The sequence below is a fragment of the Gossypium arboreum genome, chromosome 2, assembly GCF_025698485.1.
Source record: "Gossypium arboreum isolate Shixiya-1 chromosome 2, ASM2569848v2, whole genome shotgun sequence".
NCBI lineage: Eukaryota > Viridiplantae > Streptophyta > Magnoliopsida > Malvales > Malvaceae > Gossypium > Gossypium arboreum.
This window is the reverse complement of record NC_069071.1, coordinates 105,507,686-105,579,060: the sequence shown is the minus strand read 5'-3', so window position 1 is coordinate 105,579,060 and position 71,375 is coordinate 105,507,686. Positions and strand designations below refer to the sequence as shown.

The following is a 71,375-nucleotide window of genomic DNA, read 5'->3' as shown; positions in this document are numbered from 1 at the left end:
TGGGTTAGGTAAATGTTTCATGATAATGGGTTAGGTAAATGTTTCATGATAAGAATATCATGTCTTTTGTATTAAAGAATTAAATGGATGAAATATGAAGTTTTATTAAAAGAAAAGGGTGAAAAGAACAAAGTTTTGTCCATCTTTGTTCATCATAGCTGAAAGTTAGAGAAGAGAAAGGAGAGGAGAAAGCTCTTGAGTATTCGGTCATTAGGAGGAGGAAAATTGAAGGTAAGTTCTTGGTACCTTGCTTCTATTTTGAGGTTCATGAGTTCTTCTTGATTCTACCTTAACTCTTGAAGTATATTTTGATTTTTAGTTGTGTTGTGAGCATTTGATCATGAATTAAAATGAAGGAAATGGTTGTTGTTTCATATTCTTTTGATGAAAAATGGAAGATATGTGAAGTTGAGCCAAACAAATGAGCATGCATGTGCCTTAGATGCTAAAGGGAAAAATCGGCTAACATGTTGTGCTTTGAAATGATGAAATGGAGATTATGCTTAAGTAAAAATCATAGATATGTGATGATTGATTGGTGATATACATGTTTAAATAACATGCATGCAAGATAGGTGTATGAAAGAGTGATTTGGTAATAAATCTGCTTGGGACAGCAGCAGTAACGTGACTTTGGAAAATCACCATAAATTGTGGGAGATGAATTAGAAGCTGAATAAATTATGTAATTAAAGCTTATTGAGTCTAATTTCTAATTAAATAAACAAGAACATATTTTGAATTCTGTACAATGAGAAATTTGATTCGTAATGAAGAGTGGTCAGATTAGTCAAACAGTGAAACATGGGAAACTTTGAGAAAAATCTGGTATTGATTGGCTAAACCAAAAATTCTGAAAATTTTATGGATAGAAGATATATGAGTCTATTTTCAAGGAAAATTAACGGAACTTGATTTGGAGTTTCGTAGCTCGAGTTATAAATGATTTAGTGACTGTTGCTCAGGAAGACAGCTTGCAGTGAAATTATGATTATGTGGTAAACATTGACAAAAATTTGTTAATGAGTTGCTTATCGTTTTCTTATAAGCTTCCTATGATCTGTAGGTGTGGTTGGCCGAATATGGCATGAGGTTAATATGTAGTTCGTGTTTGAATAGTTAGATTAACGTGTTAGTAATCCAATTGTAGGCAGTTCGTGTGTGTGGATCTCGTCAGCATATCGTCGCAAACAGGTGTGTAACTAACACCCTCTTTCTTAGTCTAGATCGGCAAAAGCCGAAATGCCGAAAACCGGTATTTTGTAGATTTGTGAGTGTGCGAATGCTCGTGAGGTAAATCGATTAATGTTTTTGGTAAGCTGCAATGTTTGGATTGCAAAGTGCATGATTTCGTGCCCTCGATATTTTTGGGCTTAATGGGCCAAAATTGGAATGATGGGCCAACTGCCCAATTCGGTAAGAACCCTCGGTAGTGATTCATTAGTACGTGAAAGGTAGGAATATGCATGAAAAACCCTAAAGTAGATAAATTACTGAAATACCTTTAAAAGTGGAAAATTTACGTTTTACCCTAGGAGATAAATTACCAAATACCCTAGGGTTAAATTGACCTAAATGCATGTTTGATGTTGTTATTTACTGCATGCCATGTTATTATCTGATGCATGGGATGGGATATTGACGGAGGAAGTCTTGAAAGCGGCTTGTCCACGTCTTGGAGGCTTTGCCTCAATTTATCGTTAATCGAGCAAAGAATCCGCAAGCTGTGGAGTGTTAAATTTGGGTGGGTTGAGCTATCCCCACATGGAGTGTATGGTGGTGCGGGTGGAGTGTAGTGGTTGGTGGGTTGAGTAGTCTCCCAAATGGGCTTGCATATGTTATTGATGTTGCATGTATTTTGAAATGGGCCTATGGGCCATCATCATTATCTGAATAAGGGGCTAAGGCCCAGTTTATTGTAATCTGAAAAGGGCTCTGGCCCAGTACCACTGTTACCTGAATGGGCTTAGGCCCAATGGGCTTGAGCTGACTTGGGCTTTGAATGGGTTTTCCTTACACACTGAGTTTCCCCAAACTCACCCTTTTATTTTCATCCATGCAGGTAATCCCCAACCATAGTGGGCTTGGAGCTGTGAGGGAATTCGGAGTGGCCACCCGTTCTGAAAGTTTGATTTTCTTCTCGTGAACTGGACATCCTTTTATTTACGTTTGAAGTTTTTGGCCTTTTAAATGTAATAAGGCCACTTAATTATTTTTGATGGTTTTAATATGTGTTACTAAGATAGGTAATACTTATTTTAACTGTTGAAATTGGATAGCTTTAGGGCGCGTTTTCAAAAACAACAGTTGACTTCAAAATAACACGACAACAAGTAAAGCTTCCGCAATGAAAGTATTTTATAAAATTAATCACTTTTCCTAAAAATGACTTAATCAAATCGGTTTCCTAGAAATATACATGACGTTAAGGTGTGGCAATGGCGGTGTGCATGTCTAGGATTGGATCCGAAGGGAGCTTGGTACTTAAGTAGTCTGATAGACTCACCTCCTCTTTTCTGGTTTCCTACCTGGTGCACAGCTTCCATTCACTTTAACCCTTAATGAATTAATCTTTTGAACATCAAGTACGATTTTCTAGACTTAGAATGGAAATTTTTTTTTTTTACGTTTTTGATGTGGCATGCCGGATCCGGCCATAACTTCTGGGCCGGGTTGGGGGTGTTACACTTGTTCTTTGAATTTTTTTTGTGTTTTCTATTTCCTTTTTTTTTTTCAAAAGAAAAAAGATCCCTTTCTGTGTTACAAAAATCGGTTTTTATATCCGAGAAAATATTACAATATATGTTTTTGATTGCTTGCTTATGCGTCTTTTCCCCTTTTTGTATTTCTTGCAGGGGTGATAGAAGTCAATAGGGTTGCTGTTGCTGTCTTGATGCAAAAGGGAAGTTTTCGGGTGCCACGTCCGTTGACATGTCGGGGAGCGACGTGGAAAAGGGGGCTAGGGTTTTTAGTTTTACTGAAAATGAGTTTAGATTGTGGGCTTGTAATTGGGTCCTAGGGTTTTTAATTATTTTGGGCTATTTTGGGTCTGATTTTTTTTTTGTAGATAGATTGTTTTTAATTTGGACTTTAATTTTTTTTTTTGTTTTATTTGGTTTGGTTTGGTTTGGGCTCGGGCAAAAATGGCTTATTACATATATACTTAATTAAAATTTAACTAGTTTAATTAATTATGTTTTAGTTAATTAAACTTGAATTATTTGAATTAATTAACATGCATCATGTTGTCCACTAACATATACTTAAAATAGGTCTACTTTATATTTTAGTCTTTTGATTAATTTTTATTTAAGTCCCTAAACCTTAATCTAATTAAAATTTATAGCAACTAGACTTTTATAATTTAGTCCTTGAGCCATGATTACTCACAATTTCAATTAAATCATTTAACTAAATTTTAATTCATCAATATAATAACTCCGTAAACATCTCTATTAAATATTTACGAAAATCGGATCCTAAAATAATCTTTTCTAGCATGACTGAAAATCGAGTTGTTATAAAAGTCGTTATCAAGCAACACTTTCATTACCATATTATTAAGATATCAAGACACTAGAATTTTCTCCATTGTTGCGGTATGCCGACAACATGTCATTTCTTTTTTCAATCTTAATGAGGAGGCAACCATTAGATAACCTTAAAATTTGGATTTAAGAATTTTTAAATATATATAATAGTTTACAATATATAGAGGAAGAAATTTTGAGGTTTCTATGAAAAATAAACAAATGAGGTCGGTTGGTTATAGAGTTTAGAATTAGACTTTTGTTAGGGTTTTAAAATGGTTGTTTAAATTTTTAAAATAATAAAGATAGTATTTCATTAGGGTTTTTAAATATACATATCTTGGCACTGTTTAAATTATATTTACTTTTGGGGTTAAGGTTTTGTTAAGTTTTTTAAATGAAGCCTACATCCATATATGTTAGATCCATTTTAATCTTATGTGATTTTTTTTTTAGTTTTATAAAAATTTAAATGGAGCTTAATATTATAGGTGCGAGATTCATTTAAATTTTTAAAAATATCATGATTTCAGTTCATTGGTAAGGGATTATAGAAAAAGTTTGAGTATCAATACAAACCTCGATACCTCTAATTGTCAAGATTCATTTAATACTAAAATTCATTCATTTGATCACTTTCATAATTTTGATAAGCTCGAAAAACTTGACAACTCTTAAAACATAAAAGATCTCGACAATCATTAGGGTAGAAATATCTTTTTTTTTAAAAAAGAACACATATTTGAAAATAATCTCAAAATACATATTTCAGAAATAACCTCAAAAACCATTTATTCGTTGCCATAAAAAAAATGTTGGGGGTCGATCAAAATTGAATGGAAATAATATTTTTTGGATTAGATAAATATAAAAAGATTGATAGAATCTGTAGGAATTGCTAATTTTTCTACCCTAGGCATAGGGCTAACAGCATCACTGTGATGTTTTGAGGGGACTCAGATTCTATCATACAATTCTATTACTAGAACTATTATTAACTAAGCTTTATATATTTCATTTCACTGTTTATGTTGAAATATTATTTTAAAATTTATAAAATATTAATTCAATAATAATTTGAATTAACTCCCTCAAATGTAAGATATTTTATTTTAAAATGTATTATAAATGCATAAGTTTTATTTTAATAAATTTTGATTTTAAAATGTTAGATTTAGAGTTTAAAGTTTTAATATTTGTCTATAATTAATTATTATTTAATGATATTTAAATAAATTTATTTATAAAATTTCATTGCTTTTTAATAATGATATATACGATGATATATAAAACTCATACGTGAATAATATATCAAATATTTTATCTTTAAATTCAAATCATTACACATAGAGGTAATTTCAGTCAAAATATTAGAGTTGTGAGCTGTTGTGTTTTCATTTTATGGATTGTCTAATCAATTGTTTGTTTTGTCTTCCATCTTTCAACAACTTAATAATCTAGAATTTGTTTCATTTTTGTTAATCTTATAGATTTTAAAGTTATCCTAAACAGTTTGTGTGAGACAAGAAAGGTTGGAGCAGACCAATGAATCTCCAAATCAAAATATAATCCTCAATCAATAACACTTCATCCTCATCAACTTTTACCTAAACTTAGTCCTGTAAAAAAAAAATGTAAAATAAGAATTCGTACCAAATATCCTGTTAGTTTTGTTCAAAATGTAGAAATGTAAGTAATGGCTGTGGCCAATGTCCTATTAGGGGTCATAAAGATCCAATATCTCATGCCGTGGCAAAACTAAGAAGCTTGCAGGGGCTCGGTCTCTCTTAAAATAAAAAATTTTCATTCAAGCCCTTTTATAATTTATAAAATTTGAAATTAGGAATAGTAAATTATACTTTAGCCTTTTCAAAATGATAACATTTGATTTAATCATTTAAAAATTATAAAAATATATGCTATTAAAATAGTGAACTTCTATTTTACTTTCGTAAAAATATATAATTTAATTCTAACCTAAAAATGAAATTCTGGTTTGCCCCTAATATCACTGGACAATGATTAAAATGTACTCATGTTAGCTTGTAAGAGAGGAATTCAATTTCTTTTAAAAGAAAATTGAAATCCAATTATAATTTTTAGAAGTAAAAATATAAATTTACCATGTATTGATTTATGATTTTATCATTTTTAAGAAGACAAAATAAAATATTTTGTATTTTTAGGATTAAAATAAAATTTTTCAACGTATTAATTTATATATTTATCATTTATGAAAAGACAATTTGGAGTATGCCTCTCATTTCAGTCAAATTAAGACAAAAATAGAGAGCGACGTCGCAATGATGAAACAAGGGAGAAGCAGAAACGACGTGGCAACATGTCATGCAATTTCTCGATTTTCTTCTTCCAATCAAATTCTGATTATTTGTCCCCGTCGAACTCTGATTGGCATAGATTATTTTAAGATTATTTGATCTACAAATTTATCCTCTAAATAGGTCATTTTTTACCCTAGAAAGATTAACCCATAACACATTTAAGTATTAACTTTTACAAGCTTTCATGGAATTTTATGTTTAAGTTTTGAGGGTTCTTATTTTTGGTTTTGGGGTTAAATTTTTATCTCCATCTCTGTCGTTTTTGCCAATTTAGTGTAATTATCTTTGCTGAAGAGGGGTTTTTCTACGTAAAATCTGTGTGTTCAATCTTTTCAATTTCTTTATTATTTTTCTTATTCGTTGCTTACACGAGTTTATCCCCAATAGATGATTTTTTTTTTGAGAGCTAAAACTTCTTGCTGCTTGTAATATTTTTTTTATCAAGAGTTTTACATACATATTTATTTTATATACATTTAATTTGTGTTTTAGATTTTTTTTGAAAAAGAATTAAATATATTTTTATATTTTTACTAGGTTAGAAAATTATTTAATTTCTTACTTGTATGAGATATTACATACAAGATTTAATTTTCATGGATATCAATGTTTGTTTAATTATCGTGATTTGGGTTTCCATAAGCTTTAGTAATACATTTTAAAAGATGCTGGTAGGTCTTGAAGGCAACCACTCATTTCAATATTTCTGGTGGCAAAGCTAAGGAGTCTGTTAGAATTAAGTGACTCAAATTCTTATTTAAATAAAATACGATGGAAAATAAAATAAAAGTAAAATCCATATAGAACTAGACTTCTTTTATTTTATTTTAGAATAAGGTTTTTAAACCTTATTAAACTCCATCTATTTTATATTGATTAGGATAAGGTGTTTCAATCCTACTAGAATATGGCTTTGCAAGCCTATAAATAGACATAGTCTATTCCTCTTGTATTTGAGTAAAAATTTTTCGACATAGTGAATTTTCTTCTCCTCTGCCCGTGGTTTTTTTTCCGAAAGGGTTTCCACGTAAAATTTATGTGTTCTTTATTTTTATTTATTTTATTCTATTTTATTTTTCACAAATTGGTATCAGAGCTTCCGGGTTATTCATCTCGATCACGGTAATGGCGTCTTTGAAGTATGAAATTTCGCTGTTGGATCGCAACACCAGATTTGCGTTGTGGCAAATTAAGATGCAAGCAGTTCTTGCACAGATGGATCTAGAGGATGCCCTGCTAGGGATAGATAAGATGCCTTCGACATTAACAGATGAAGAGAAGAAGCGTAAGGATCGAAAGGCATTAACACAATTACATCTCGCATTTGTCCAACGAAATTTTGCAGGATGTGATGAAAGAGAAAACGCCATTGCATTATGGAAGAGGCTAGAACAAATATGTATGTTGAAAACTCTAACAAGCAAGTTGCATATGAAGCGGCGTCTTTATGCTCATCGTTTGGAGGAAGGTGCGTCGTACACGAACACTTAATGTTGTTTAAAGAAATTCTCTCAAACTTGGAGGCCATGGAGGTTCAAGATGATAAGGAAGATCTAGGGTTGATTCTACTTTGTTCGTTGCCCCGTCTTATTCAACCTTTAGAGACACGATTTTATATAGCCATGAGTCTCTCACAGTTGATGAGGTTTATGATTCTTTAACCTCGTATGATAAGATGAAGCATCTTGTGGTTAAACCCAACTCTCGTGGAGAGGGTCTCATTGTTCGTGGGAGACAAGACCGAATGTTGATGATGATCGTAGTAGAACACAGAACGGAATCCTCGTGGTAAATCTAAGGGTAGATCGAAATCTTCAAACAGAGGTAAAACTTGCAACTTCGCAAGAAGAAAGGGCACATTAAATCTGAAGTGCTATAAGCTACAAAATAAGATTAAAAGGGAGGTGCGAATCAAAAGGAAAACAAACGGAAAATTCCGGTGAAGGTGATGTTGTAGAAGACTACGGCGATGGTGAACTTCTAGTTGCTTCATCAATGATTCTAAAGTAAGCGAGGAGTGGATACTTGATTCAGCTGCACCTTCCACATGAGTCCCAATCGGGATTGGTTTACAACTTATGAAACGATGATCGAAGGTGTTGTTTTGATGGGAAATAATGCTTCATGTAAAATCGCAGTGTTGGAATAATTAAAGTTAAGATGTTTGATGGAGTTGTCGAACACTTAGTGACGTGCGGCATGTTCCGAATTGAAAAGAAATTTAATTTCGTTGAGTACTCTTGATTCAAAAGGGCATGATATACACGGTGAAAGTGGGGTTTTAAAGATTTCAAAGGGTCCCTTGTTGTGATGAAAGGGCAAAGAAAGATTGCCAAGTTATATGTTTTCTGTGGTTCTATCTTATTCTTGGTGATGCAATTGTCGCTTCCTCTTCCTTGTCGATGATGATATTACTAAACTTTGGCATATGCGCCTAGGGCATATGAGTGAGAATGGCATGGCGAATTAAGCAAAGAGGACTTCTTAATGGGCAAGGAATTTGCAAACTGAATTTCGTGAGCACCGTGTTTTTGGGAAGCAAAGAGAGTTCGATTCACTAGAGGAATCCATAACACGAAGGAAACGTTGGAGTATATCCATTCGATCGTGGGGCCGCCCAGAGTGCCTTCGAGAGGTGGAGCTAATTATATGCTAACCTTTATTGATGATTTTTCCGAGAAAAGTTTGGGCGTTCTTCCCGAAGCGTAAAAGCGATGTGTTTTCCACATTTAAGTCTTGGAAAATTATGATTGAAAAACAGACGGAAAAGCAGATAAAATACCTCCGCATGCACAATGGCTTAGAGTTCGCTCGATGAGTTTAATAGATTGTGCAAGTCGAAGGGATCATGAGACACTTGACGATTCGTCATACTCCACAACAAAAGCGGCGTTGCGAACGAATGAACGAACGATCATGGAGAAGGTTCGATGTATGTTGTCAAATGCCAACTTACCAAGTCATTTTGGGCGTAAGCGATTTCATCTGCATGTTTTTGATCAACCGATCTCCATCCGCTGCCATTGAGAAAAAGACTCCACAAGAGGTATGGTCCGTAATCCCGCTAATTATTCGATTTAAAGATTTTGGGTGTCCTGCGTATGCTCATGTTGATAATGGAAAATTGGAACCGAGATCCATTAAATGCGTTTTCTTGGTTATAAAGTGGTGTAAAAGGCTATAAGTTATGGTGTCTCGAAAATAGAAAAGTTGTGATTAGCAGAGATGTTGTTTTTGATGAAACCGCTATGCTACCTAACTTATCTCTTAAAGACTCTTCCAATAAAGAAAACTAAAAGCGGTGGAGCATCGATTAATCTGAGTAATCAACTCCTCAAGCCAAGACAAAAATTGAGAATAGAGTTGCTTCTTCACCGCAATACTCTATCGCCAAAAACAGGACAAGAAGAGAAATTAAACCTCCAAAGAAGTATGCCGAGGTTGATCTAGTTGCTTATGCTTTAAATGTGGTGAAGATATAGATGCGAATCAAGAGCCATTTAATTATTCTCGAGGCGATTAGTGTGAAGACTCGTAAAAGTGGATGTTTGCTATGCAAGAGGAGATGGAATCACTCCACAAAAAATGAACATGGGATCTTGTAAAACTTCCTAAAGGTAAAAAGGTCGTTCGTTGTAAATGGGTGTTTAAAAAGAAAAAGGGACTTGTGAGTTGAAGAACCGGATATAAAGCAAGGCTTGTTGCAAAGGGTTCTGATTAAATTCGGAGTGGACTTCACAGATGTGTTCTCTCCAGTTGTTAAGCATAGTTCGATTCGAGCTTTGCTTGGTATTGTTGCCATGCATGATTTGGAGCTTGAGCGGTTAGATGTAAAACGCATTTTGCATGGAGAACTTGAGGAAGATATTTACATGCAACAACCAGAGGGTTTTATAGTCTCGAAAAAGAGGACTATGTTTGCTTGCTGAAAAAGTCCCTTTACGGTTTGAAACAGATCACCAAGACAGTGGTACAAGAGGTTTGATTCCTTTATGACTTCTCATGATTTCAAAAGAAGTAGTTTTGACAGTTGTGTCTACTTTAAGAAAAAGCAGTGATGGTTCTTTTGTGTATCTACTTCTTTATGTTGATGACATGTTGATAGCAAAGAAAAGATAAAGAGAGATAAGAAAGGTTAAAGCCCAACTAAGTGAAGAATTTGAGATGAAAGATTTAGGACCAGCAAAGAAGATACTTGGTATGGAGATTCTCGAGATAGAAAAGCAAGTAAATTGTACCTAAGTCGGAAGGGTACATTGAGAAAGTTCTTTGCGTGTTCAATATGCAGAGTGCTAAGCTGTTAGTACTCCTTTAGCGACCATTTCGGACTTTCATCGGCCTTATCTCCTCAATCGATAATGAGATTGAGTACATGTCACATGTTCCATACTCTAGTGCAAGAGGATCTCTCATGTATGCTATGGTTTGTTCACGCCCGATTTATCATATGCAATCGGTCAGCTTAGCGATACATGGCGAATCTCGTAAAGAACACCGAAAGCGATTCGATGGATTTTAAGATACTTACGAGGCACTACTAATGTTTGCTTACGCTTTGGAAGAACTAAAGATGGAGTTATAGGGTATGTTGATGCTGATTTTCTTGGAGACCTTGATAGAAGAAGATCTCTCACGAGTTACGTCTTTACAATCGGAGGTTGTGCAATTAGTTGGAAAGCCACTTTGCAAACTATATCGCTTTGTCTACCACTGAAGCTGAGTACATGGCGATTCATCGAGGCTTGTAAAGAAGCTATTTGGTTGAAGGGACTATTTAGTGAACTCAATGAAGACCTTCAAATCAAGACAAGATTTTGTGACGATCAGTGCCATCTTTCTTACAAAAGATCAAATGTTTCATGAGAGAACAAAACACATTGATATTCGGTATCATTTTGTTCGTGATATTATTGCTCGTGGTGATATTGTTGTGAGCAAAATTAGCACTCATGAAAATCCTGCAGATATGATGACTAAGTCACTTCCTATAACCAAGTTTGAGCATTGCTTAGACTTGGTTGGTGTTCATTGTTGAAGTTAAACCCTTAAGGGGTTTTTTGGAAGAGGTGAAGAACTTGTTCATTGAGAATTTGTGTCAAGGTGGAGATTGTTAGAATTAAGTGACCCAAATTCTTATTTAAATAAAATACGATGGAAAATAAAATAAAAGTAAAATCCATATAGAACTAGACTTCTTTTATTTTATTTTAGAATAAGGTTTTTAAACCTTATTAAACTCCATCTATTTTATATTGATTAGGATAAGGTGTTTCAATCCTACTAGAATATGGCTTTGCAAGCCTATAAATAGACATAGTCTATTCCTCTTATATTTGAGTAAAAATTTTTCGACATAGTGAATTTTCTTCTCCTCTGCCCGTGGTTTTTTTTCCCGAAAGGGTTTCCACGTAAAATTTATGTGTTCTTTATTTTTATTTATTTTATTCTATTTTATTTTTCACAGAGTCGTTGGCAAGGATTTCGTCTTCCCTAAAATAGAAAATTTTTCATTTAGATTCTTTATAATTTATAAAGTTTTAAATTAGTAATAATAAAATTGTACTTTGATGTCCCAAAAACAATAAAAATTTGTTTTAATCATTTAAAAATTATACAATTTAATTTTGATCCCTCAACAAAATTTTCTGGTTTCGTTACTAAATATGCTTTATAAGTCTAAATCTTGAACTCTATATTTGGGTTGTTTCAAAAACAACTAGCAATGAAGATACAAGCAATTACCACTCCTCCAATTAGCTAGCCAAAGCATGTAATCTTTAGCATGTAAAGTGATGTTGTGAGAGTTAGTTGAATTGACTCTTAGACCATGTAAATTTCACTCCCTTTCCATTGGCTTATTTGTGGAGTATAAACCTAACAATCCAATGAGTAAATCCACAACTTTAACATCAATTTTTTTCAATTATCGTACTACCATGGATTGGAAGGCCATTAATAGAGTTGCATCTCTTAACGTTATTGTGACCTCATTAGATGAAAAATGAAATGTCGTTCAACATGAATAGAAATAAACTCTTATATCAGTTTAAAGTGGTTCATTTAGCTAACGATAAAGAAACCAATATCCCTATAAATGCTTACAGATTTGTGCATCCAACAAGCTTATTTTCTTAATCTCATCCCCTGAAACACACAAACTTTATATATTGTTATTGCAAATTGAGCTACATGTATTCGCAATCTCAATAAAGACATCATTATAAAATTTTAGGTTTAGGAAATTTTTAGTAAATAAGTAGATAAAATGGATTATATATAGTAAGATTTTTCTAGTTTTTTTCGTAAAAATAAAATACAAATTGAGATGAATTATTTATAGATTTTAAATTAAGTCGCTATTACAGTTTAATCAATGAATTAATTTTGTGGAGTTTATTTAAACTTTTCTCTAAATTAAACAAAGTCATCTAACATGATCAAAATAATTAAAGCAAATTAAATACATAAATGCATGAGCATAAATATTCAATTAAAAATCACATAAAAATTAGATTCAATAATAAACTAAATTAAAGACGAGGACTAAATTGAATAAAATTAATACCTAAAACACCAAATCTAAAGACTCCTTTGCATAACTTAATAATCATCACATCAAGGACTAAATAAAAATATATCAAATTAGCACATATATTTAAAATCAATTTAATTGATAACTAAAAGACATGAATATTTTGATAAATAATAAAAACCATTATTACTATAAAACCTCAAATTTATTCTTTATATTTTGTTGATCTTATGGATGACATCTACAAACACATCCTTTATATCAGATTTTATAATATCCATTCTAAATTTAAGGGAGAAATTAAAAGGGCAAAAAATAACACTAAACCACCATTCATAACACGTTGAAAAACATGAGTTCACCTTTCAATAGGTTTCAACACTAAATAAAGAGAAAAACCAATTATGATCATAGAAGAAATGACACATCTTCTCTTTTAATAACGGGTTGAACAAATTCAAAATCACCAGCACAATTTCTTGAATTTTTGACATAGCTTTTTCAAAGTACTCATCCTTTTTTTTTTTTTTTTTTACTTTTTTAACCTTAGATTTAAAATAAATTTCTAAACATCCCACTATAATGATATTTTAGCTTAACACCATCGATTCTAAAAATATATTTAGGGTTTGAAAGTTATCCTAAAAAGATTAATACAATAATTATATAGACAAAATCAAATCAATGAATCTCCAAATCAATATATATGCCAAGGTTTTAAAGTGTCTGATTTTGTCCCTATTTTCACAAACAATATCATGAAAGTATATATATGCCATGCATGTTTTTATATTTTCTTCTGCTTTTACAAATTTGGGAATTTCCCAAGACCACAAACATCATAAGAAAGTATAACTATACTTCATTAATGTTTTTTTCAAACTATTACAAAACCAGATAGTGATATCTAAGATATTATTACAAAGAAGAAAGAGGCTCGAGGTTCCTCTAAAACCCTCCAACAAAGGCCAGTTTGTCCACACACCTAAAAAAAACCATGTTTATTTTTCCACCCTTTTCAACCTTGGAAATAAAGGGATACACGACATCATATATATATATATATATATATATATATATATAGGTTTGGTTGAATTTTCAACCTCCCAAAGAAAAACCAAAGGAGCTGTCATGTCATACAACAAGAGGGAATTAACCCAACATGCCCAAATAGTCGGTCCATGCAAAAAGAAAAAAGAAAAAAGTTGACTGGAAACAACAATCCTCTTGTAAAAATAAACCTGATCTGATCAGCTAACAATGGCTTGATGATGGTGTTCAATGGTGGAGCATTATAAGACCTTTGTTTTTCAGACTCTGAAACTATATATATGCATACCAAGATAGAAAAGCTTATTATTATACTTAATTAAAAGGGAAATTTGTTCACATGAGCGATTCAAAAGCTGAACGAAGCTTCTTCACAAAATCCTTTACTGTCATACAGAATTCTATATCCATCTGCCAAAAAAGAAAACATAGACATAATTGAAGAAAGTACATGAAATAATGATTTGTTCAATTATTGTCACCAAAAACTGTAAAAAATACCTGAGCGACAATTGTTATGTCAACAGCGGAACTCCCAAATGTGACGGTATTGCTATTGATGACAGTTAGGTGAGATTTCTCGAGTTCAGACATGATTTTCTCGGGGAATCCTTTTCTTTTCTCACAATGGATTCTTACAAGAACACTTTTGTCACAAAACCTTGCTTCAATCTCTGGTAATGGCTGATGAAAGTCATCAATATTGTCCGCGGCAGAGAGATGGGATTTCTTCACGAAAACAACTGATTCCATTGATTTCTTTCTAGTCAGCTCCTCAAGTGTCTTCACTTTCTCCTGCAGTTGTTTCAGGTACTTGATAGCATCTCCAAGCACCGACGCCTTGTCCATCTGTCAATCACTTTGCAACTTTAACAGAATACGTAAACCCGTACCAGTATGTATATGTATATATGTGCGTGTATATTTGTACCTTCTTTAAGCCAGGAACAATAGCAGAGAGAGCTATGAACCGCTGGCTGAGTTTTTCACGGCGTTTCCTTTCAGCCATGATATGGTCTTGTGTCTGAGAAATTCCAAGCCTCTTAGATCCATGGCAACCCTTAAGCACATAATTCTGGGTTCCAAAGGGGTTTTGAGAGAACAAGATCTCAGAAGGGAAAGGTTCCATGCTCTTAGAACAAGCAGCTTCTTCTTCTTTAGGCTTCAAAATCCCCCTTGGATTTATTACGTTGTTGGAAGCGGCAAAAGAGAGAGCGTCAGGAGAAAAAACAGAAGCTTCAAGGTTTGATACATTGCATGAATCCCCCCAGCAGTTGGTTTTAAGCTGCTTTGGAGGTCTACCAATGGCGCCACTGTAATCCGGATAGTTATCAACAGCAGCTGTTACTGGGAGGAAACTGAGCTCGTCAAGAGAGTTCATATGCCACTGATGGAACAAGTTAGGATCCTCCATTATTCCCTGAGGATTTGACATCTGTTGCAGACACACAGTACTTAGAACAAATGAATCAATAACATATAGGAACAAGAAATAACTTGAAAGGAGTCTTACAAATTCAGGTAGCTCTCTAATTGATGAAATCTCCATTGAAGGAAAAGGTAAATTTTCCCTTTAATGATTAAAGCTTTCTAAATGTCAAAAAAAAAAGAAAAACCTCCAGTAAAGCAGGAACATGGGAGCACCAACTTTTAGAGCTGTCTTGCGGTCTTGCCTGTTTATATAAATCCACCAATACCTAGTTGTCTCACGGGTTGTTGATGTGAAAAGACCATTGAAAATGGACAGGACTACACCAAAATCTCTATACTTCTCTACATTGATGACAGCATAACAGCTTAATGCATATATAAATAAAAGAGTGGGTTGTTTTTGCTGACAAATAAGCCATTTGTTTTGGTCACCTCTTCCATTTTTGTTGTTTTGCAGACTTTTAAGGAGCATCTCCAACCAGTCGTTGAAAATTGATTCAATGTTAGAGATCTAAGTGACCCCAAAAAGTTGTGGTCCCATATCCATCTAACCAGGGGTGCATGCTGTTTAGAAACAATAGTTAAGGTGGAAACGGTGTCACACTTGAGTAAGGCAGTTGAAATTAATGTGATGGCTAACTATGATTGCCGGAGTTTCTAATTCTGAAGTTTCGGTTGACTAGGTTGTGATTTCGGCCAATGTGGTGGCGATATCTGTCTAAGAATGCTGCACTAGATTAACATACAGTCCGTCACACCGGCCTATAATGAGGTCGGCTAATCAGCGCCCATTTATGTGATAATGAAGCTCCCGAATTAGCAGTATAATCACCCCGGTTACACTTTGGATCCAGTTTCAACTTCTTTTGAAATGTAAAAAGATTTAAATATGAATATTAAGTTGGAAAATTAAAAATATAAATATATATATATATATATATATTTATATAATATGGTGAATGATAGACTTTTTTATGGGTCGGGCTTAGGTAAAAATATAAGCCCGAAAAATAAGTTTGGATAAAAAAAATAAAACCCGTTAAAAACGGGCAGGGCTTCAGGGTAAGACATTTTTAGTTTGGGCCCAGTCCGGCCAAAATTCACTAAATGACAAAAAAAATCTTTCTTTTTGTTTTTAATATTATTTTCTTATTGTTTTCTCCCTATTTTGCTACCATTTTACTATTATGTTGCTACTATTTTATTGTTATTGTTTGGATATTGTATAACACTTATTTAATTTTGTTATTATTTTAAAGACATTTGTTTGTTAAGTTGCATCTATCTTAGTGTTATTTAAGTATACATATTTTTTGGGAAATATTTATTTTGATGTTTTAGTATTTTGATGTATTATATATATTTTAAAATTATATAAAATAATATAAAATTAATATGGGCGGGCGAGTCGGGCCGAGGTTTTAACATTTTTATCTAGGTCGAGCTTGGGTAAAATTTTAGGCCCATTTTTGGGTTGGGCGGACCCAAACCTAGTAAATGGGCCTAAAATTTTAGTTGAGCCCGGCCTGAGCAGGCTCACCCATGCACACCTCTAGTGAAAGATATATTAAATATTAAATTAAATCGATTATATTTTTAAAAATTTTAAAAAAATATTATCGAATTTAAACAAAAACTAAAAAGCTTATTTTTGGAGCTGTTAATATTATATATAAACTCGACTCGACTTATCCTTTCGCACATGACACTTTTAATATATACATGTATACTAAATCAAATAATTTTTGGTTTAATTTCGAGATCAAAATGAAAACCATGTTGCAATAATTTAAGGAAAAAGTTTAAGCTCTCGATATATGTTAAGATTCAAAATTGATAACAGCATTCTCTCCTCCATTTGTAAGGTATCAAAAGAATAGGTTGTTAAATCAAATGTCTCAAAAATTCCCAACAGGAATCTAAAATATAAAAAACACTATTATTTTAACCCAAAAAAAAAATTATAAGTTTGTAGATGTAGTTTTCGATAATATTGTTTCTAAAATTTAAACTTGAATTTTTTCTTTAAAAGTACAATATATCTTACCATTACACTTAATATTTTTAAATTTAAATCTCAAAATAGTACAAACAGAAGATAACACACGTGCTAATGTAACATATTCTCAAATCCATAAATTTGGTGGATGTTTTTCTAATAGAAGATTTGAATTATCAAAAAATTTTATGAATTTGATAAATTAATACTTTTTTTATACTTTTCAAATAGATACTATATTGAAACCCAAGCAATTTATACTAATATTTTAATATTAATAATTAAGCCTGGGGTTCATTGTCATTACTTGAAGAACAAGTTAGGGTTCGGGATCACTTGCCATGGGACTCCTTAATGTAGTTGTTTTAAATGATTGCTCTTGTTATACAGTATTTGAAAAATGAAATGCCTTTCTTATCTGTTGGGTCTACTTGATGTGCGAATGAAGGTCTTTCTAAGGGAGAAAAAGGCAAATCATTGATACCTACTTGAAACCATATTTGATGTATTTTACCATTAACTAATTTGATGTTTTAAGTGGTGACTTCCATTAATTCATGTGGTTGAATATTTAAAAGCTTTCATATATATGTTTTTCTCATAAGAATGAGAAGCCATAGCAGTGGGAACTGGGAATCAGCCTATATTAGAATTGAGTAACCCGAATTCTTATTTAAATAAAATACAGTGGTAAAATAAAATAAAAGTAAAATCCATATAGAACTACACTTCTTTTATTTTATTTTAGAATAAAGTTTTTAAAACCTTATTAAAATCCATCTTTTTGATATTGATTAGAATAAGGTATTTCAATCTTACTATACTCCTTCTGTTAGAATATAGTTTTATAAGCCTATAAATAAACATAGTCTACTCCTCTTGTAATCATTTTGAATTCAATATAGTGAATTATCTTTTCCTCTGCCCGTGGTTTTTTCCTGAAAATGATTCTACTTAAAAATCTGTGTTCTTTATTTTTCTTTCTCTTTTTTCTTTGCGATATATTGTCATTACCGACGTTCTATTTTTTCACAAATTGGAATCCGAGCTTTCGGGTTGTTTTTCTCAATCACGGTAATGGCGTCTTTGAAGTATAAAATTCCGCTGTTGGATCGCAACACCAAATTCTCGTTGTGGCAGATAAATATGCAAGCCATTTTTACACAAATAGACTTAGAGGGCGCCCTACTAGGGATAGATAAAATGCCTTCGATATTGACGGAGGAAGAGAAGAAGCGTAAATATCGAAAGGCGTTAACACAGTTACATCTACATTTGTCTAAAGAAATTTTGCAAGATATGATGAATGAAAAGACCGCCGCTGCATTATGGAAGAGACTGGAACAAATATGTATGTCGAAAACTCTAACCAGTAAGCTGCATCTGAAGCAACGTCTTTATGCTCATCATTTGGAGGAAGGTGTGTTTGTACGCAAACACTTAACAGTGTTTAAAAAAATTCTTTCAAACTTAAAGGTCGTGGAGGTTCGGTATGATAAAGAAGATCTAGGGTTTATTCTGCTTTGTTCGTTGCCTACGTCTTATTCAACCTTTAGAGACACGATTTTATATAACTGCAAGGCTCTCACAGTTGATGAGGTTTATAATTCTTTAACCTCATATGATAAGATGAAGCATCTTGTGGTTAAACCCGACTCTCAGGAAGAGGGTATCATTGTTCGTGGGAGACAAGATCAAAATGTTGATGATGATCATGGAAGGACACAAGAACAGAATCCTCGGGGTAAATCTAAGGGTAGATCGAAGTCTTCAAACAAAGGTAAAACTTGTAACTTCTGCAAGAAGAAAGGGCACATTAAATCTGAGTGCTATCAAATGCAGAACAAGATCAAAAGGGAGGCTATGAATCAAAAGGGAAAACAACCAGAAAAATCAGGTAAAGCTGATGTTGTAGAATACTACAGCGATGGTGAATTTCTAGTCGCTTTTGTCAACAATTCTAAAGTAAGCGAGGAGTGGATCCTTAATTCGGGCTGCACTTTCCACATAAGTCCCAATCAGGATTGGTTTACAACTTACGAAACAGTGTCTAGAGGTGTTGTTTTGATGAAAAATAATGCTTCGTGTAAAATCGCAGTTGTTGGAACGATTAAGGTTAAGATGTTTGACAGAGTTGTTAAAACACTTAGTGACGTGCGACATGTTCCAGAATTGAAGAGAAATTTAATTTCGTTGAGTACTTTTGATTTAAAAGGTTACATGTTGAAAGTAGGGTTTTGAATATTTCCAAAGGTTCCCTCATTTTGATGAAAGGTGGTGTGTCATTGGAAGCACCAAAAATAACCTATCCCTATAAAATAATAAAAAGAATAGTATAAGAGAAGTAGGGTCAAATCTTCAGGGACTAGATTTGCACAAATTCTTGTTCTTTGAACCCGGCATAGTCGTACCCAAGAAAAAGCGGCTTACCTAAAAAAAAACATAATTAAAAATACAGAGAGGTTAAAATTATATAAATTGAAATCGAAATTGTAAAGAGAAACAGAATTTAGAAAATAGATTCTTTGATTGAGAAATTCCAACCTCCGGTTATCTCGATCCTCCTTGGGTTCAATCCTAGGCTTTTAAGTTGTAACACCCCTTACCCGTATTCGACGCAAGAACAGGGTACGAGGCATTACTGGACTTAAACTCAAACAAACATTCAAAACCGAGACATGAATTTCCACTAAAATTTAAAAATTTTCATAAACATTCATATAGTCCCTACAACGAGCCTACGATGCCCAAAACATCCATTGGAGTTGTTTAGAACTAAACCGAGAACTTTAGAAACTTTCCCTACACTTAGAAAATTTTTCACTAAAATAGGGGTCACACGCCCATGCTTGAGACACGCCCATGTCCCTAACCCGTGTAACTCTCTGTTTATGATGTCATCAACAAATTAAAGTCACACGACCAAGTCACATGCCCGTGTGCTTAGGCCGTGTGGGCAATTTAATTTTCATAATTTTTCATAAAATAGGTGCAGACTTCACACGCCGATGTCCCTGGGCCATGCCTTTCACACGGCTAAGACACATGGTCGTGTCTCTGCCCGTGTGGCCAATTCGAAGCTAAAATTCAAAATGCAGGGGACACTCATGGGACAAGCCATGTGTCACACACGGCCTAGACACACGTTCGTGTGCTTACCCGTGTGGACAAAAATAAGGCTATTTACCAAGCCATTTTGCCACCCTTACTTGCACCAACCTACATAACAACAAACAACACCAATCCAAGCATATTCATACAACCAATTCAGCCACAAACAAGATATCAATATATCATTTACATGCAACCATCTACCACATACAAACATCACCTACTTATCAACTCAATCCATGCAAATTCTTACATCCATGAAAATATCATCATATGCATTTATATACTTAAGCCAATATTAGCCAATTTCAATGGCCATTTACAAAATGAATTATCAACCATTAAAGCCAACACATTTGGCCAAATCAAATATGACACATAACAAAAAGACCAAGTCCCTATACATGCCATAGCTCAAAATATTGTAATCATAAGTACCCAAAATGATAATTTGATAGTGTGAATGGATCTCCGACCGTCTTCAATCCCCAAGTTGGCTTGATGAGGCTATAAGACAAGGAAAAAAGAAACGGGAGTAAGCTTTAAAGCTTAGTAAGTTCCTATGCAAATAATAGGCATCATATACACTTTAGCATAAATTTAACATGAAATAAATTAACATAAATATCATTGTAAAATTTGATAATCAAAATTAGCTTAGATGTTATTAAAACCTTAACATCATAACTTACTCAATCATACCACACCGAGGGTTCATCACATATCGAGCTCATTAAACATGAGTTTTATGTACATACATGTACCAACTTGCAACCTATCATAATCTTTCACAACATACCATAGTCTTTCAGAACTTAAACATTGCCGCTAAGTTTCCCGTTGAACCACTTGGAATACTAAAAGATACTCAGGATATCTAACACACATAGTACCATACCAATGTCATATCCCAAATATGGTCCTACATGGGATCTCATATTGATGCCAATAGCACAGCTATGGTCTTATACAAAGTCTCATATCGATCCATATCCCAGATATGGTCTTACACGTAAACTCAACTAAACCTAATGTCATGACATTTGTATCTTAACTATTCTTAAGGTTCAACCGGGATTTTTTCTCTTGTCGAACTTTGTCAATTACATTCAAAGAGTAAATTAAAATTCATACGATATTAAAGAAACTAAATTGTAAATAACGATGCATTATTTACATACGAACTTACCTCGGTACAAAAATAGTAGAAAAGGATCTAATCGTCAAACACCTTATTTTTTCCCGGATCAAGGTTTCGAACTTCATTTTTCTTGATCTATAATAGAAAATTTAACTTATTTAATATTAAAATTACTCAAATCAGTCCAAACATCACGTTACAGTAAAATTACCTTTTTTCCCCCAAAGTTTCATATTTTTACAAATTAGTCTCTAAGTTTATAAAATGAAATGTATTCAATTTCTTTGTTACCCAAGCCTAGCTGAACCATATACATGCGAATATCAGCCCACATTTTTTATCAAATCATATTTTTACTACCTATTTTACATATTTTTACAAATAGGTCCTTTTTATACATTTTCACTAAAAATTACTTGGTAAAAGTTACGTATCACACCTTAAACTTACAATATCTTTCATCGAACATCAAAATACATACATGTCACAAATGGGTAAATTTTTAGACATGAACTCTACTTCAAAACAATGGTAGAAATAGAAAGATCCGGTGATAACGACTTCAAAAATGTAAAGAGCATTAAAAACGGGGCTAGGATGTACTTACAATCAAGCTTAGAAATTGAAGAAAAACCAGCTATGGTGTCTTGAAAATTTCGGCCAAGGTAGAAGAATATGGACACAATTTTGGCTTTATTTTCCCTTTTTATTCTTTTATTAACCAAATGACCAAAATGTCCTTTTCTCAAAACACAAAAATTCTCTTACCCCATGTCTATTTTTGTCCAACTTAAAATAAAATGGTCTAATTACCATCTAAGGACCTTTAATTTAAAATCTCATAGTAATTTGACACCTCTAGCATGTAGAACTCAACTTTTTCACTTTTTACAATTTAGTCCTTTTTACTAAATTGAGTGCCCAAACGTCAAAATTTTAGAACGAAATTTTCAGGAAATCATTCCGTGAAACTGTAGACCATAAAAATATAATAAAAATATTTTTTTATGTCAGATTTATGGTCCCGAAACCACTGTCCCGACTAGCCCCAAAATCGAGCTGTTACATAGGTGATCCTTCTCATAACAGAATAAGCCAATTATAATGGAAGAGGACGCTTGCAACCACTAACTCTACTTAGATTTTAAACTTACGATTTAGAAGAACCTGACTCTAGCCAACCGTCAATTTTATAGAACCGTCTTACACTAGATCATCATTTCTCAATGGTGAATGCCACACCATTTTGTCTTTTGGGCTCGACAACCACTGACGTAGTAAGCTAACGAACCGGCTGTGCAACCTTCCCAAAAATACAAAGCTGCCACCTTTGCAAAAGATGAAAAGATTACTTTTGGAAGGATATGGACGGAAGCGTCAATCCCGTAATAAGGAGAAACGATGAATACTCGTTGAGAAGGCTAAGTGCAGATTCTAAGCCTCATGAACTTTTTTTGGGGGATCTCGACAACCTTTGGCTAGATGAGTTAAGTGACTCATGCTTTTTGGGAAAAAAGAAATAAGTTTAATCAAATGGAATTTTATTAAATAATAAAAGGAACAAAAGCTAAGAGCTTTAGGGAGACAGAGTTTTTATAGAAAAGATGAATGCCAAATTGTGTCACTCCATCCCTTATTTATAGTACATGGAAAACTTAGTTTGTTCCTATTTAAACTCTAAAGGATAAATAAAGATAAATGAAGATAAAAGCTGAAATTAAATCTAAATAATAATCCTAACAATAATCCTAATAAAATTCAAATTTAAATAGAGTCTTATGTTTATAAATCTCTTCTTTGAATTTTTACCCCCAGGTCTTCCACACTTTGTATTTTTGACACACTTCTTTCCTATTTCACATGCTGGCCCATTTTGTCTTCAAATTCATGCTTTTTGCCCCCAAATTTTCTTTTGCCTTCAATTTAATCCCTACCATATAAAAAACCATAAATAGCTCAAATTTGTAGTATCATACTCAAAATAAATATGTAATTAATACATAAAAATATGTCATTTCAGAGTATTATCAAAAGGGCAGAGAAAGACTATAAATTTATATGTTTTGCAAGGTTTTACTGTTACTAGTGATGCCGCTGTTACTTCCTCTTACTTGTCAGATGATGATGTTTCTAGACTTTGGCATATATGCCTAGGGCATATGAGTGAGAATGGCATGGCATAATTGAGCAAAAGAGGACTTCTTGATGGGTAAGGAATTTGCAAACTAAAGTTTTGTGAGCATTGTGTTTTTTAGAAGCAAAAGAGAGTTTGATTCACCAGAGAAATTCATAACACGAAGGGACATTAGAGTGTATTCATTCTGATTTGTGGGGGCCATCCAGAATGCCTTCGAGAGATGGAGCTAATTATATGATAACTTTTATTGATGATTTTTCCAGAAAAGTTTAGGTGCTCTCGTGAAGCAAAAAAGCGATGTATTTTCCGTATTTAAGTCTTGGAAAACTATGATTGAAAAAAAAACAGTAAAACAAATAAAATATCTTCGCATAAACAATGGCTTAGAGTTCTGTTTTGATTAGTTCAATAAACTGTGACCCGAATGCTTACTTAAATAAAATACAGTTGTAAAATAAAATAAAAGTAAAATTCGTATAGAACTACACTTCTTTTATTTTATTTTAGAATAAGGTTTTTCAAACTTTATTAAACTCCATCTATTTGATATCGATTAGAATAAGGTGTTTCAATCTTACTACAATCCTTCTATTAGAATATGTTTTTAAAAGTCTATAAATAGGCATAGTTTATTCCTCTTATAATCATTTCGAATTCGACATATTAAATTATCTTCTTATCTATCCGTGATTTTTTACTAAAAGGATTTTCACGTAAAAATCTATATTCTTTATTTTTTTCTTTGTGATATATTGTCATTATTGAAGTTTTATTTTTTCGCAGCCTGCGAATTCCCAAGCTTCTTCCTTCTGCAATATAGTAAAGAGAAAGGGGAGAATATTTTGAAGTTAGCTAATAGCTGGATATTTGGTCAATGGTGGTTGGCGTGAAGTAGTAAGTTAAGAAGGTTCTTCTACGTACCTACAAATATTTCAGTTCATGAAACAATCATTTGGCTATACAATCATTTGGCTATCTATCTATAATATATATAAATATATGGATAAATTCCAGCTAGCTAGCATGCCTGTCCAATACACGCTTACGTGTTTTGACGAGCTAGCTGATTTAGCTTTTACGGCAGTGTACAGCTTAGTTATCGACAGTTAGGTTGAAAAGAATATCCCTCCTGCCCTGCTAACTCAACTTGTTCCTTTTCGGGAAATTGAAACCCGTGATGAATCCGACAATGGCCACTCAAATTCAACTCAACTCTTCATATCCACCTCTAACGAGTGTATACATACATTGAGCTTTAAAATATTTTAAATACATCTTTAAGTTATTAATATTATATTAATAAGATTTTTATTTTAAATACATCTTTAAGTTATTGATATTATATTAATAAAATTTTTCTTATTAAAACTGTTAAATTTTATATGACATAATTTTAAAAAAATTAAATAAAATAACTATTATAAAAATCCAACCAAATACTTTTAAAAGACAGAACATGCATAACGCGCCGCCAATATATATATACATAGAGTACTATTTATATCAAAGACCAGGTATAGGGCAACCATTCTAGTGTCGCTCGTATTATTTTTCTGTCAAATATTTATACTTTTGCTATACTTATAGTTTGTGCTATATAAACATTGATATATTATGTGTCTTCATATCACGTGTGTTTAAATTTTCATGCGATGCTTCAATACATTTTCTGGTATTAACAACAAAAATATATTTCATGGCACTGCTAGCAATTTCTTTAAAAAAGTAAATAAAACAAATAACATGCAACTCTCATTCCATCCCAATTAAAATTGAGTAAATTATATATGAAGAGTACAATATAGTAGAAGACAAATGGACTAATGTAACAATTTCTTCCATTGGAAAAAATCCTTCAAAGCTCCAAACATGAGCAAAAACAGTTAAAGTATAAAACGCAGCTTTTAAGAAACTTTACTTGCATACATGAGAATTGAGGCAAAGTGTAGTTTCCCAACAATGGAAATACCTTGATTTCTGAAAATGCATCCTCACTTCTTCATTTCCCTATCACTTTTTTGTATAACCACTTTCAAAGACTGACTATTTCCTGTGATGACTACAAGATTAAGCACACGATGTATAGATCGAACAGGCTTCTGTTTTCTCCCTCTTTAACCAGGAAGCAAATAGAAGAGGCTCATTTCTCTACGAAAGAATTTTAACTATTTGTATCTTTTTACCCTTTTCTTCTGCTTATAATGTGCAACGGGTTTGTATATTAACATGAGTCGGGTCTGGGATGTGTATATCTACTTAACAAACAACACAACAAGCTAACCCTAGTTGCTCTAACTGGCAACACTCTCTAATGGAGGCCAAGCAATCTCATCATCTGTGTAACCACGAGTGAAGAAATCTGTACAATTCTTTCGGCAACCATGGTTATATGGATTCCGAAACCGTCCTTCAGGGCCATGGAGATACCGATAGCGAATGGCGTTTGATACTTCGTTAGTGGTGATATTCCGAGCTATCTGAATTAGAAAATAAAGGCTATAGTCAAATCATCTTAAATAGAAAGGGGACCTATTTGCTTCCAGTCTTTAATCAAAATCAATTTTGCCATTTCTACATTCCTTAACCAGCCTAAAAAATCTTTAAATAGTCCAGATAAAGGAAAATGGACTCTTCATTTACCTGGGTTGCCTGAATTATGGTCAAAGTTGTAGCAGAAATCAAAACAAGAGCATCCAGAAGGAGAAATGCAACAATACCAGGATGATGATCAATCACAAGATGAATCCATGTTTTACCAGCAGACAATACAGGTATTGCTGTCCATATCCCTAATGACACAGAAATATATTAAATAAGTTGAATAAAAACTAATTCGATCTCAATCACAAAAGGTGACAAAGACTAGAGGCTTATTTGTCTTAATTCACATACTTTGAACTGCAACAAAAGCACCAATGAATGAAGTCAAGGTTCCCATACATATGAAAACAAAGAAATCCCATTTGTTTCTCTGCAAGTGCACGGTAAGTAAAGCAGATAAGGAAAAATAAATTAACAAAAACAGTCAGATTGCAGTATCAGTTTCACCAAGAACATCTTGTTTAAATCATTCAGTATGAGATAAACTAAAATAAAAGAGGGAGGGTTTTTTTTTTGGGGGAATAGTATGTTCCAAACAAATTAAACAAAGATGCTAAAGATGGAATGGATTGTAGCACTTATGTGAAAGCTGGGCCACAGATTGTGTCATAGATGCTCCAAAGTGACATCAATATCATCCTTATATAAATACTCTTATTGATACTAAAAATAACATCTTTCAAATTGAAAACAACTACTAAATATTTAAGAGTCAATAAAAGGTATATGATCTTTACACTCCAATAATGTAAAAAAAAGAGTGATTCATTATATCATTATCTTCCACATTTAGCTCAACACTGATTTCTTTACCTTTCCTACGCAGTTAGATATCCATGGGCAATGATGGTCAAACTGTTCAATACAGTGCTTACAGATAGGACAGTGCTTAGAACGTACAGGTCTTATTATCTGACAGAACAGAGAAAATTGGGTCAAAACAGCATTGCAAGATGAGGAATATCCATGCAGAAAAGCAATAGATGATAACAAGAAAAGGTTCATCCGGAAACCTTGCAGGTAGGGCAAAGCTGATCCCAGTTTCCTGTCCATACAGATGCGTTGTTCAGCTCAATATTCAGCAAGGGATCCTACCAATTGAGAATATAAAAATGGCTCAATTAATAAAAAATAATAGCAAAAGTAAAGAGCTTAAAGTCTTTTTCTTTTTTTAATTCTGCACTGAGTTCTGAAAAGGGAAGTTTGTTCCTTTACAGGCCACAATCCTATGGTCAGTTGATCGAGCTAGAAAATTTTTTTCCTAAGTCTGAAATGTGAAGGAATAAAAATACAGCCGAAAAATCATTTCAGGAGTCTAAGAATCAACTAGATGACATGCTTTAATGCAGATGATATGAACACCATCCTTCTAGTTCCCCTTCAAGTCCAGACAATTAACCAACCAAACTCTTAAGTCTACCTAAGAGCCCACTCCCCTTAACCCAACTCATGCCCCACACAAAAAATTTCTGCATCTCCGAAAGCTAGACCTTTTATACAGTCCACCCTCAAGCTCTTTATTTACGGCATAGAAATGGCTATGCTAGAGAACTTTTAGTCCCTACTTCCCCCTTCTAAATGGGTACAAATAATTCCAATGACACCACAATGGACAGTCTACTTCCCCCTTCACCGTGAATGCTAGAAACAATCATGGCATGTGGAACTGCTAACTGTAAAAACTTTATAGAAAAACAATGCTACTATATGCACCAGGACCCAGCTCACTTAAAAAGTTGCAGTTATTTGTGCCTACCAGATACAGCCTTCTCCACAGTACTCCTTTTATTAATACCTAGCTACTGTTGGAGGATTAAGTTAATAACTAATTACACAAACACTCTCATACCTCTGTATCTTCATAGCCATCTGATCTTCTAGATTTTTTTATATAACCTGGATCTTTGCTGCAGTGAATCGTGAAAGAAAATCAAGAAGAAAGCATAAAAAAGAATTTGGCCAAGAGTCAAAATTTGTTTAAATCAGACAATGGTTTCATTTACAGGTCACAAATTATGAATAAATTTTTTTTTACCTAGTAGTTTAATTTACAGTTCCAAATTTGTCAAATGTTCCAATTTGTCAAAAAAGCCCTTGCCAAGCAAAGCCACATCTAGACTTCTATCAAACAATGCAATGTGCATTATGAACATATAATTGAAAGAGACCAAACATCTATATAATAATATTTCATGCACCAAGCTCCAAAAAGACTACTATATCAAGTAGAAAATCAGAAAAATTAAAACATGTGAAATCAACTCAATGAACATAAAAGTCAGAGCATAAATTATTACCTACAGCACCTGTAGAACATTATCAACGACCCAATACCAAGAGAAACACCAATCCATCCCCAAAGTCCAACAATGGCAGTTACCTTAGGAAGAGTTGGAGCTACATGCAACTTAAAGGGATTATTCATGATCAATGGCAAAAACAAACATGTTGATGGATGAAAGTATAATAATGTACTCACTAGCAAGAACTGAGTTGATGAAGAGGATAATTAGAACAATGATAACACAAAATAATATGGGAGCATAACCAACTTCCCCCATCTTCCCACCATGAATTTTGTCGAACAACCGTTTGCTATTGGCTCTTTCTGCTTTAGACTGAAAATCAAAATAACAAAATATTAAACAGCCACAAAATCTACAAGATTTTTTTAAAAAAATTAAAAGAATGTAACAACAGGGGATATCACTTGGAATGGTTTGAGAATTTGATACAGATATCAACAGTGTAAACCATCTTGTGAACTCCTCTCTAGTCAGACATCAACTGTAGAGCATGAAAAACATTAAACCATGGAACTAATAATACCATTCTATATTTTCATATTCACATTTTATCGGCTGTCGTGATGTTTTATACGGCAAAATTATCTATTGTACATATTCTATTCACATTCTTCATATTTGAAGCCAAACTATCAAGACTCAAACTCCACTACATCTGGCACAAACACACCCCAGAAAGGCAGCACCTAATATTAATGGGTCCGCAAAAATCATAACTAATGAGAATCCAGACACAATACTACTGGCAAGTCCAAATGCTCATTTCCTTATAGAAACCACATTCAGAAACTACAGTCTTCAAAATAAAAATGTAAAAAACACAACTAACAGTACGTACAAGGAGACGGGCAATCTGCCGATGACCTTTATCAGATGCAAGCTTAAGAGGGGTGTTTCCAGCTTTATCTTTTACCAATAATTCCTGCTTTGTGCCTGCATGCACGAGAACCATGCATGCCTCTACATTTCCTCTCAGTGCAGCCCAGTGCAATGGAGTGCAACCTGGCAGCAACGAATATACAAAATCATTAAAAACTTCGTAGTAAAATCAAAGCAATAATTTCCAGCTTAGCACACTAAATAAATTGTAATTATCACAGGTTCAGTTACAAAATAGAAGATTCTCACCACCGTTAAAAATTTAAATCATAAAGATGGTTCCATACGGATTCATCACACAACTACAAAACTTGCATTTGAGACAGTGCAAAAATTAATTATCGCACAGTACCTTCTATGTCTTGTTTCCCTTGAAACGCATCTCGAAATAGAAGCAGTCTAATTGTATCTGAAAATCCCTTGAATGCAGCCCTGTTTAACAAATCATATGAATGAAAATTATAGTTAACAAGCATTCACTACACTTTTCGAAGAAAAGAGCTACTGCAAGAAAACATAAGTACCAAACATCAAAAGCCACTGACATTCAAAACAAAAGTTACGCCTAGAGTGAGGTCCTTTATGGTCAGCCCTATAAGGTACTCTTAACGTATTTGATGGCCTTGTTATTGGCCTCTAGATAGGTAACTGGATGATTGATTTGCAACAGTTGCAGTTATTTGAAGGTTGTGAAGGAAAAAAACAAAATAAAATATAAAAATTAAATAAAAAAAGTAAAGAGATAGAATGAGTAAAAGATATAGAACATGATGTAAGAACTTGACCATTACAAGTTTCATTTAACCCATATAACTTTCGGATCTAATGATGTATAACAAGACCACCAAATTGAACGGTTCATGTGAGAGGACCTCAAAAAATAACACCACAATGAACCTCAACCTAGGCAATGGTATTGCCTCTCCTTGGGTAAAAGAGGTTGGAGCTAGGGACTGGCAATGCAGGTCTCATCCTGCTTGGGAATGTGACTAACATTGACAATGTAACCAGAACCACATGTGAAAGCTTTCATTCTCCCCAGTATGCTACAACAACCAAATATAGGCCACTGCCGATATTGCACCATATTGCGATACCCTTTTAGCACTAGCGTGTTTGTATAGTAGGGGAAAACCTCCTCTTACAAACATGACACCAAATTGCTACACCCTCTTAGTACTGAAAAGCCCCATTCAAAAAGTGATTGTGGTTCATCCACAGCCAACCATAATTGTTTTCCATTCATAAAAGCATAAAGCACAGAGTAGAGCCAAAAATAAAAACATACTACAAACTATATTGAATGAATAATACTACTTATTTGGCTCCGTCCAAAAATGTAATTATTTGCCTATGTTAGACTTGAATGATCTCAAGCTCTAAACCAATAAATAAACATACCAATGAAGTGGCGACCTTCCACAGTTATCAGGTGCATCATATTCAGCGTGATATTTTGCAACAATATGATTTAAGAAGGCTGTTTGCCCATATTGAGCAGCAATATGAACTGCCTGCATTAGAAGAAAAAATGGTTCTGAGATGCACTGCAATAAAAGTAATTACTATTGCATGCATGGCGATGAAAATAGATTAATTTAAGCATAATATCAAACCCCTAGTGCAGTATTTTATTGGAGATACTTGATCCGGAGAGGTATAGGCTTTTAGATTCCCGTTAATAGTTATGGAAAACAAAGAATCAGCAGATAGCGAAAGATAAAAGCAAAAATAATTACACGATAACCATTGAGATCAGCTGCTTCCACCCGAGCTCCATTTTGCAAGAGCACATCTGCCACAGCAATCGAACCCTTAACTGCAGCCCAATGCAGAGCTGTCTGCTGGTTATTGTCAGTTGCATTTACATTTCCACCATGCTTTATTTATATTTTAAAAAAAATAAGTTATTTAAGTCTCAAGAAAAATAAATAAAACCTGCCATAAAGTTTAAAAAAAAAAATTGCATTTACATCGATAATGTACTGAGCAATATCTGAGAAGTTGTTAAGAGCAGCCCACTGAAGGGCGTAATAGCTGTTACCGTCAGGTGTTGCAAGTGGGGCACCATCTTCTTCTACGAATTTTCTCAGTTTGTCAAAATCTCCATAGGCAGAGGCTGAGAAGACGTCGATAATAGCAATTTGTTGAGTAGAGTTTTGTTGTTGGGTTGTTTTCGGTTCTGATTCTGATGGTACCACCTCGATCTCTGAAGAAGCCATGTTCGACAAAACTGAATGGATTTTAATCCAAAAATATTTAGAGTTTTCGGGAAAAAAAATTAGGGATTTAGGGTTTATTAATCCAGCTGGTAGTTGCCATGTTCGATGATGATGACCTGTTTCTGCTTCCTTTTTCTTTCGGGTTTTTTTTTTCCTTTTAGGTATTTAATGAATCTTTTCTTTTTTACAAATGTATTTAATGAGATCATGGTTAAAATAATCATTAGTTACTAACGAAACAAACTATCTTTCCTCCTTTATTGAATCATTAATTATGTCTTAACAAATTATTTTTTAAACTTAATTTTTGACAGATGTGTAGAATTATCTAGAACTATTTTCAAAATGTATATCAACACATTCAAATCTACGCCCTTCTATATTCGCTATAATACCTATGCTAATCGAGCTAAAATTCAATTAGTAAATTGGTATTACAAGTTAAGAGAAAGGATTGTATAAAACTGCGATTCCACGACATCCTTATCCATTTCCAATAGAAAAACGACAAATCAGATTTTTCTCTTGATTTTCAGCTTTTTCCTCCTAAAAAAATTCAAATCAAACTAAAAACACTAAAAGTCAGGAGGAAAAATATTATTTGTCATTCTCCCATTTGAAAGGGATAAGGATGACGTGGAATTACAATTTTATAAAATCCTTTCTCTACAAGTTGAACACCGATTGATTAAGAAAAATTATAGAGATATTATTCTATAATTAATATAAGTTATATTATTTGAAAGTATTTTAATATTTTTATTTTAACAAAAAACCAATAAGAATATGCATAAGTGAGATTTAAACCCGTGTCAATTTAATTAGTAAAATCTTAAATCTATCGGTCAACCAAAACTTCATTTTTATTTTAATTAATTTTAAACCATATGTTTAAACACATATTTGTATTCTAAATTTGTGGCATCCACGCGCATACGTTCGTGATGAGATTTAATATTAATAATGTTGCTAATTTTGTGTCATAAATTAACTCGACACCAACTTAAGATTGATGTATGTATTTAGTATTTTTAATTTGATATGTTTATGTATTTAAATTTTGTTTTACTTACAATTTAATTTGATTTTTTTATTTTAATATCATACATTTTCATATATTAATATTAATTAGTTCTAAACTATACATTTTATTATTTATTATACTTTATTTTTAAATATGTATTTGTATTCTAAATAACGATTTCCACATGCATACACATGTGATAGGATTTTAGTATTATTTATCAATGCGATAATTCTTTTAATTATATAATAAATATATTTATTAGAATTTTATTTAAAAAAATAAAACTTTACGCATATTTTTTGTGATGAGTTGATTGAGTTTTGTTTGGGGTCATTTTCCCATGTACAGAGCAGTGGCGAATCTAGGAGGGCTGGCAAGAGCCTCGCTCCCCCCTAAAATAAAAAATTGTCCATTTAGGTCTCTTAAAATTTTAAATTAGTAATGAATTTACACTTTGGCCCCAAAATGATAAAAAATTAATTTAATCTTTTAAAAATTATAAAGGCTATTAAAATGATAAAATTATATTTTACTATCATAAAAATAAAAGAAAACAAAATTCACTTCTCCCTAATAGAAAGTCAACCAAATAATAACCAATTTCAACTTCTTTCTTTCTTTTTGTTAATTTCCATATTAATGAATGATAATGATATAGATTGATGCAAATTTTCAATTCATATTGATTGTCATCAAGAATCAACAATCAAAATTTCAATGCACATGAATTGAAATTTTGCATCAATCTATATCATTATCATTCATTAATATGAAACATAAATAGGAATTATGGTTAATAATTTGATTATCTCTTTTAATCATATATAATATAACTGCTTTATTATTTTTAAATGGTATGATTTAAAATTTTTCTAAATACAATTTTTATTGAATTTAAAAATTTAAATAATATTCTTTTAAAATTATTAATTAATTTTTTAAGAGAAAGAAATTATATATGATAATTAAAAATTAATTAATGCACTTAAAAAAGGGGATAATGGAGAGGAGAAACTTCTTTCCACAACTCTTTTTCTGTAGCACCCTAAACCCAGCCCGGAAGTTATGGCTGGATCCGCATGCCACATCAAAACGTTAAAAAATTTTCCATTCTAAGTCCGTAAAATCGTACTTGATGTTCAAAAGATTAATTTCATTATAGGTTAAAGTGAATGGAAGTCGTGCACCGGTAGGAAACCGGAAAGAGGTGGTGAGTCCATCGGACTGCTTAAGTACCAAGCTCCCTTCGGATCCAATCTTAGACATGCATACCGCCATTGCCACACCTTAACGTCATGGATATTTCTAGGAAATCGATTTGATTATGTCATTTTTAGAAAAAAATGATTAATTTTGAAAAATACTTTCATTGCGGAAGCTTTACTTGTTGTCGTGTTATTTTGAAATCAATTGTTGTTTTTGAAAACGCGCCCTAAAGCTATCCAATTTCAACAGTTAAAATAAGTAATACCTATCTTAGTAATACATATTAAAACCATCAAAAAATAATTAAGCGGCCTTATTACATTTAAAAGCCCAAAAACTTCAAACGTAAATAAAATGATGTCCAGTTCACAAAAGAAAATCAAACTTTCAGAATGGGTGGCCACTCCGAATTCCCTCACAGCTCCAAGCCCACTATGGTTGGGGATTTCCTGCGTGGATGAAAATAAAATGGGTGAGTTTGGGGAAACTCAGTGTGTAAGGAAAACCCATTCAAAGTCCAAGTCAGCTCAAGCCCATTGGCCTAAGCCCATTCAGGTAACAGTAGTACTAGGCCAGAGCCCTTTTCAGATCACAATAAACTGGGCCTTAGCCCCTTATTCAGATAACAGTATGGTCCATAGGCCCATTTCAAAATACATGCAACATCAGTAAACATATACAAGCCCATTTGGGTAATGAAGAGTACTAGGCCGAGCCCTTTTCAGATTACAATAACGGGCCTTAACCCTTATTCAGATAATAGTATGGCCCATAGGCCCATTTCAAAATACATGCAACATCAAGTAAACATATGCAAGCCCATTTGGGAGACTACTCAACCCACCAACCACTACACTCCACCCGCATCACCATACACTCCATGTGGGGATAGCTCAACCCACCCATTTAACACTCCACAGTTGAGCATTCTTCGCTTTCGATTAACGAAGAATTGAGGCAAAGCCTCCAAGACGTGGACAAGCCACTTTTAGTACTTCCTCCGTCAATATCCCAATCCCATGCATCGATAATAACAACATGGCATGCAATAAATAACAACATCAAACATGCATTTAAGTCAATTTAACCCTAGGGGTATTTTGTAATTAATCTCCTAGGGTAAAACGTAAACTTTCCACTTTTAAAGGTATTTCAGTAATTTATCTATTTTAGGGTTTTCATGCATTTTCCTACTTTTCACGTACTAACGAATCACGCATCGAGGGTTCTTACTGAATTGGGCCGATTGGCCCATCATTCCAATTTTGGCCCATTAAGCCCAAAAATATCGAGGCACGTAAATCATGCACTTTGCAGTCCAAATTTTGCAGCTTACCAAAAACATTAATCGATTTACCTCACGAGCATTCACACACTCGCAAATCTACAAAATACCGGTTTTCGGCATTTCGGCTTTTCGACTTTTGCCGATCTAGACTAAGAAAGAGGGTGTTAGTTACACACCTGTTTCCGACGATATGCTGACGAGATCCACACACGAACTGCCTACAATTGGATTACTAACACGTTAATCTAACTATTCAAATACGAACTACGTATTAACCCCTTACAATATTCAGTCAACCACACTTACATATCATAGTAAGCTTATAAGAAATCAATAAGCAACTCATTAACAAATTTTTGTCAATGTTTACCACATAATCATAATTTCACTGCAAGCTGTCTTCTTGAGCAACAGTCACTAAATCATTTATAACTTGAGCTACGAAACTCCAAATCAAGTTCCGTTAATTTTCCTTGAAAATAGACTCATATATCTTCTATCCATAAAATTTTCAGAATTTTTGGTTTGGCCAATCAATACCAGATTTTTCTCAAAGTTTCGCATGTTTCACTATTTGACTAATCTGACCACTCTTCATTACGAATCAAATTTCTCATTGTACAGAATTCAAAATATGTTCTCGTTTATTTCATTTAAAACTAGACTCAACAAGCTTTAATTTCATAATTTATTAAGCTTCTAATTCATCTCCCACAATTTATGGTGATTTTCCAAAGTCACATTATTGCTGCTGTCCCAAGCAGATTTATTACCAAATCACTCTTTCATACACCTATCTTGCATGCATGTTATTTAAACATGTATATCACCAATCAATCATCACATATCTATGATTTTACTTAAGCATAATCTCCATTTCATCATTTTAAAGCACAACATGTTAGCCGATTTTTCCCTTTAGCATCTAAGGCACATGCATATTCATTTGTTTGGCTCAACTTCACCTATCTTCCATTTTTCATCAAAAGAACATGAAACAACAACCATTTCCTTCATTTTAATTCATGACTAAATGCTCACAACACAACTAAAAATCAAAATATACTTCAAGAGTTAAGGTAGAATCAAGAAGAACTCATGAACCTCAAAATAGAAGCAAGGTACCAAGAACTTACCTTCAATTTTCCTCCTCCTAATGACCGAATACTCAAGAGCTTTCTCCCCTCCTTTCTCTTCTCTAACTTTCAGCTATGATGAACAAAGATGGACAAAACTTTGTTCTTTGTTCTTTTCACCCCTTTTTCTTTTAATAAAACTTCATATTTCATCCATTTAATTCTTTAATACAAAAGACATGATATTCTTATCATGAAACATTTACCTAACCCATTATCATGGAACATTTACCTAACCTATTATCATGGAACATTTACCTAACCTATTATCATGAAACATTTACCTAACCTATTATCAATTTGTATCAATTTGTACCATAAATTATGGATATCAAGTGTACATTTTGTCTACAACAACATGATGGTTAGCCACTTCATGTAAAATGGGAGGTTTGTCATGCAAATCCTCCTATTTTGCACTCCTATTTATTTGGCCATTTCAATTTAGCCTATAGCATTTTCAAACATTTTCACGTAGGTCCTATTTCATAATTTCACCCCTTTTTTTCTTATGGAACAAAAATTAACTAAAATTGTCGGGTTCTATCTTAAGCTTAGGCTTTCTAGAGGACCACTAACATAATTAAACCTATGCCAACATTCACAGGATTCCCAAAAATTGGAGCGTTACATTTTCCTATTGGAACTATAAAATTGCATTAAACTTTTTCTTCCCTTAAAACCATAAAAAAAACCATTAACTAAATTTATTAATGCAATTCCATATACAATTTTTTTTCTCTATTGAAACCTTAAATGTCCAACTCTCCATTTTTTTTCATCTTCTTCTTCTCTTGTTTCCTTCACTGTTGAATAATTTTTCATCATCTTTTTATAGTTTTCTTTGTCTACTAGGTATTATAACAAGTAAACTAAATTCAAAAGTATTTTACCTGATATGGGTGCCGACCGCTACAATACTAACACAAAAAAAAAAAAAATTATATATATATTTTTTGCAGTGCCAACCATATGGATGCCAACACATAATAAAAAAATTATTCTTTTTTAGATTAGGGAATATCTATATTTTTACAAAATACACGTGAAAAAATACAATACATGTGCCCACCATTGTCGTGTCGGCACCAATTTTTTTTTTTAAACCCTCATGCAATCAACAGCTAATGATTGGGGGTGATTGAGTTGGGTGTCGACACCGCTAGATATTGTTCATTTCAAGTCATTCCCATAATTGTTTTTGAAGTTGAGTTATTCTTATAAATATTTAAATATTTATTTTTTATGATGTGACCCTACCAAATTAATAATGAGTGTTGAGGCGAATTATAAGCATAAGGAGAGTTGATTCAACCTGTTAACGACAACGTTAACAAAATAGTATTTAGCATTTAACATTCAATCTATTAATTTAAAAACTTAAAAAAAATTTAAAAGTTAAATTCATTAATTCATTTAATTAATAGAACCATATAATTCAGAGAAAAAAATAGCAAATACTCGTCGTAAATGATGAAGGACAATCTCCATCAACACAACAAATGCTTTAGCCTCAGCATCATTAGAACATTATGATATGTTGACACTTGGCTTTGTCACAACTCAAGTACGATATATTTGAAGTGATTGTAAGCACTTAATACCGTAAGGAAATTAGCTCCAGATGGTCAAAAATGGCGAGTAAAAATTGACAAAAGAATCGAGCATTCACCAAACTAGAGAGGACGATAACAAAATCATCCTTAAAATCACTTGTAAAACTAAGATTACATTCATAAACAAGACTAAAAAATATGATACAAGAGCAGACAAAAACTTCTAAAACTCAAAACTTATTAAATAATGGAAAAATAAATAAAAATATATAAAACTTAAGACAACACAGATCCAAATCGACATGTAAAATCATTTATTATTCTAAAATACTCTCGGAACAGATTAAGAAGTTGATGAAGATCCACCCAATTTCTAAGAAAAACTAATGACGGTCGGTAGAGTTTTAGTGAATGACAGACCCCGTCATCTATTCATCACAACTTATGAAGACAATAAAGATACTCACAAAATAGATCTGTAAATTGAAAAGAAAAAAAATATGTATAATAAATAAAAAGGAAAAAAAAAAAAAGAAAAAATGATTCATAAGAGAGGAAAAAGCCAAGCGATAACCAAACCAAAATTAAGACCGCGGCATAGTAAAACAAAACTAAAAAGAAATTTAGATGGACTTCATTAATCTTTTGTAATACTTCAACCCAAATATATATATAACAAATGAATACGAAATAGATTAGCAAAATAGAATAAATTAATTAATAATTCAAAACAGTTTTACCATATGAATAATGTTTTTCATTATCTTTTAATAATAAATACAATTATTACATTTATATTTTTTTAAACTGACACTATTCAATATTATCTCAAATATAGCTGACTAATTACTATTTATAGATTAAGAACAAATTTTTATTGCATCAACTCAGACTGGTAATCATCCATGTATGAAAACTACCAACTCCCAAACATTCCGGTTCACTGATTGAGGGTCCATCACAATACATAAATCAAACATGGCACCGACAACCATAGCCGCCGCTTCTTCTTGCATGCTCCTCAAAACACCCTTCTCTTTGAAACGCGGCAGCAAGGCTCTTAGCTTCAACAATGGCAGACTATTGTCCAAAAGATTATTTTCTTGCAATGCCATTTATAATTCCCAGGTGCGGATCAAGCGAGAAGGTCAGCCCGAAACTCTAAACTACAGAGTCTTCTTCGAAGATGCTTCGGGCAAGAAGGTATTTTTTTCACTTCGTTTTTTTTTTCTTTTGGGTTCCAAAATCTAGTAATATATGTTTTTAACGGTAATTGAGATTGGGTGGTGGCTTAGATTTCTCCTTGGCATGATGTTCCATTGCATTTGGGAAATGGTGTTTTTAACTTCATTGTTGAGATACCCAAAGAATCAAGTGCAAAAATGGAGGTTGCTACTGTTGAGTTATACACACCCATTAAGCAGGACACAAAGAAGGGCAAGCTTCGATATTACCCGTAAGATTATTTTCAGCACTGATTTTTTCTTGGATGCTTAAACTTTTCCAACAATGATGCAATTAGATTTTGCATTTGACCGTGATTTTTGGAAAAATAAAAATAAAAATTGGGCAATGCCATATTATAGCCATTGAATTTGAAACTTGTCTTGATTTAGATGACCCAAGTTCTTATCTCACCGTAATTTACTGAAAATAACTTTGTTACTTGTCTGCTAAACATCAGAGTGGTTAGTTGAGTTAGCTTCTAGTAGCAGCAAGTGAACTTAGGATATGTAAGATCACAGTTGTATTAAAGCACATTTCAAAATCTTCGGGTGATACTCGATTCGTATGACATGGGAGAGGACCATCTACTTAGTAAATATGAAGTTACAAAGAGTAAGCACATTTATGTAGGATTTTTGTTATTAGAATCTACTTGGTTTCAGCTTCTTGCTATAGATTGTAAGTTTTCATTGTCTATTGAGTTTCTTAGATACTTCAATTTTTAGTAATTCCATTAATTGTCCTCAGCTATAATATAAACTGGAATTATGGATTGCTTCCACAGACATGGGAAGACCCATCTTTTGCAAACTCTGAAGTTGAAGGAGCATTTGGTGATAATGACCCTGGTAATTCTAATCCATGTTTCAATATTTGAAACTTGTAACAGCATTTTCTTCTGTTTTGTTGTGAAAAGTTGCTTGTGAAATCTTGATGTTTTTGTTTCATCGAATCCGTAGTTGACGTTGTTGAGATTGGTGATAGCCGGGGAAAGATTGGTGAAATTCTGAAGGTTAAGCCTTTGGCTGCTTTAGCCATGATTGATGAAGGGGAACTTGACTGGAAAATAGTTGCCATCTCATTAGATGATCCAAGGGCTTCTCTTGTGGATGATGTCAATGATGTTGAGAAGCATTTCCCGGTATTGTTCTCCATAATTTGTTGGGTTTTGTTATAATTTTAAACTCTTAAGTTCATAATGGATCATGCCAACAACAAGAATAGTGAAGCCAGGATCTGATTTTGCTAGCTTATTTTACAATGGCTACCAGCGTTGAAGATGTCAGTGTAACCTGTTATGAAATCGAATTATTTAAACTAGTCTAAGCACAGTCATCTTTCTTACATTTCCCAAATAATTTTGGGTATCCATAAGATGATCTTTTCAGGGGACACTGACCGCAATCAGGAATTGGTTTAGAGATTACAAGATCCCTGATGGAAAACCAGCTAACAATTTTGGTCTTGGCAACAAGGCAGCAAGCAAGGTGTGTATTCGTTTTGTTTCATTTTCCCTACTCGAGTGCCTCTCACCTCCTTCCGGTTTCTGCTCCCTTACGTTATGATGTATAATGGCAGGAATATGCTCTTAAGGTCATTAAAGAGACTAATGAGTCTTGGGCTAAACTTGTCAAAAGATCGATTCCTGCCGGAGACCTTTCACTTGTATAACTACTACTAGGAGCATTGGAGCTAATGCTTCAAACAATGAACTGAACTTTCTTCCCCTTTTTCAAGCAGGTCTTGGTAATCATATAATACTGTTACCGATGCATTTCTTTCTGCTTATTATTTGAACAAGTTAGAATACCTTTTTTAACCAGGACAGCATTTTACATTCATATGGTTGTTCTGTTGTGGATAAGTTCCAAGCACTAGGCTTCGACCTGATGGTTAGAGGTTAGAACCGACAAACCCAAATGAAAAAGGGGTTTTCGTAACCTACATAAGCAACATTCAGTTCCATGTTGTCTAGAACAATGATGGACAATGTAGCGGTTTTGAACGAATAAAATGTAGTTATTACAAATTGCATTTATAAAATGCTATTGTCTCTTGTAAACCTATACAACTCATGGATGATGATCAACTAGCAGAAGAGTCACTTGTTTCTGTAACTCTGGGTTCAAGCAAAGGTGTTGCATTTGATCTATCAACTTCAGTAACTTGTCCTTCACTATCTTCATTGAATCTATCCACACTATGCAGAAATATTCCTGCCATTGCAACATATGTTGTAATTATTCAACCATGGAATTTTCTTACCCTATGAATTAATGCTTTAAATGACCGACATGACATGTCAGAATACCTATAAACCATATTCCAGCTGCTGGAAACAAAATTGATGTTAGAATAAGAGAAGTTTCTCTCCAATTGTTCATAGCGTCCTGCAAAAACCATGTCAGAACAAAGTTATCTGTATATAAAATAGAGAAACCAATTTTTTTGTCAACGCTGATTAAATATGCCAGATCTTTCGATTTTAACTTTTTCACTTTCAAACAATTTAGAAACAAATGTTAATCCATGTCAATTGGACTCTTCATTTTTGCTCAAGTATCCGTATCTAACATTGTACCCAAGAAATTGTTGAAAGACAAACCTGGAGGACCCCCACAAGTGGCGAAGAAGGCACATCACCAAATATGTGAATCGAAACAGTAGAGATAGCCATAGATAATGGCCTCAAACTCGGGTTAACACAGTGGAGACATATGTAATTTACAGGACCCTGAAAAAGGAGGAGTTTAGGAACTTCGTATCAAGTAAGTCTTCAGTTCTAGCTTCATAACATGTCATTTTTATAGTAATGACATAACTACACAAGTGGCAAAACTTTTCAACATCACTGCAAACAAGATTTCTAAGTTTAGTTTACAAATGGAACTCACCATTTAATTCCCATATATCTCAAAACCTTGGTTAACTAGTACTAAAGATGGCAAAACTAAAACAGACAGTTAAGTACACGATCTAAGCTCTGTCACCCTATGATCTAACCTCAATTTTGCATTGGGAAGGAGGTTACCTGAATGGCGAAGACCAGTAGTTCACCAACTGAGAAAAAAGCTAAGAAAGCATACATGTTCTGAAAACAAAAGGCAGTGAAACAAAAGATTGCCCCCAAAAATGTTGTTACAGAGAGAAGCTGCAAAAAAAGAAGAAAAAAGTACAGGGATTATGGTGATGCAGAGCAATCAAGAGAACGGCAACAAGGTGAAAATGTATAATTTACTACTGTATATGCATAAGTACCTACTTTGAAAGCATTGGGGATTGTGGATTTCATCAAATCCAGAACATAGCCTCCTGCTAGTGTGCCCAATATTCCACAGACAATGGTTATTCCTCCAAATATCAGGTCTGCATCACTCTGCAAGAAGACCCTAACTTGAATTTTATCATATCACCAGGTTATTTTGTTCATTTACTTTTGTATGAATCTTGGTCCCATTCAGAATTTATAGATTTGTCCGAGATGACAAATTTTAAACAATAATGGATATCTTAGACGTTAATTTGTGAAGAAGAGAGACGGTCACATTAGCTCTAAAAGCTTACCATATTATAAATTTTGTAACCAGCCTTAGGTCCCCAATAAGAATAAGCACCTAAAACAAAGTTGTATGCACAATAACCTGAAAAATGGCTGCTTTCAAGTTAGTTTATATCCCAAAAAATGAAGTTCTTTGAAGAGTACGTAATTCTGCATGATATGTTTCAGGGATACAATAGCAGAACTTAAAGTGATCTGGACATACCTAAAACATTGACGACATAAACCTTGTCAACCAAGAGTGCTTTTATGTCTTTGATGAATCTTGAAAACTGATTCAAATCAATGCATGTGCATTTCATCCTGTCCAGATAAAGGTTTTGAAGATGTAGTAGTAGTAGTAATGCGTGCAGTAAAAGATACAATGAAACATAGATAATAACCCGACCGAAGCTTGTATGTTTGTCGAGTTACTATTATGTAATAAGAAGTTTCTGCAATAGAATAAGTAGCATAAAAAAAAATGCCTCTCACTTGGAAAACATATGGCTGAATTTTTCCTTCGTGGGTTTTGCACTATGATTTAGAGCCTCTGTATCTTCACCAGGAATAATAAAAATGTTAAGTACATACAATAAGAGATCTTACACATAAGAAACCCAGTTTGGGGGGCAGATCATGAAATGAGGTTCATTTAATGATTAACTTCTGTTGAAACCTGGAATGCACACTTGACAAGAAATTGTGACTAAAAGTAGAAATGGCAAGTAACTCATCAAATTATATTGATCGTAGCATGCAAACACATGAGGGTTAACCGAGCATCAATGCTTCAAACAGATTTTATATACTTCAAGGGTCAAAGCTGGTGGAAGGGGAAACATTACCTCCTAAGCAGATCTTGACAAAAGCACCAAAATTTAATAGATGGTTGGTTCATATTAGATTTTGAAAGTAAAACATTTTAAGGTGATTTATTTATTATAAATCATGATATGTTCTTATATGGTCAATAAAATACAGTTTCAAGAGGGAAGTGCAACAGGAATGTAAATTATGCAGCACCTTGGACTTCCTGTACAGCCATTTCTTCGGAGACCAGTGCTTGTTTAGATTCAGCAGGAGCAAAACCTGTATCACAGAAACGTTAGAAACTATCTGGAAAAGGGTTTGCAGGAAGAATCCTAGTCGGTAGGGATCCGAAGTGCACACCTTTCAAATTCAAAGGTTTCATAACAAAACCCAGAACAGCAAATGGAAGCATCAAAATGGCTTCCACCCAGAATGCAAAACGCCAATTCAAATAAGTGCCAACCTGTTTCAAAAGGAAGTTTGGTTTTCGTTCATCATCTCAAATATAACTTAAGGGAAGAGTACAGTTCTCTTTGTTCTAAACTAGGCAGAGGATAAGGAGATTGCTTCAAATAAGAGAAAAGAAGGCAATAACTATAAAAGAGCTAGTAAACTAAACTTACTAAGCCACCATAAACATAGCCAAGTGCATATCCAGTAGGTATACACATGTAAAATATTGCCAGCCATGCTGTTTTCTGAAACAAAGGAAGGAGAAGGATAAGATTCAAGGGGATGTTACCAACAAGAAACTTTCTGGAAAAAGATGAAATATTAAGTATAGACACAAATTGCATTTGCATAAAATTCCCAAACTTGATAGTTAATAGCAAGATGAATGTGAAGGACATGCATAATTAAACAATAAGATTGAGCTCTTTAAGGCTACTAAAATTTCATAATGGATCATACCAAAACAATTAACTTGTCTTTTTTCAACATCAAAAGCTGAAAATCCTTCTTGCACCCTTTCCGATCATGACAATTTTCGGAAAGGCCTGAATTCCTCAACATTTGGGATAAACTAAATGTCCCTTTTGGCCACATGATCTTAATTCAAATCAATAAGTAAGTCTACCTTAACATACATACATCAACTTTAGGATTCACTTAATAAGGGTCCTGTCATAGATCAGTAATCATTAATCAACATTGCAAGTGCGGTAGTCCAAAAGAGAAGAAAATATTAAACAACTGCAAGAGGTATTAAACTTACTTTAATATGAAACTTCACAAGAAGTTTAGATGAAACTAAAATAGACAAAACAAATGCAAATACCCATATCAATACCGGTAGAGAGCGGGCAGGTATGTCCCCTATTTGTCTCTATATTTCATACGAGAAACCATAGTAGATCAGGCATTAAATTAAGTACTCACAGACCTAACATCCCCACAGTTATTAGAGAGTATATAAATAAAGAAACCTGAGCAATAGGGGCATTGTCATCAATGAAAGGAGCTGCAAGACTGATAAATGAAGCTTCACCAACACCAACTAGCCTAGAAAGAACTAAGATTAGCACAACGATCCTATTACTTATTATCTCAGTGCTAACGTAATCACAGAGTAAACAATAAATGAAGAAAAGGAGAAGTAAGAAATCCACTTACATGCGGCAAATTGTGATGGACCAGAAATTGAATGAAAAGCCACAACCAGCTGTAGCCAAAGTCCATACAGACAAGCCAACTCCAATAAGTCTAAATGGATTGACACTGCAAAATTTTTAAAAATACATAAGGACTCAAACAAAACAATTTAGACCTAATTCATAAAACCTGAAACTTTTCTTGTTATAATCTCAAGTAACTTATATGGAAAACTGTGGTCTTCAAACACCATATTCATCCTGATCAGACCATATCAGACTACAACAAATATTAACACATAACAATTGAACATACCCTGGAAGCAACATTTATCTGACACATGCATGCAAGATTATTTGAAATACAGTAATGATGCTTCTATTAGAAGATAAACAAGAAAAGTATAGCTAAACCAAATGATTGAAACTTAAAAATATGTGGCCCATATTTATACAGCTTATGTGAGTGTGTGTATATATATATTCAATGAGTTTCTGGACTACTGAAGCTCCTTACCTCTTGGCTAACGATGCAAATATGGGAGAAGCCACAAGAAGTCCAACCATAAATGCAGATGACAGAACTCCATCTTCAAAATTGTTCAAATTGAATTCACCCCTATACAGAACAATGAACCCGGATAAGCCGAAGAGTTTAAAGATCTCAAAGAGAAACTGGCATGGTATTTACATCTCAATCAAGTGCATAGAGGTACAAGTTCTCAAGTGAAAAATGGTTCTTATGTCAAGGTAGAGCATCAGAGAATGGATAATAAACTATCAGACATATATGAGATGGTATTGTAAGTCTTTTCTGACAATAAATACATACATTGATCCAAAACTAATTCAGTCTTGTAGTCTAATGCTAAAAAAGAAAAAGAACAAAATCAGACAATATGAATTCCTTAATTTTTGTTTGTGACAAACTAATCTCTCAAGAGGCTCCAATGTCTCCCAATCTGGGGGGAAATTAAACAAATTAATGAGATATCAACCACCAAATGAATCAATAAAAAGAAAAATTGGAATTAGGGTCTCCAAGTCTTACTGTATTCCACTACCAGAAGTGCATGTACCACTGGATGTGCAAGTTCCCAGACTCCCATTGACACCATTGCTAGCTATTGTTCCTCGATCCACATAATTTAACATGTTTATAACACAAAAGATGACTAGCAGCCTGCCAAAAGAAGAAAAAAACCCATAATGTCCAAAGCACCACAATAATTTTCATGCACCATTTGCAAAATCTGCAAACTTCGTTAATCAATCCTAACATTGGCATTAATAAATTTGATCCATAACCCACAGTCATGATATACAACTATTGAATTTAAACAGAAGCTCAATATGCCACTCAACTTGTGTGCTCACTCTTACCTGCATAGCATATTAGAGTTCTACCAGGGGCGCGAATCCTTATGGGGGCTTCCCCCTAATTTTGGAAAGTTAAAATTTTTTTCTTGAAACTTTTAGAAAATTTTATTTCTCCCTTAAAGTTTGTAGAAAATTTTAGTTAGAACCCCTCAAATTTTTGAAAATTCTCATTATACCTTTTAATTTTTTTAAAAATTTTAATTAAGCTGTCTTTAAGTTTTTTTGAAAATTCTTATTGTTCTCACAAAAAATTTAATTAAACTCCCAATTTTTTATTAAAAAAATTTTCATTAAACTCCTGTTATTTTACTATGCCCTCAAAACTTAGTCCTCTGTCACTGAGTTCTACAATCCAGTAGTATGTCTCTATGACAACCAAAAAAGGGAACATCCTTTCCTAGTCATAAAACTCCATATTTGCATAAAGTTCTTCTAAAAAAAAGTGAAAATCTTAAACATCCCGAATGAATGACAAGAAGGAAAATACCTTTGGGTGTGAAAACAAGAGAAATTAAAAGAGAGAGAGAGAGAGAGAATATACCTTTTGGGGGTGAACCAAGAAGGGTGTGGAGCTGATAATGGCACTAAACTGCTAGCCATGTCTGTCTATGGCGAAGCCTTTGGCTCTGTAGAAGAAGCTTGTGATTATCCGGCTCTTCTTCTTGTTTCAGTAACTTAATAATGGAGGTTGTCCGTATCAACGTTGATATTCATAGACTTTTGGGTTGGTTTCAAAGTGATTTTCATCAGCTTTGACTTGCTTTGAAGGGTAGTTACTAAAAGAAAACGAAAAGAAACGGTGAAACGAGTGCCCAAGTTTAAATAAAAACGCTAGGAGTAAAAATAATTTTAAATAATAAAAAGAATCCTCTAACAAGCAGGTCCCGTAGCTCAGTTGGTTAGAGCGTTGGTCTTATGAGCCGAAGGTCGCGGGTTCGAGCCCCGCCGGGACCATTTATTTTCTTTTTTCACCTTCTTTAATTTTCTTCCCTTTTTCCCCATCACTAGTTTCAATTTCTTTCCTTCTTTTCACTATTCTTTTATTTTTCACCATTTTTAATTTATACATTTTCATCTTCAGTATTTTCTTCATTTTTTATTTTCTTCTTTTCAGTATTTTTTTTTTCTTTCTTTACCATATTTCATTCTTTTTTACTTTCTATTTTAATAATTTTTCTTCTTTTCACTATTTTTATTTTTCCTTTTTCACCATATTCCTATTTTTCTTTTCTTTTTGACCTCCCTTATTTTTGTTCTTTTTTTTCACCTTCCTTATTTTCACCAATCATCAATTTCAATTTTTTTTCTTCTTTTTCACGTTTTTTTTTTACTTTTTTACCTCTTTTAATTTTTTTAACTGTTTTTATTTTTCCCTCTCTTCCTTTTTTTCACATTTTTTAATTTTTTCACTATTTTTAATTTTTACCCTTTTTTTTCCTTTGCTGTGCTTTTTCATTTTTTAACCATTTTAAAATTTCCCCCCTTTTTTCATTATTTTTAATTTTCCCTTTTTCCATTATTTTTAATTTTTCCCCTTTTGCAATATTTTTAATTTCCCCGCTTTTTCACCTTTTTAATATGAAATTTTAAATTAAAATGTTTCTTTGCTGTGCTTCTTTTTTCATTTTTCATTTTTCCCATTTTAATATTTTTCAACTTTTTTTATTGGCAGTGCTTTTTTTAATTTTGTTTTGCTTTTTTTCACTTTGCTGTACTTTTTTTTTTTTTTCCTTTGCTGTGCTCTTCTCATAAGACCTTTCTTACTCTATATTTTTGCTTAGCTGTGCTTTTCCCATAGGGCCATTGTATGGTAGGTGTGTGTAGATTGTCACTGAAAATCGTTTTGAACTTCTCTTCAAATTTGATAACTTCTGTTTCTGCTTTTGAGAGGATAATTTTTGAATGAGTAATAGCACTTAATGGAACAGACTCAGCTTACAACAATTAGCTGCACTACTAACATTTCATTTTCAAACTTCAGAAACGTTGAAGGCATAAACAGAATCAAATGAATGAGTAAAAAAAAGAAGGGTATTCCTTCTACATATTTGAATGTTAAACCTATAGACTGTAGATGAATTTCTCAGCTCACCTTCCGGCCATCTTCGCCTGCACTCTCAAGCTTAATTAACATCTAACATGTCACTGAGACACAAACCTCAACCGCAAAACCCAAACAAAAGAAAAAAAATTCAAAAACACCCATAAAAGGATATGCTACAGGCTTCAGGGTTCAATTTACAAACAGCGAACTCTCATTAATCAGGCATTTACCTGTATCCGGCATTCACGTTCTCACATAACGTTGTATCCAATGCACGCAGTGGAAGTTGTTTGGAAATTATCCAAGGTGAATATTTAAACAATTTGGTAAGATTCTCTTCACATTTCGTCATCCTGTCTCGAAGCTATTATGGATTAGTTGCACCAGTATATCAACCCATGTATCGGGAAGACCAGGTAGGCACCAATGCATGCAGTCCTGGCCCCAAATCGACACAGCATCCTTCTTTCCTAACCAAATTGCCGGATGGGCATCTGCTCTAAACTCACTCAAATGAGTCAGATCAAGTAACTGAATATCTGTGCCTTGCACTGCCTCTTTGATTAGATGATTAAGTGTCCTTGCTTCCTTATTCACTCCATTGTTGCTGGGATCAAACCACAAATCAAGCTGTCTAGGGTTTAGTATCAAACCCAATGTAGATACACCAATACACATTCCAAAAATAGTTTTAAAATTCAAAAAGATGTTTCTTTAGACTGACGGTAGATTCTTTTCCAAACCAAACTAAATTAGGATTGAATTGGCAACATTATGCGACTAAACTAAATGGAGTATTAAACAAGACCAAACTTAAAGTTGCAATTGAAGAACGGATAAAAAATATCGACCGATACCTGGTCTTCTTCAAGGGGTCTGTCAAACAAGCAACTACCATTTTGATTCCAATCGCCACCATAAAAATGTCTTGGTGATTGCAACCGCCAGAACTTGAGAGTGTTCTTAGGAACCTCCTTTTGAATGTGGTGAACCATAATTTCAAGAACAACTTTAAAGCCATTCAATAATCCCAATGGGGGACTTATTGGTCGTCCATGCCGATAAAAGACAAGAGGTGTCTCTTTTGGGAATTTATCATAGCCCCACCTAACCAAAATCAAATAAAACATTATCCCAAAATGTTCTCAAAGAGAAATGGCCCAAGATAATTGCCATGCATGTATATATGAAGGAAAGTGTGTTATTTATAATTTAGCAAAAAGAAAAGAAGATTACCAATGCCCAGTGTTAAAAACAAGAACATGATAAAAGTCAGCAATGCTGCTCCATTCATCTGCCAGAATATCTACATCCACTCGGTATATTCCTTTTAGTTCATCTTCATCAGAAACCACAGATTGTTTCGGATTCCACCTTTTTCATTAAAGCACAAGCATGTGAAACATAAAACTAAGACAGACCAATGAAATAACATAAGATTGTGTATTACCTACAATCACTGATGCTAATAAACAAGCAAATAGTTACAAGTCATAGCACCGAAAAGCAAAAGTTGCAAACATGCAAGTCAGAAGCCAGTCTACTGATCAAAACACCATTTCAAAGAGGTCAGTCGTCCGATAAGAACTGCAATATCAACTCTGACACAACATTCCAATTCAGATCTCTTCAGTTCCAAGGTCATGCTACATCTCTTGCTATTAAAATTTTAACTCAGGACTGAGCTATCCCAACCGAAAACTCATCACACTCATAGCAACTACAATGCAAACTGGTATTTCAAAAGACTTCCAGAGAACTCAAAAAATGTAACATCATTAGGATGGTCTACAATAGTACAAGTGTATAACATCATCAGGATGGGAAAACATAATTCCAAGAAACACTAGTTCAAAAGACCAGAAATAAGATCATTGATAGTTTTTTCTGTTAACAAGAGCAAATTAAAACCAAACAATATAAAGATTTAGAAAAAAATTCATGATCACAATTCACAACATTAGTGAAGACCCTAGAGAAAGTGCCTGCATTTACCAGTTTCCCCTAATAGATTGATACAAATATGGCCTTCTCATTGCTTAACATAGTTTAAGCAACTTCCTTTTTCTTATCTAATTTTGTGTAATTTCAAGCACAACAAGATAACAAATAAGACATAAATTTATAAAATGAAATACTATCAATGAAAGTAAAAAAGATTAAAAAAAAATACTTGTATTTGGCAAGCAAGACAGCCCTATGATAGGCAACCGTGACATTATACTTGGGAAAATAAGCTCCTCTCCAAGCACCCTTTTTCTTCCACTTTTTAGCACCTTCATCAGCCACTCTAAGAATGCACAAAAAAGACACCAAAAAGTTCTCATTCAAAGAATCCCCAACAAACCCAATATTCCTATTCCTCATCAAACCCAAGAACCTCCAGGGATCAACCCTCTCCAATTTGCAATCTTTGGGTACCCATTTCCAGGAATTGATTATCCCCATGTTGTCCCTCTTGTTCTTAAGACAATTCCAGGCGTTTCGATGAAAGGGGCAAGTGCCATCGTAGAAAGGCTTGCCTTTGGTGGAGTCTAAAACCCAATGGCCCTTGAAAAGGTTACAAGGAGGAGAGGATGAAGGAAGGAACTTGTTAGTGGGCAATGAAGAGGAGTCATTATTGGTATAAAGAGGGAGGAAAGTGGAGTAAAGGAAGAGGAAAATGAGGGAAAGAAAGAAGATAGATGGGAAGATTGAAGAATAGAGCTTTGTAGGCATTTTGAAGAATCAACATACAATAGATTTTTCCACTTTGCAATCCAAGTAATGTTCTTCAATTCTGTTCATCTGTCCTGTTTGTGCCTTAGAGGTTGTATTGTCCTTTTGGATCTACAACCATTGAGTCTATACATTTTAGGCTAAATTGAATCAAGGCCACTGAATTATTAGTAAATTTACATTTTGGTCACTCAACTTTAAAAAGTTGTAGAATTGTCATTAAACTATTCAAAAGTTTCCATTTAAGTCATTCGGCTATTAAATCGTTGTTGTATGGCATTCTCTATTTGCACTTCCTACATCAATCAAAAGATCTTCTTCCCCTTCTCTTCTATAGTTCAGTTTTTTTCATAAAAATAACTTTAAACGCCACAAATTTACGAAGAAAAATCCAAACAACTCTCTCCTCCAATCTTTGGCATTGATTGTCAAATTAAATTGGATCTAAGATATGTTCTTCTACTCATGGATGGGTATTGATCCATCATACCAATCATCGAATTATCGTTTGAAGCTCATTAGCAGGATTTTTTTGAAAAAAGTTCAAATAGTTCAATGACTTAGATGAAAATTTTCAAATAATTCAGTGACCAGTTTGTAACTTTTTAAAGTTGAGTAGTTAAAACATAAATTTACTAATAATTAAATGACCTTGAATGTAGTTTACCCTATATTCTATTGATAGCAGTAAAGGGGCTTCAGTAACATAATGAACCTTCCATGGATCAATTTGAGGTCTTGCTTATTATTAGCCCAATTCATTTCATATTGGGTCTTCTTTAACTGGCCTGAGTAACCATTTGTTTATTTAAGATCAGACCAGCTATGGGGATAAAAAATTTGGACTGATAAGGAAACAAAAATCATGGACCACGCCAATTTTGATATATCTTCCCTCCAAATGAAATGTCAGAAAAGCCAACCATAATACATAAGAAAAAAATGAGGTAAACTATACCATTATCATGTAATTTTTTTTTGATAATTTAACTATTCGAAAGTTTTTATTTAAATCACGAAACTATTTAAAATTTTTTTATTTAAGTCATTAGGTTGTTAAGTTTTTTTTAAAAGTTTTTCCAACGAGTTCCAAATGACGATTCAATGATAGGTACTGTAGATCAATACTCATTAACGAGTAGAATAATATACCTTAGATCCACGTCGATCGGGCGGTTAGTGTCGGAAATTAAAGAAAAAAGTTATCTTTATTTTAGTTAATAGATTCATGACGTCCAAAATTGTTTCATGAAAAAAATGGACTGTAGGAAAAAAGAAAAAGAGAGATTTCTATTAATACAGGCAATGTCAATAAAGAAATTCATATAACATCAATTTTAATAGCCCAATAACTTAAATGAAAATTTTGAATAATTTAATAATCAAATTACAATTATTTTAATTAAATAATCAAAAAAAAATTTAATGAATAATGAGATAACTTATATGTGAAGGTTTTTCAATTGTTTTGGGTTCTTATCTCCTTTCTTCTAGTATGGATCTTATTTTATGTTTTAATGGTTTGATAGTGGCTCACTTTGAATCATCACGTGGTAGATGGCCAGGGGCTGAATCACTTCCTATCAAGCCCTTTTGTCTTTTTTTTTAATTGATCGAGTTAAGTTATTGCCAATTAATATAATTTATGTGTTATCCTTAGTTTAGGAATACTTTTTAAAAGTATTTTCGAAAAAAAATATTTTTGGTAGAAATTAAAATTTTTGATTTTTGAAAAATGCATTTTGAGGCTAATTTTTTATTTAGAAGAAATATTTTTTCTCTTAAAAAGTAGCTTGTTTTGAAATACATTTATCCTCAAAACACATTTGAGAAGTATTCTTAAACTAAATCTTAGTTCATGTATCTCATATACTATAATACCCCTACTCGTATTTATTGCCGGAATAGGGTACGAGGCATTACCGGAGTTTACGAATTAATTTTTTTTTTATATTCAATATAGCTCCTTTATAAATATCTAACCTTCCCTGTAATATTAAATCGAGACCAATCCACATCAACCAAATCAATTCAACATATTTTCAAGATAAATTCATGCATATTTATAAGATAACGTCATCACATATCTAAAACCAGGTTTGTTAACCATACTAATGGCTAACTTTACATTCATTTCACGTTAACATTTACTTTGTTAGCTTATAGATGCCATTGATTTCCAAAATAAAGTTTCTTTATATACCGAAATCCTGAGGTTGACAGTGTGATGTGTCTCCGACCAAATCCGACCTTCGAGCTCTTAACACTACAAAACAGGGAAAAAGGAAACGGGGTAAGCACTTTGTGCTTAGTAACCTCATGTAACAAGAATTATACTTACCTAATATTTTCAACACAATATAATAAACATTCATATATCCATTCAATGCATTATTACCCTAACATGCACAAACTCAACATTCAAGTTAGTACAATAATTTCCATGTATCAATAATATATATACCATGATTGATGAGCTCGTCAATACCATGATTTCCATTTCCTTGTTATTTTTCCATATTTATCCCGTTGAATTTATCGGAATTTCGATGGATTTTCAGAGGTACACATTTATTGTACAATTCCGGGTCCATCAATTCATATTCATGTGCGCACATATCCATTTCAGAGAGCACACTTCATGAACCTCAACCTTGCGGCGGGATTACCGGTCGAGCTAAATCCTTGCAATATAAACTCATAGAGTATTGTCGGGATTACCAGTCAAAGCTAAATCCTCGCAACGACAATTACTCTAATGAGCTTGGATCCAATTACTAGTCCAGGCTAAATTCAGACCCTAATTCGGATTACCCGTCTGGCTAAATCCATTTTACACATATTTTTCGGAGGGCTATATTAGGATAGGATCACCCGTCCGGCTAGATCCTTTTACCGTCAATTCCTTTTCAGAGATCCATCGAATTTTCCTTTCATTCAAACGGGATTTCTTCCCTTTTTATCAAATATATCAATGTTTCTTTAATTTTCATACAATGAACATTCAAATCATATTCACATCAATAACATACAATCTCAAGCATTTAAGAATATAATTCAAGTTACATGAACTTACCTTGATACTTGTTTGTAAACAATAAAAATCTACTAATCCCGAACTTTTTCCTTTCCTCAATCTAGCTTCGTATTTGAATCTTCCGGATCTAAATAAATAAATTTAATTATCAATTTAATACATTTCATGTTCATATGCAACATTCTCTATAATTCAACTATTATTTATATTTCATTCAAAGCTGTCTACTTGAGTCATAGTCACTAAATTATTTATAACTTGAGCTACGAAAATCCAAATTAAGATCCGTTAATTTTTCCTGAAACTAGACTCATATATATTTTTACCATAAAATTTTCAGAATTTTTGATTTATCCAATAAGTACAGTTTATTCTTTAAAGTCACCCCAGTTCTGCTGTTGACAGTTCTGACCCTTCTTCACTAAAAATTAATTATCTCTTCATACAGAATTCAAATAATGTTCTTGTTTGTTTCTCTTAAAAATAGACTCATTAAGGATTCTAGAAATATAAATTTAAGCCCACAATTGTTTTTCTTAAATTTTTTATGATTTTTCAAAGTCAGAACAGGGGAACTCGAATTCATTCTGACCTTGTCGCACAAAATTCATTATATCTCAAAATTTACAAATCCATTACTTACACTATTTCTTCTATGAGAAACTAGACTTAATAAGCTTTAATTCCATATTTTTTTCATCTTCTAATTCGGTTTCTACAATTTATGGTGATGTTTCAAAGTTAGTATACTGCTGCTGTCCAAACTGTTTTTGTGCAAGCTGTTTATTACCATTTTTCCCCTAAGCTTTTAATAAATGATAATTTCGTCCCTACTCAATTAGCCTCTCAATTGAGCTGATTTTTCTCAATTAACATTTTATTCTATCACCTTAAACTAGTTTACAACCTTTAGGAATCAGAATTTCAGCAATAGACTTAATTCCAAGCATTTTCACAATTAGGTCCTAAAAATCAATTTCTATTGAAATTACCTAATAAAATCATCTCATAAACAAATTAAAGCTTTAATTTAATTCTATTTCATTATAAACTTACAGCGCTCAACCATGGTAACTTTCAATTTCATCCATGAAATCAAAAACTAATGAATTTAATAGTAGGACCTAGTTGTAAAAGTCTTAGAAACACAAAAATTACAAGAAAAAGGCAAGGATTAACTCACTTGGTGAAAAAATTATGAAATACCAGCTTAGAGAACCCTCCTATGGTGTTTTTAGCTGCTGGAATTGAAGAGAAATGAAGAGAAATCTAGATATTTCCTATTTAGTCCTAGCTTTATTTAGTTAATTTTGCAATATTCCAATTTTACCCTTAATTTATCAATTTTTCTGCTGATTTCATACCCTTGCCATCCAGCCCAAATAACTTTTGGGTCTAATTTCCTTTTAAATCCTTTCTCATTAGACTCTTAAGCTATTTAATCACTCTAGCAACTTTTACACATATTACAATTTAGTCCTTTTCATTTAATTGACTACCCAAACATTAAAATTTCCTAACGAAATTTTAATACCACACTAATAACATTTTATAAATATTTTTACTTTTTTTTTTATAATCTAATTCATTTTTCAGAAACGGTGACCCGAAAATACACTTTTCTAGCACACTTTACTTCTTAACAATATACCATTTTAATTCATTCTAACATCAATCATCATCCATTTGAACTTCACTCATTTCATGAACCTTTTGGTTCATGTTTTCAATCTCATATCTCAATTTCAATTCTCAATTCAATTTCTCATTTCATTCCAATAGTTCAATCAATCAAATTCACTCAATTTATCTTTTCACTTATTTACCCCTATTAACAAACTCGGACTTTGACGGATACAGATTCCAACCCAAACACACCAAGACGGCACATTGTGCCTAAAACGGTACACGATGACTGATCAGATATCGACACATAAAGTGCCTAAAACGACACACGAGGTGCCCGATACGACACATGAGGTGCCCGAAATACGACACATAAAGTGCCTAATCGGTAAAAGCCGGCAAATCCCGTACACTTTCAGATCCTATGGCATGCCAATTATATCCGACTTAGCCCGACTAGTTAATAAGGTATTTCATTCACTTTCTCAATTTAATAATTCTTTCATCAATATCTCATTCAGATAATTACATATATTTACCCATTTTCACAATTCATACAATTTCATTCAATTCAACAATATATTTCAATTATTCACATTAATTCATAATTCAATACAATTCAATTCATTTTCAATATCAAATATTCAAATATCACAATCTCATATATTCATACTAATTTCCTCATATTTCCAATCAATATATTTTTCAATATAACATTCATTCAATATTCAAATTTCTACATAAATCATATATATTATATAATTCAATCAATATAAATTCAATCAAAATAATTTCAATCAATATAAATTCAATAAAAGCAGATATTCATAAATCAATTCAATATAAATTTATCACACACTAAACAATTCATTTCAATTATAAAGACACAATACAAATAATTCCCATCTTAATTATTTATCATAATATTTATCCAAAATTCAATTATCATAATTGCATAATATCTCATTCACACACACATATATATATATTTATAATATATAATTCAATTTAATTCAATCAATATAAATTCATCACATACCAAATTAATCCATTTCCATTATAAACACAATAATTCTCACTTCAACATTTATTAAATGCATTGAATAAAAAAATATAACAATTAATAACTAGGTTCGGATTATAGAAATACAAACCGTATTTTCTCGAGCTAACTCCCTTTGTCTTTGCCATTTTTTCCTTGCTTAGCCGAGGTTTCCCGAGACAACATTAGCTACGGGAATTAAAACAATTCATATTCGTTAATTCACTACTAATTTATATCTAATTAATACAATTTTTATTCAATTTCTACTTTAATTTCAATTTAATCTTAACTAGATTTACTTACTTTTTCTATCTCAATTCATACTTCATTTCTATTCAAATTTTGTCCAAACTCATACTTAACTATTAAATTTCCAGCATATTTTCATAATTTTGAATTTATTTCCATTTAATCCCTAAAACTCAAAACTTATAGCTTAGTTTACGATTCAATCCTTTATTAAATCTCTGTTTGCTTTACGAGCTATGAATACCCGGTTATCATTGACTAATGAAGGTTCAATCCTAGCAGAATTAAGAGCTAAACTGATATTTTTACAGCAAATATGTGAAGCTCAGAAGAATGATGATAAGTTACAAGTTAAACGGGCACAGTATAAGTCAGGTAATGATTCTGAATTTCAGATTGGTTTTGATGGTTGTTTATTATTCAGAGGTAGGGTGTGTGTACCTCAGAATTCAGAGCTCATATAGAAGATTCTACGCGAGGCTCACAGCGGTATTATGTCTATACATTCGGGGAGTAATAAAATGTATAATGATTTGAAAAAGATGTACTGGTGGTCGGGAATGAAACCTGATGTCTCTGAGTTTGTATCAAGGTGTTTAATATGTCAGCAAGTTAAAGCTAAACATCAGGTACCTTCGGGGTTACTTGACCAATTACTATACCGATCGAAATGGGAAAGAATAACTATGGATTTTGTATCGGGTTACCTTTGTCTCCGAGGAAAAAGATGCTATTTGGGTGATTGTTGATGATTAACAAAGTCACTTACTTTATTCCAAAGACGTATGGATTATTCTTTAGATAAACTAGCTGAATCTGTACATATCTCGAGATTGTCGGGCTACATGGAGTGCTGTCTCCATTATATCGATAGAGATCCCGATTTACGTCTCGCTTCGGGACAAATTGCAAGAAGCCTTGGTACTCGGTTGTATTTCAAGATTGCATTTCATCCTCGACAGATGGTCAATCGGCGTGTAATTCAAGTATTGGAAGATATGCTCGATGTTGTATACTAGAGTTTGAAGGTAATTGGGAGAGGTATCTACCTTTGATTGAATTTGCTTACAATAACAGTTATCAGTCTAGTGTTAAAATGGCTCCGTATGAAGCTTTGTATGATAGAAAATGTAGAACACCATTATATTGGACAAAGCTTAGTGAAAGGAAGATACATGGGGTTGATTTGATCTAGGAAACAGAAGAAAAAGTAAAGGTTATTCGGGATAGTCTAAAAGCAGCTTCCTATCGTCAAAAATCATATGCCGACCTTAAACGAAAAGAGATTGAATTTCAAATCAGTGATAAGGTATTCCTGAAAGTGTCTCCTTGGAAGAAAGTCCTCCGATTCGGTCGAAAGGGTAAACTGAGTCCAAGATTTATCGGGCCTTATGAAATCATAGAAAGAATTAGACCGGTCGCTTATCGATTGGCATTACCAACTGAACTTGATAGAATCCATAATGTTTTTCATGTATCTATGTTACGACGATATCGATCAGATCCTTTCATATGTTATTTCTCCGACAGAAGTACAAATTCAACCGGATATGACTTACAGTGAAGAACCGGTCAAGATATTGGCACGGGAGACAAAAGAGCTTAGAAATAAAAAGATAAATTTGGTGAAAGTATTGTGACAAAAGCACGGGATTGAGGAAGCGACATGGGAACCGGAGGAGGCAATGAGGAAACAATACCCAAACCTCTTTACTGGTAAGATTTTCGAGGACGAAAATCCTTAAAGGGGGGAGAGTTGTAATGGCCTAAATTCAAGATTATCGGAACAATAGTTTTGTAACCATAGATTCGATTTAAAGAGAAATTTATTTCAATATTTTTGCTTGAAAATTGATATGATAGGAAAATCGTATGAAAATATTGATAGAAAAATTTTACCAATTTAGTGATTAGATAGAAAAAGAAATTATTGAAGAAATTGGGTAAAAACAAGGTATCGAGACCTCTATCTCGTAAAACCGAGTCGAAAATAATTTTATAAATATTTTAGTGACTGTTACTCAAGAAGACAGTTTTGACATGAGCATAAGAAAGTAAATGAAATTGTGTGTAATTATTCTGTAAACTCCGGTAATGCTCCATAACTCTCTTCCGGGACAGTTTGGGGTTAGGGGGTGTTACATATACGATAGTATCAATCCTCTACATGATTTTCAATTGAGTTTTGTTGCATATATCATCGTAATTTCATTCTTTATTCCTTAATTTATATGCCGTTAAAATTATCTATGACCCTAATTTTTATTTTTTACTTTTTGACTACCTTATTCATTAATAGTCTCTTTATCAATTTATAACTGACTTTCACCAATATTCTCGTTGTTAATATTAATAACACAAATAATCACACTATGATGATACAATTTAACCCCATCTCTTGGCTCTCATAAAATTAACAAGGAATGTTAATTTCTCGTAATGGAAAGTGTAATTTTCGATGCTAATGCATTGTCAGACGATCTCTATATTTACTCTGTACAAGCCCAATTTTGGGACCCAACTCAAACCTACCCAAAACCCATTACAACCCAAGCCCAATAGGCCCAAAATAATATGGTCCAAACCTTTAGAGCAAAACAACAAGAATTTCAAACACTAGGTGCGCCGCACCTAGGGTCTTCTGACTCCAACCACTACCTCAGTGCTAGTGGCACTACCACCACCGTTTGTCTGCCATACGAAGAAAAAAAAATGGTAAAAATGTAGATGATAAGCATGTAAATGGCTATAAAAAAAGCAAGATCAAAAACCTTTGTAAGCAGGAGACACTTTGATGAAATAATAAGCAATATTAGACAAAAAAATTGAAGAATCACAGCAAAAATAGAGCAATCAGAGACTGAACCAAAGGTTTATCTCTATTTTCCTTCGTTTTTTTTTTCTTTTTTGAATCCATTCGTGCATATCATTTTCACCCTATTTTAAAGCAGTACATATACTAAATACAAACATATAGAAAACACACAAAAAAAAAAGGAAAAATTTACTCTCTCGGCCATTGCAGGTAATACCTGTCTGCTTTAAGCCGCGATCGGACCGACGTCCTCCCCGGCCGGAAATCGCCCGCACCTCCCTCTCCTCTTTCCTCTTTTTTTTTCCTCACTGGTCTCAAATGAATTTTTTAAAAAAAAATTAGCTTTTATAGGGGACCAAAACGCACCGTTTTGGTCCCCCCTGTTTAATGATAAAACGACGTCGTTTGGACGCGGGTCGGGTCGACCCGACCCATACCAGGACAGGATCCGCGTGTTTTTGAGCGGAAGGGCTATTTGCGCAATTGGCCCTTCCGTATTTTTATATTTCGCAATCAAGTTATTCGGTATTTATAAATTGACCCCGAAACCCATTACACTTTTCGATTTAGTCCCCCTTCCAACGGTGTCGTTTCAAGTGTGTGGATAAATTACTTATTGGACCCCCCATAGTTTAACGCGCGCTCTAATAAGTCCCTTCTCCTTTCATTTCTTTCAAAATTCGCCCCAAAGATTTGGTTTTAATCCGATCTCATCCCTTTTTCATCTTTTTTTACCTTAAATTTCATATTATTTTTGCTGTTTAATTCAATTTTAAATATTAATTGTTATATATATATAATATTGTTATCATTGTTGTTTTATTATATTTAACTATATATATATATTTTTCGTTTCGTTTCTACTATCATATACATATATTATATATTCTTTAATATTAATATTAGTTCACATATTTCATTACGTATATATATATATATATATATAGGTATTTTTGTGTATATGGTATTATTTTCATGTATTCATTATTTATACCCGCTTTTAAAAAAAATAATTATATTAAGTATATATTTGTAAATATCGTGCTATTCATATATTTCTGTTATTTCATACAAATATCTTTACATTATTCGTCATATATCTCTTTCATTTTTATGTATATGTTTTAGATATCATAACATTTATATTTTTTTTGCATTATGTCACGTATGCATTTTTATCTTTACTATTGTGATTATTAGTATATGTTTTAGTATTTATGAATATATCTTTAATACCGTAAGTATATATTTATTATCAATAGATGTTTTCAACATTATTATTACGTATATTATGTGAACATCTTAATATTATATTATATATGTATTTATATATATTACGTATACATATACCCCTTTTAATATTATATTTTTTACACATATATGTATATATTATATTTTATCGTTGCAGTTATGTATTTTTACTATCTCGTGTATATACTTCAAACGCTATATATATAATATATTTCTAACACTATGTATATATATATATATATATATATATTTTACATATATACACTTAAATACTATATTATACACATATTAATACCACATTATATATACTTTTTATATCTACTTCTACCTCTCATCATACCTACTATTAATATCAATATATGTTTATTTATATCTTCAATATATATATATACGCGTCTATATTATTATTATTAGTTTTTGATCTTAGTGTCTTGTTAATACATTTGTGTCATATATACATACTTTTAATATATTTGTATATTATACTTCATATTATGCCCATGTAAATTAATATTATATCATGTATATCATTTTGTTACGGTTTTTTATATATTGTAAATATCATATTATGTTCTATCATGTATATTACGTATGTCATGTATATGTTCAATATATTATGTGTATATTTTGTTTGTATTACACACATGTTATGTATATACATTCGATATTATCATATATTTATCTTCCCATATATTTATGTAATGTTTTTATTATTATCATTATTTTTGCATTTTTAATATAATTACTATTATATCTTTCATTGTTATCACTATTGCATTATTACTTTTATTATTATAACCCTTTTATATGTAATTACCTATACGCGATAGTTTTTATACTAACTAATTTAAAATATATATATATCGTATTTTAGCGTATTTGTATCACTTATATATATCGTTATTCTCATTATTATCGTTTCGTCACCTATTTATTTATACCTTTGTAAATTCTTTCAAACCTTAAATCATTCATTGTGTCATCATAATTATTATTACTAACATATACATACTATATAATTTTATTACGTATACATTTTTATGTACTACGATACGTATCCTTTAATATTATACTATTATTATTATGTATGTATATATATTTCTTTTATATATTTCTTATTACTTCTATTATTATGTATGTACCTAAATACATATATGTATATACTTTTTATCATTATCATCATTACCATTGTCATTTTATTTTACCATTTTTACATTCGTTTATTTATTTATTCGCTTGTGTGTTCGGTTATTTCATTTTCCTCACGTATGTGTTTACATTTACATATTTCTAAGCTTCACTATTGTTTCATCTTTTATAATTGTTTTTTGACGCTATTACATCTATCATTATGTCATTATACATATTAATACCATAGCATTTATGTTTTAATATAAATCACGTTTTTACTCAATATATTAAAATAATTCTTTCATAAAAGCGATTTCCGGTATTAGGTAATTTGAGATAATTATGCTCTAACTTACTGGGTTTCGATTTTTCTCATTTAACCTAAATAACGGAATACTCTTTCAAATCACTATACGAGTCTTGAAAAATGCTTATTCTCGAAGATGCGAAGTGTCGTGCCCTAACTTACCGGGTATGATATTTTGTTACCTCGAAATAAGATTTTTGCAAGTAAAGGCAATATTCGGTGTTTGAGAATTCGGGAAAACGTACCCTAACTTACTGGGTTTCGATTTTTCTCGTTTACTCTAAATAAGCGAATACCCTTCTAACAAATTAAAATACATAAATTTTACATAAAAGGCAAGCTCGCTCTCGAAAATTCAAGATGTCGTGTCCTAACTCATTGGATGTAACATTTCATATTTTGAGACGAGAAGATCTTTAACACTTGAACTTTTTTTTTATATAAAAAGGGGATCGTATTTCAATATCTTTCAAGTTTTCAATCTTTGACACTAACACACTAATTGATCAACTAGGTACCAATTGTTGGGCGAATCGAGGGTGCTAATCCTTCCTCGTACGTAACCGACTCCCGAACTCATTGTCTGATTTTCGTAGACCAAAATTATTGTTTAAATAAATCAAGTTATTTATTGAAAACAACCACTTTAACGAGGTGACCCGATCACACCTAGTCAAAAGGATCGGTGGCGACTCCCGTTTTTTGTGTTCATTTTCAAAATCCAAATCGATTCCCGTTTTCCACAAAAAAATGGTTACGACATACTCTATCCCAAAAAAGAAAAAAAAAGAAGGAAGAAAGGTAGAAGTTTGTGATGGTGAATGATGCTAGTGAGATAGAAATTCAGCAGAAGAGTTGACTTATGACACTGGTGTCCTAGTGCATAACGTACCCTGTTAGTAACATATACCACTAAAATCTTACTCATTTCTTCCCACAAATGATTAAAGTAACATCAAATGCCATTGTGTTTCGATGGTGGCCTGTGTCTGGTCATCAAACATCCAACAAGGCTGTTGTTGTTGATTGACATCATAGCAAATTTACTCTCTTTGCAATAGCAATAACTTCTAGAAATTATTTTGACTAATTGTCAACAAAGGTGAAACATGTCTACCAGGGGCACCTAACATCTTCCAAATATTCATTGAATCTCATACAGCACATAGTTTTTTGGACTTTGCACAATATATCATCATCAACATAACGTGGATAGAAATAAACCTTTTTTTTTTTTAAATTGCCTATAGTTTCACAATGTGAGTGCTTGACCCAAACCATTCCTACATTACATCACCGACAAGGCCATATATACACTTTCAAGCTTTATTTAATTCTTTGCTTCACAGCAAAATCATGGTGGGGTTGAGATTGAGACGATGCAAAATTTTAAATTTATTAATTTTTTGGATTAGGTTAATTTAAGAATCTTGAATTTTTAGTTTGATTTGGTTCGCTCGTTTTAAAAATTTTAGATTATTTTTATATAAAATAAATTTTAAAAATATAATGCATCAAATATATTAAAATAAATGTTTCTCAACAAATTTTAAAAATATTTATTCTTAACTAACAGTAAGATAATTACAACTTAACAAGCAAATTTCTCTAAAATAATAGAAAAATTACTAATAAAAAAGAGTTATACAACATCTAAACAATAATAACAAAATAGTAGTAATATAATAACTAAATGGCAGTAAAACAACAGCAAAAAAAAAGAAAAAAAGTTTAGGTTTATTTGGGTCGGGCCGAATCTGAACCAAAAAATTCTACCCGAGGCTTAGTCTATTTAGGAAACAAACATTATTTTTTGTCCAAACCTATTTTCGGACGGACTTTTAAACTTAAGTGAGTGATCTGAGACATATAATCATGTCTACAGCAAAATAACCTAAATAAGGAATCCAACCCATTAAACTGTTTAGAACTTCCTGCAAATTAAAATACAATATTCAAAGTTTCATCAATTAAGCAGAACAAATAGATGAACTAGGGTTACATATATGTGTTGATATGCAAATGAAGTTTGACTTTGGCACATGAGGCCAAGGGAGCGTGATCACTACATAAGAAGTTAATAACCATATTAAAAATGTAAGATTAAAGAGAAAGATTCTGAGCATGGAAACCAAAAACAAATAAACAAAAAGGTGCAACTAGACAAATTCACTTTCATAAGCACAAAATAGAAAACAGTGTATCAAGTTTGACTTTAAGCCTGGATGCTATCTAATCTCTTTGAAAATTTTTCTCCCATTTTTCTTTTTTCAATCTTTGTTCACAGTCTCCGCCAATTCCCACTGCACTTTGTTGTTTAGTCTTTTGTAGCTGGTCAGTTGAGAATCAACAATAGGATCATGCAAAAGTTGAGAATAAAGAAACCCACCTTCAATATTAATAAAATAATTAAAAATCACAGTTGAAGTCATCTTATATACCTGGTGGATAAAATAATTCCCCTATACAGGGTATATATCTTTGAAGGAAATTATTTGATAGACTATCGGTAAAGTTTTTAAATTTCATAAAGAGAGTCATAAGTTGACAAGTATCTTATAAGGTATAGTAAATTATTTAAAAAAAAGATATACATACTAATTTTTAGGACTATTTGTGGAAAAAAAATATATATTATTAATATATCAAATACTCTTATTTAAGCAAATGGCAATTATTAAGTCAATAAAACAATAAAAAAGATTTTCTGGTCCTTAACAACCTCCCTTAATTAGTGTTTGGTACATCATCACTCTCTAAATGGAAGCACCATTTAAAAATGAGACCACAAATTGCTTAATTTAATCAAAAGGCATGAAAACATAAGTACAATTAGTTGACACATAACCCTTAGCAACGAAGGCTTAGCTTAATTAACTTACACATATATAGTATTTGTTTTACATGTTTCTTTCTATAAAACGGTGAAGTAGAATAAAAGAAATCACTTTATTGTCCCCTGCAAATGGCCTATAAAATGGGGTTAGGGAGTTTTTAGCAGCTACAACACACAACAGCAAAAACAATCCAACTCAGCTTCAACAGGCTACCAATGACATGAAGACTCTCTTTTTTTTCTTCATTTTCTGCTCCTTTCTCCTGGTAAGCAGTATTTCATGTGTAATCTTAGTTGTCAGCAACTGATCTAGTGAAAAAAAATACCCAGTTTCTTTATTATGTTCCCATGAAGTTTTCATTTAGTTTGTATTTATCAATCTTTTCATGTGTGTTTGATCTTTTTTTATTGAATATATAGTATGGAAATCTCAACCATGCAAGAAAGGAACCAAGGGATTATTGGAAAAGTGTAATGAAGGATCAGCCCATACCAGCAGCAATCCAAGGCCTTTTACATCAAGATGAAGCTTCGGCTAAGGATTCTGAGAACTTTGTCAAGGATTTCGATAGCCGGCATAGCTTTATAATATACCACAGTAATCTGAAGCACAAAGAAGAAGAAGATAAGACTTATGTCAAGGACTTGAAGAATCAGAAACAACATAAATCTGATAAAAAGAACCAGACAGAAAAACCTTGAATTAATGGAGGGAGGGGGGTGGGTTTCATATATATATAAATATATAACTTGCATGAAGATGTATATGTAACTGGATGTGATTTGAGCTCTGTTGTTGGGATTGTTAAACTTGAAGTTTCCTTTGTTATTATTTGAATCTTGGTCTTGATCAATTATATATATGGTTAAGAGAGTATGCCGAAGAAGATAGGCTAATTCAAGCAAATTGATTTACTGTTAAACAAAGTGTTATATATAATTATAATATAAATAATCCAATTCGGGATCCAAACCGATGTACTCGTAATCTAAGTACTAAAAAGGAACTTATCTCCCATACCTCGAAACTAGAAAAGATTTATGTTTATTATCTTCTTCCTCTCTTCTACTAGACCAGGAAATTTTTCCCTACTTTTGTCACTACCGTTAATACCGTGTATCAACACAAAACCAAATATATGAACATTCAAATCAAACTTTACAAAGTCATATGTAATTTGAGCTTCACAATTAGAGTTAGACGGTTGAAAGTAATAGAATAAGATTTATTTATTTATTTATTTAAAGAAAATATAGATTCTTTTTAAAATTAAAATTTCACAATCTAATTATTCATCATAATATAAATATTAATTATAAATCAAAAGGCATAATAATAAATTTATCATCTAATATTTACCTTTTATCATTTTAATCCCTATCTCTTTTTATACATCACTTTAAAACATATTCAAATTGTTATTTTTTTAGACAAAAACATTGACTAGATCCAAGGGCAAAAGTAGAAATGTTTGTTAGGAGGGTCGAAAATAAATTGTAATTTTATAATAGAAAAATACAATTTCATCATTTTAATATATCATATCTTTAAAATTTTATAGGATTAAATCATATTTTTATATTTTTAGTGAAATCAAAATACAATTTTATCTTTATTAATTTAAAATTTTAAAAATTTTAAATGCACCATATAATAAAATTTTCATTTTACGAGGGACCTGTCAGCGCCAGTGACTAGATCACTAAAATTTTAACAAAGACGTGATTATTGGGTGACAAGTGTACTTCATAAAATTTTAAAAATCAAAATATATAAATTAATCCGCACAGCCATAATAGTAATTTGATCACATTCTTTATTAAAAGAATAATTTGATTAAATTTTAAATGTAAAAAATTAAAGTGATAAAAAATTATCACAAATGTAAAAATTAAATAAATAAACGTATCACTGTATCAATAAAAACCTAAAAAATCCTAAAAATACTAAAAACTTTGTGGGTCACCTGCACATTCTATTACAGATAAACCCAACATTGTTTAAAAATTAGTCCAATAATATTTCAAAAACTATTAGAGCCCAACCGCACCTATATTATTTATACTATTTAATAAGTATTTTATTCATCAACTTAATTAATTCAAAAGAAAATTTATTCGATTCGATCAAACGCTCACCCTTACTATTTAAGAGTATTTTAGTCTTTCCATTTTAATAAAAATTAATTAAAATATGCATATAATAGAATTTGAACCTATACCAATTAATATAATACAATTTCATGTACTTTTATAATTAATTAATTTTAATCATACCTTTTATTATTTATTTTATATTACTACTCATATACATATGATAAGATTTCTAATAAATTGATTAAACACGTCACTACCTTCTCCTCTACCTTCTTATACATGTTCTTTATTTTCTTTTCCATTCCAACCCTAATTCTAAGTTACCAAATGAAAATGAGTATTAATCATTTTTTCAAAAAACTGTTAAATTAAATATTATAGGCTTATTCTTCGAATATAACCTAAAATATTACGAGTTTATTTTAACATAATAAGAATATAAAATTTACCTAAATAAAAATAAAGTTAAAAGTTTTTGTTAATTATTTTACCCTTTCAACCGCATGCACACATGCACATTAATTTGACACATTTCAATAATTTTGTATATATATGTTTATAGAAGGATATAAATTTAAATGCGTTAAAGTATATTATCCTCCTATTTATGGATTGAATAGAAATTATAGATAGTTTTAGGTATTGTATCAAAAAGATAAGATAAACAAATAATTATGAATTATGATGGGTCAACGCAAAAAATAAGTCAACGGCATCTTCTCATCATTTTGTTTGTTAGTACAAGTTTAGACAAGTGAAAAAGTGGGTTAAAAGGATTCGCATGCACACATAACACAACAATAAACCGGATAGAAGAAAGAAAAAACAAAGTGATTTGTTCTGCCTAAAAATATTACCTGTCAAACCGGCCAACATCCATCTCATGAGTCGGACACGATCAGATGAGACGAGGGGAAGTGTTTGGTTGATGGGAATGAAGCCTGGTCCGACATCATATAGGGCTATGTATGTATGCATATATAGATATTAGACGAACCCTAAATGACCTCGAGCCAAACAACATTCCCATCAACCCTTTCGCTTCATCATTTTATCAAGGAAATTATATAGAGGCGTATAATGAAAATGTAGTTTTGAATGAATGACTGCAGGTTCGATACCTTTCACTTTCATCGACCCACCCAGCAAACGTTCCTCTGAAAAACAACCCCGTTCTTCATCCCTATCAACTTCAACCCAACCCTGTGACACTTGACAGAAAATGAAGAAAAAAGAAAGTAAAGTAAAAGCCCAAATTTTGTTTTTTTTTTTAGCCTTGGGAAAACCCTACCCTACGGGTATTTTATAGAGAGAAAAGGAAGGTTACCGTAAGCTTCCCTGACATCTCTCATTCAATTACTTCTAGAAAAGGGTCTTATTCTGAATTTCACCCTTTTAGTTTTCAAAATTTGAGATTTTAGTCCCTTTAATTTAATTTGTTAAAATTGGATCTGCATAGTTTACAAAAATCGAAAAGTTAGCCTACTAGGTAACATTGCTAAACTTTATCATTAAATGGCAACCTGATGAAATTAGTATTTTAACAATTTACACAATTTATATGCATGGAATTAAAAAAATGCAACAAATTAATGAAAAACCACAATTGAATTCATATATGAAATATCTCCACACACTTATCTAGGGGTCAAAAAGACAAACTGATTTTTCTTTTCCAATTTTTTTTTTGGGTATTATTTTGATTACAATTAATGGTATGAACGTTTAGTCTTTGGAAATTGAGAAATTGAGAGTTGAGAGTGGGGAGGGTGGCGAGGCCGAGGGCCTGAGGCTGGTCAAACGCTTGATCCATCCTGTGACTTATACTAAATACTACATGACTTTATATTGGTATTAGGTCAAAGCATGACAAGATGAAGCAGTAAAAGTAAAAATCCAAAGAAACAAACAAAAACACATGTTGGATAATTTAATTTTATGTTTGGTCTGTCACAGGCTGTTTAGATTCTTAAAACATAGCATGCACTGCTCTTTCCAATGTAGAAAACTATCACATGATTAGTTGTTCAAATTTTTGTACCGATATCCTCCCACCTTTCAACTACGTTCTACTACCATTTTCAACCTTTTACTCTTACCTTACCCCTTTTTTCACTATCTTTTATTCATTTAAGTCCATCTCATAACACAAGTTCCAACAAAGGTTAACCTTCTTAACCAAGGAAAGCATCAATATACTTTTATCCAATATGTGATCACTTTTTTTCATTTGAATTATTTGTAAAATATAAAAAAATGAATAGTTAATTGATTGAATTTTAGTTCGATTAGTATGAATATTATTATTAATTTAAAAAACGTAAATTTGAATATATTGACACTTATTATATTAATATTTATGAGAAGTATAACTTCAAAACTTTGGAACTCAAAGTTGTTATGCTATTGTGGCAGAGTGGTAGAGGGTAAGTTTCAAAAGAGAAGCCCATTAAAGTTTTATTTCATCTCTTTCATCATTGCCTTATAATTGGACTTGGAAAACACAAACAGTCAAACGTCTACAACCTTTTATCATTCCAATGAGTCATATTCTTTTATTGTAAAAATATTATGGAGGTAGTTTTATTAAATATTGCCTTATTAATAAATGCCTTTTCTAATATTATTTATGGAAATAGGTCACTTAAAATATTATTTATTGAAATTGGTCAAAAAATACAAAACGTTTTCATGTAAGCGCGTTTTAAGGAAAAATTACAGAAAAAAACTCTCTCGAGAAAACGTTTTTGTTGACATGGCAAAAGCATTCCTGGAGAGAGCTTTTTTGCCCGTGTTTTTTCTAGGGTTTTTTGGATATTTGTATGTTAAGGTTTATGGTTTTAGGGTTTATAGTTTTTAGAAAAAAAATTGGAAAAATAAACTCTAATTTATTTTTTAAAAATCATAAACCCTAATTTATTTATTTTTCCAAAAATCATAAACCATAAAATCATAAACCCTAACATATAAATATCCCAAAAACCCTAGAAAAAACACGGGCAAAAAAGCTCCCTCGAGGAAGCTTTTTTGCCATGTCAGCAAAAGTGCTTCCTCAAGGGAGCTTTTTTTTTGCAATTTCTCCTTAAAACGTGCTTACGTGGAAGCGTTCTGTGTTTTTTGGCCCATTCCGATAAAAAATGTTTTAAGTGGCCCATTTCCGTAAATAATGTTGGAAATGGGCCTTTTTTAGTAAAATACTCTTTATTAAAGGTTAAATTGTATTGTCATTTTTATTTAAAAATGAATAAAGTAATTTATGTGCGTTATATTAAAGAGTAAATTATAATTCTACTAAAAATTTCATCTATTTCTATCGTTTAAATGTTGGCATGACTGACAAAGCAACTAAATAATGATGTATGGTATGTCATGTGTATCTCATGCTGACGCCAGTAAATATTTAAAATGTAGAATAACTTATTTGGCCCTCTAATTTTACAAAGAAAATGTCATTTTAGCCCTCATTTCATTTTGTCTCTTTTAGTCCTTAAACTTCTAGTATTTGTCAAATCACCTCAAAATGAATAGAAAAGTTCATATTTGTTAACTTTGCTGACATGGCATACATGTGGATATCACGTCGGTAATTAATTAATTTTTAAAATTTTAAATTTTAAAAATTCAAAAATATGTTTTAAAAATTATAAATTATAAAGAAATATTTTTTCAATATTTTTATTTTAAAAATTTAATTAATTGCTAACGTGGATTGTAATATGGATGTCACATTAGTAAAGTTAATTTTACATCCATTTTGGTGTTATTTGACAAAAATATAAGTTTAAGGGTTAAAGGAGACAAAAATTAAATGCATGGCTAAAATAATTTTTTTTTGTAGAGTTGAATAGCCAAATAAGTCATTATGTCTATTTAAAATTAAAATATTTTTTAAAAATTAATTATTATTTAAAAACCACGTCCATAATAAACTGGATAAATGATGGTCCAAATTCATTTTAAATGTGTTTTTTAAAAATAATTGTAAAGATTATAGAAAATTATTTAAAACAACAGAAGTTAATTCTGGTTGGTCTCTTAAATAATTATTAAATATTTTAATTTATCATTTCTTATAGTTCTTAATAATTTTTAAATTTGTACCAAAATTAAAATTTAAATGACTTTCTATATTTTATAATCATTTGAAAAACCATGTCTAAGATATATCTAATAAA

General features: G+C 32.2%; 6 protein-coding genes, 2 long non-coding RNA genes and 1 other non-coding gene across 12 annotated transcripts; 4 read left to right on the top strand and 5 right to left on the bottom strand.

Moving 5' to 3' along the window:
- The first annotated feature begins 95 nt into the window (after window positions 1-95).
- On the top strand, window positions 96-2,291 carry LOC128289370 (uncharacterized). The gene is made up of 3 exons (XR_008279003.1): window positions 96-231; window positions 1,151-1,194; window positions 2,063-2,291. It is a non-coding gene; the product is annotated as an uncharacterized LOC128289370 (long non-coding RNA).
- A 10,878-nt stretch (window positions 2,292-13,169) lies between these two features.
- On the bottom strand, window positions 13,170-15,228 carry LOC108466247 (transcription factor bHLH25-like). 2 transcript variants are annotated; one of them, XM_053025112.1, is made up of 4 exons: window positions 14,968-15,228; window positions 14,386-14,889; window positions 13,956-14,303; window positions 13,170-13,865 (listed from the first exon to the last, which is right to left on the bottom strand). In XM_053025112.1, exons 1-4 carry the CDS (start codon window positions 15,001-15,003, stop codon window positions 13,791-13,793), a joined length of 963 nt encoding a protein of 320 aa, XP_052881072.1. In that variant the 5' UTR covers window positions 15,004-15,228; the 3' UTR covers window positions 13,170-13,790. The 2 variants fall into 2 exon arrangements, with proteins under 2 accessions (XP_052881072.1, XP_017622075.1); XM_017766586.2 differs by having other exon boundaries at window positions 14,386-15,228.
- A 9,775-nt stretch (window positions 15,229-25,003) lies between these two features.
- On the bottom strand, window positions 25,004-31,463 carry LOC108461149 (probable protein S-acyltransferase 23). The gene is made up of 13 exons (XM_017760875.2): window positions 31,033-31,463; window positions 30,799-30,939; window positions 30,461-30,573; window positions 29,412-29,491; window positions 29,019-29,182; window positions 28,354-28,492; window positions 28,172-28,271; window positions 27,724-27,781; window positions 26,888-26,965; window positions 26,688-26,786; window positions 26,166-26,244; window positions 25,914-26,062; window positions 25,004-25,750 (listed from the first exon to the last, which is right to left on the bottom strand). Exons 1-13 carry the CDS (start codon window positions 31,279-31,281, stop codon window positions 25,565-25,567), a joined length of 1,635 nt encoding a protein of 544 aa, XP_017616364.1. The 5' UTR covers window positions 31,282-31,463; the 3' UTR covers window positions 25,004-25,564.
- Window positions 31,464-33,718: 2,255 nt separating this feature from the next.
- LOC128289368 (uncharacterized) lies at window positions 33,719-36,089 on the bottom strand. The gene is made up of 3 exons (XR_008279001.1): window positions 35,939-36,089; window positions 34,979-35,020; window positions 33,719-33,963 (listed from the first exon to the last, which is right to left on the bottom strand). It is a non-coding gene; the product is annotated as an uncharacterized LOC128289368 (long non-coding RNA).
- Window positions 36,090-38,362: 2,273 nt separating this feature from the next.
- LOC108461116 (soluble inorganic pyrophosphatase 6, chloroplastic-like) lies at window positions 38,363-40,921 on the top strand. Of its 2 annotated transcripts, none has more exons than XR_001867704.2 (6): window positions 38,363-38,697; window positions 38,790-38,950; window positions 39,469-39,569; window positions 39,681-39,862; window positions 40,097-40,208; window positions 40,300-40,921. XR_001867704.2 is itself a non-coding variant. In XM_017760822.2 (6 exons), the coding sequence occupies exons 1-6, from the start codon at window positions 38,473-38,475 to the stop codon at window positions 40,390-40,392; spliced, it is 861 nt and encodes a 286-aa protein (XP_017616311.1). In that variant the 5' UTR covers window positions 38,363-38,472; the 3' UTR covers window positions 40,393-40,921. The 2 variants fall into 2 exon arrangements, 1 of the variants encoding a protein (XP_017616311.1); XM_017760822.2 differs by having other exon boundaries at window positions 40,110-40,208.
- On the bottom strand, window positions 40,653-46,844 carry LOC108461102 (probable sphingolipid transporter spinster homolog 2). 2 transcript variants are annotated; one of them, XM_017760803.2, is made up of 16 exons: window positions 46,586-46,844; window positions 45,716-45,847; window positions 45,182-45,283; window positions 44,687-44,791; window positions 44,500-44,575; window positions 43,696-43,770; window positions 43,433-43,535; window positions 43,286-43,351; window positions 42,755-42,818; window positions 42,486-42,583; window positions 42,286-42,362; window positions 41,984-42,097; window positions 41,753-41,872; window positions 41,327-41,455; window positions 41,033-41,111; window positions 40,653-40,937 (listed from the first exon to the last, which is right to left on the bottom strand). In XM_017760803.2, exons 1-16 carry the CDS (start codon window positions 46,642-46,644, stop codon window positions 40,807-40,809), a joined length of 1,530 nt encoding a protein of 509 aa, XP_017616292.1. In that variant the 5' UTR covers window positions 46,645-46,844; the 3' UTR covers window positions 40,653-40,806. The 2 variants fall into 2 exon arrangements, with proteins under 2 accessions (XP_017616292.1, XP_017616299.1); XM_017760810.2 differs by having other exon boundaries at window positions 42,755-42,812.
- Window positions 46,845-46,924: 80 nt separating this feature from the next.
- TRNAI-UAU (transfer RNA isoleucine (anticodon UAU)) lies at window positions 46,925-46,998 on the top strand. Its single transcript has one exon. It is a non-coding gene; the product is annotated as a tRNA-Ile (tRNA).
- Window positions 46,999-47,979: 981 nt separating this feature from the next.
- Window positions 47,980-50,806, bottom strand: LOC108463092 (protein trichome birefringence-like 12). Its single transcript, XM_017763039.2, has 4 exons — window positions 50,262-50,806; window positions 49,325-49,462; window positions 48,946-49,195; window positions 47,980-48,718 (listed from the first exon to the last, which is right to left on the bottom strand). Exons 1-4 carry the CDS (start codon window positions 50,804-50,806, stop codon window positions 48,437-48,439), a joined length of 1,215 nt encoding a protein of 404 aa, XP_017618528.1. The 3' UTR covers window positions 47,980-48,436.
- A 14,409-nt stretch (window positions 50,807-65,215) lies between these two features.
- On the top strand, window positions 65,216-66,030 carry LOC108466768 (organ-specific protein P4-like). The gene is made up of 2 exons (XM_017767137.2): window positions 65,216-65,369; window positions 65,524-66,030. The coding sequence occupies exons 1-2, from the start codon at window positions 65,325-65,327 to the stop codon at window positions 65,803-65,805; spliced, it is 327 nt and encodes a 108-aa protein (XP_017622626.1). The 5' UTR covers window positions 65,216-65,324; the 3' UTR covers window positions 65,806-66,030.
- Window positions 66,031-71,375: the final 5,345 nt, after the last annotated feature.

Excerpts from the sequence above, each read along its gene's own strand:
- LOC108466247 (XM_017766586.2), bottom strand. The coding sequence starts at position 15,003 with ATGGAGATTTCATCAATTAGAGAGCTACCTGAATTTGTAAGACTCCTT. Across the intron at positions 14,304-14,385 it reads TTGTTCCTGGCTTAAAGAAG|ATGGACAAGGCGTCGGTGCT; the intron begins GTACAAATATAC and ends AGTGATTGACAG. Across the intron at positions 13,866-13,955 it reads ACATAACAATTGTCGCTCAG|ATGGATATAGAATTCTGTAT; the intron begins GTATTTTTTACA and ends CTTTTTTGGCAG.
- LOC108461149 (XM_017760875.2), bottom strand. The coding sequence starts at position 31,281 with ATGGCTTCTTCAGAGATCGAGGTGGTACCATCAGAATCAGAACCGAAA. Across the intron at positions 30,940-31,032 it reads TTGCTCAGTACATTATCGAT|CATGGTGGAAATGTAAATGC; the intron begins GTAAATGCAATT and ends ATATAAATAAAG. Across the intron at positions 26,966-27,723 it reads ATGGCTATGAAGATACAGAG|GATCCCTTGCTGAATATTGA; the intron begins GTATGAGAGTGT and ends CTCAATTGGTAG.
- LOC108461116 (XM_017760822.2), top strand. The coding sequence starts at position 38,473 with ATGGCACCGACAACCATAGCCGCCGCTTCTTCTTGCATGCTCCTCAAA. Across the intron at positions 39,863-40,109 it reads ATGTTGAGAAGCATTTCCCG|GGGACACTGACCGCAATCAG; the intron begins GTATTGTTCTCC and ends TGATCTTTTCAG. Across the intron at positions 40,209-40,299 it reads GCAACAAGGCAGCAAGCAAG|GAATATGCTCTTAAGGTCAT; the intron begins GTGTGTATTCGT and ends GTATAATGGCAG.
- LOC108461102 (XM_017760803.2), bottom strand. The coding sequence starts at position 46,644 with ATGGCTAGCAGTTTAGTGCCATTATCAGCTCCACACCCTTCTTGGTTC. Across the intron at positions 44,792-45,181 it reads TTTGCATCGTTAGCCAAGAG|TGTCAATCCATTTAGACTTA; the intron begins GTAAGGAGCTTC and ends AAAATTTTGCAG. Across the intron at positions 41,112-41,326 it reads CACTTGTGGGGGTCCTCCAG|GACGCTATGAACAATTGGAG; the intron begins GTTTGTCTTTCA and ends TGGTTTTTGCAG.
- LOC108463092 (XM_017763039.2), bottom strand. The coding sequence starts at position 50,806 with ATGCCTACAAAGCTCTATTCTTCAATCTTCCCATCTATCTTCTTTCTT. Across the intron at positions 49,196-49,324 it reads GTTTTTAACACTGGGCATTG|GTGGGGCTATGATAAATTCC; the intron begins GTAATCTTCTTT and ends GATTTTGGTTAG. Across the intron at positions 48,719-48,945 it reads GACCCCTTGAAGAAGACCAG|CTTGATTTGTGGTTTGATCC; the intron begins GTATCGGTCGAT and ends AACCCTAGACAG.
- LOC108466768 (XM_017767137.2), top strand. The coding sequence starts at position 65,325 with ATGAAGACTCTCTTTTTTTTCTTCATTTTCTGCTCCTTTCTCCTG. Across the intron at positions 65,370-65,523 it reads TTTTCTGCTCCTTTCTCCTG|TATGGAAATCTCAACCATGC; the intron begins GTAAGCAGTATT and ends TTGAATATATAG.